This window comes from Protopterus annectens, chromosome 4.part0 (assembly GCF_019279795.1).
Source record: "Protopterus annectens isolate FY-2018-M chromosome 4.part0, PAN1.0, whole genome shotgun sequence".
NCBI classification, from domain to species: domain Eukaryota; kingdom Metazoa; phylum Chordata; order Ceratodontiformes; family Protopteridae; genus Protopterus; species Protopterus annectens.
In genome coordinates, this window is record NC_056733.1 from 1,266,060,031 (window position 1) to 1,266,132,119 (window position 72,089).

Here is a 72,089-nt window from a genome sequence, read left to right on the forward strand (position 1 = left end):
ACAAATCAGACCACTAAATTTAAACCTATTCTGAAGATTAGTTTGGATAATTCTGGGGACAATTGCATTGGTAGGATGAATTTGGATACCAGCTTGCATGGTACTAATAAGTTTGATGCTATGGCTGTTCCATACAATCATGATGCCCCTGATCTAAGACGAAGTATCAGGAGAGCTTGGAAAGGTGTATTTGATGCTGACTTTCAGAACAGATGTGGTCTTGAGCCCAAAGTGGTTTATAGGAGGGGCAGGAATATCAAAGAGATTTTAGAAAAGGACACTGGTATAACTAGGAATTTGTTAGTATCCGGTTCGATTCTCGGCTGGGGTTCCTTCTGTGCAGAGTCTGCATGTCCTCCCTGTGGTCGCGTGGGTTTCCTCCGGGTGCTCCGGTTTCCTCCCACATCCCAAAGACATGCAGTAGGTGGATTGGACACTCTAAATTGGCCCTAGGTGTGAGTGTGTGCATGTGTATGCCTTCTGTGGAAGGTTGGGCGCTGGGCTGGCAACTCGACACCGTAAAACTCCACTGCCATTCATGAGCGGACAGATGATCCACTGTGGCGACCCCTAACCGGGAAAAGCCGAAAGAAGAAGAAGTCAGAGTCCACACCGATGCTAGGGGAGGTGACCAGGATTTGTGTTTACAGGAGAGGGAAATGGAATGGCAACTAAGGCTAAATGCCAAGGTTAAACCAGGCATTAATGAGCCCATTTCCATGGCTGGAGTATTAAAATGAGGGCCCAATGTGTATAAGTAGGTGTGTTTTTACATGCTTAAAGTGTTTGCAAAATATTTGAAAGGCATCAAAAGATATTTTTGAAATGGGTATATGATACATGCTATGTATTTCAACATCAGCTGAAAATGCATTTTAATTCACAAGTGTCTTAGCAGTAAGAATTGTGGTTTTAGGGCATTATGTTTGTGTATAAAGATAGTAGTTCATTTTACTTTATTCAAAGTATTTTTATGTGTAGTTTAACAGTTAGCATTTTTATATATAAAAAAAATTTCTATGCTGAAAATTTAAATATTCAAGTCTTTTTTACATGCTAAACTAGCAGGATATGATGTCAGTACTTGGTTCCTTATTTAAAGGCATTTTGAACTGCACCAGTATGACTCTGATGATGCCTGACTGTTAGCCAGCGAAAGCGCCCAGTTCGAGGTGGTTTGTGCATGTTGATTTTTTTATGTGTTATTAAAGGATCATTTTGTCTAGCTACGCATTGATTTGGATTTCTTATTTCATTTGTGCTCTATAAGTTGTGCAGTGTCTGTCAGGTAAAATAAATATTAATTTAACCCACTGATTCAGCCGTAATTGAAAATGAAGCAATCATTAAATATTCTACCTGATACTAAACTATACTATACTAACCATATTGAAAAGAATGTAACAATGACTCACAAGATGCCTGGGATACTACATACAGCAAAAAGATACATAACTCCACAATCTTATCATATGGTTACATCTTTAGTGCTCCTGCTAAAACTGTTTTATGACTATTTGCTGTTTATATGACTGTCAGTGCAAAACTAGAAAATACTGGTACTTATGTAAAACAACACTGTTAAACCTGCAACAGGCATGTCATACAGAACACCTGAATGTCATCATCATCATCATCATAAATAACCCCCTTTTCCCCAATTTCTACATAGGATTAGGGTGTTGTGTCAGTTATTGCAGTTTCAATTCAATGCAACTTTCATAGGTTTTTTGACACTTATGCCTGACTGTCGCAAGTCTTCTCTCACACAATCCATCTATCTCTTTGCTGGAGATGCCCTCATTTCCTATTGCATTCTTCCTGTTTGTCCCAAATCTTTTAACCAAATTATTTTCTGCTTTCCTGCACTTGATCTGTTGTCTTGGACCTTCTCTGCAATTGTAGCTACTTTTGTGTCTGCTCTGATGTCTTCATTTCTTCATCTGTACCACAGCGTGAATCCTACCATCCACGTCATGTAGGTCATCTCCATCACCTCTAGCTTCCTCAAGTGCTTTGCCTTCATTGTCCAGGTTTCTGTACCATGCAGTAGTACTAATATCACCACTTTGTACACCATACTTTGTAGCTTCTTAAGGTGTTTTTCTGTCATATGCTACCAGTATGGGCCAGTTGGCTGCAGCCCCTCTAATTCTAGCTTTGACCTCCTTATTTAGACTTCTCTTCTCCTCAACCACCCTTCTAGGTACTTTAAGTTCCTAATTTTCTTCCACTATTTGCCCTTCTGTCTCAATTCTCAGCTTCTTTTGACTTCCTGCCATTACAACTGTCTTATAGTCTTAGTTTAATTCCATGTGTCTTCAGTTCTGCATTCAATTCCCCTATCCTTTGCTGAAGTTCTTGTTCAGAGTCTGCCTGTAATGCCATATCATCTGCATACAACGACTTTGCTGATCTGTCCCCTCCGAACTGTTTGCTAATGTAGTCCACCACCAGTATGAACAGTGGGCTCACTGCTGGACCCTGATGTACACCCACTCCCACTGGGACCCCTTTGTGAGTCCAAACACTGTTTGTACTTGTGTCATTGGGTCCATGTACTTATCCTGCACTAATTCTATGAATCTTTCTGGAACTTCAAACCACCTTCCCGAATCAGCTTTCTTGGGAACTTGTCATATACTTTCCCCAAGTCTAGCAATGCCCAGTTGGACACTTTCCTCATCTCTAACTTCTTCTCAGTTATGTGTCTCACTGTAAACATAGGGCATCTTGTGCTGTATCCTGATCTGAATCCAAACTCCTTGTCTCCCATCATATTTCTACGACTGCATAATCATCAATCACCCTCTCTAAAACTTTCATAGGTTCATAGGTGTTTACTTGGCTAATGACCACAAGAGCCTTTTTAAGCCTAGCCATGCATCCCAAATCTCTGACAAGTTGTGGTACCATTGATTCATGTAGTATAACTAGAGTTTGATACCTCTGTACTACTGTAGTTGTAAATTTTCCATTTGTTCTTGTACCCTGGAACTAGTATGCTTATTCTCCAGCTATCTGGGATGCACGTTTCTCTCCATACTGCTATGAGTACACTCAAGAGCCATTTCTCCCCAGACTTACCCAACATATTGATTATATCTGATGTGACTTCATCTGAGGTGCCTGTCCTCCCTGACTTGATATTCCTTAGTACTGTTCTCACTTCTTCTATGGTGGGTTAATTTTCTTCTTTCATCGTAGGCTGTGTTTAGAGCATTACAGTTTTTGTGGGGTTTTCTAAATTCAGAAGCATCTGAAAGGCCATGGAACATATCATCGTGGAACTCATAAACAAAGACATTGGTAGCCTCCAAACTCTGGACCCCATCTAGTTCGGGTTAGTGAAAGGCAGATCATGCCTTCTGAACCTGATCAACATCTTTGAGGCAGTCACCAAAGCCGTAGACGAGGGTAAGGTGGTTCACACAGCCTATCTTGACCTTACCAAGGCTTTTGACACCATCCCCCATTCAGGAATTATAGCTAAACTCACAAAACTAGGTATAAATCCCTACATCGCAGGATGGGTTGGCAACTGGCTCACTGACAGAACCCACACTTTAAAAGTTGCAGACTCCAAATTTAACTTCAAACCAGTGACAAATTGAGTACCACAGGGTTCAGTTCTGGGACCTCTCCTGTTTGGTATCTATTTCTCTGAAGTACAGGCTAACACAGAATGCCTCTGGCTAATTAAGTTCACAGATGACTGCAAACTAGGAGCCATAGTCGAGTCCCCAAATGATGTGGACATCCTACAGAAGGGCCTCACTGAGAGAGATGCCTGGTGTCAGAGGCATGGCCTCAAGCTCAATGCCAAAAAGTGCATTGTCATCCCCTTTGGTAAAAACTCTGTACCCATGAGCTACCACATAAACAGCAGTCTACTTAAAGCTGAATGTGTGATAAGAGACCTTGGGACCCAGGTGGACAGATGTCTCTCCTTTGATAATCACATCGCCGCAGTAGTCAGGAAATTCTTCTATGTAGCACACCTCATCACAAAATGGTTCTCATCCAGGAAAAAAGAGGTTATTGTTCCCCTCTACTCGGCACTCATTAGACCCATTATAAAGTACCACGCCCCTTTTGGAATGTACCTCACAAGACATCTGCAGTAGCTGGAAAGGCCACAGAAGTACCTTACAAAGCGGATTACTGGCCTCAAATAGATGCCCTACACAGACCGGCTCAAAAAACTCCAGCTTTACTCAGTAGCATATCACCTACTCCAAGAAGATCTCTGCCTAACATATAAAGCTATGTTAAACCCAGAGCTGCTGGACATGCTACACCTAAAGCAATCCCAATCCCTCTGCGCTACACACTCTAGGGACCTAAACCTTGTCACCACAATAAACAGGACATGCTGGAGGGATAGATTCCTGTCCCAGAAACTTCCTATACTCTGGAATGAGCTACCCATCTATGTCAAGCAAAGTTCCTCATTAGCACTCTTCAAGAAAAATCTTGATGAGTGGATGGGAAATAGGAAATACACCCCGGGATCACTTCTGCAGCTCTGCTCAACAGGGGCACGGGAAATTAACTTTCTTGGGTGGTGTAAGCCAGGGAACCTTGTTGGTTAGGCTTACTCAGGCTCTTGGGCCGATAGTCTAGTACCTACCTATGAACCTAAGTATTTCTTTCATCAACCTTTGATGTCCTGTGGACTGATGAGTTCTTATGAAAGGTGCTTAATGACTACTTTATTTATCTTTCTGTCTTTGCCTTGCATGCTAATAGTTTGTTTGTGCCATCTACTGAGTCAGTTTCCAAGATATGATAGAGTGCCTCTTTGCTATTGCTATTGCAACTCTTCTCTTAGCCTGTTTGCTAGCCAACCAGTATTTATTTCAAACCTGATCCATCCTTTCTATCTCCCACGTTTTCCTGCACTCCTTACTTTTAATGATTTCCTGGACTTGTGTATTCCACCACCAGCTTTCCTTATGTTCATTGTTTCAATACCTGGCTCAGCCATGCAGCTGTCCTATAGTCCTCATATAAGCTGCTTTGAAGCACTGCCATTCTTCTTCAGCTCCACCTATTTCCTCTTTTTCCTGGGGTGCTAGAGTCCTGAGTATTTCCTTGAAGTCTTGTACTTTCTCTCCAGTTAACTTACAGGTTTTCAGCCTAATTTCTGTTGGCCTTCTCTGACCACTGCTTGCGACCTCACTGTATTCCAATGAAACAAATTAAGTGGCCGTCATTAAAGATTAAGATTAGAACTGGAAGTAGTCAATGACTCATGAAGTTAATTTATACTACTGACTCTATATCACCATTAAACTAACCCCACATTAAATTCATCAGAAAATATTGTCTACAAACACTATATACCAGTATATATAGAGTTCATAGATTAGTACTAGGCTAACTGCCCTTGCGAGCCATTTTAAGTCTAAGCAATTATTCCTTGTGAGATTCAAACCCTGTACCTTGTGTTTGTAAGGCAAACACCTTAACCGTTAGGCCACCCTCCCAACCTGCCAGTCTAGTTACAAATATGCAGATACTGCTTTAGACCATGACATCTCTACAATCTATAATTCTCTTCCCTCTTCACATAAAAATTATTTTTTTCTAACAACATTTAAATACTTAATCAAATGTCATCAAATCAAGGTAATTATATTGGAACAGAGGAATAATACAACCTAACTGTGTTTCACCAAACCTGGGGTTGATTAGAAGCCAGAAATCTTCTGGAGCTTCCATGGCGGTGGGTGGGGCTCCATGGCGGAGGGTGGGGGTAGAGTGTACCTATCCCGGGGGGGAGGGAGGGAGGATGGTCATCAAGTGCCACAATGCTGGGAGGATAGGCAGCAACTGGAGGACAACCCCGGTGCAGGCATTTGGCCACCAAGACTCAAATTATGGGAGCACAGAAGTGTGCACTTCCATGTCAGAAGACATGGTGGTGTTAGTGCTGCTATGGCTCAGATGCCTCCTACTCAGGGGAGGTGTTAAGACCTATACTTTCATTGTTGGGATGCTGACAAAGTGACAAATCACTCCGTAGCTGCCTAGATGCCTGTGCCTCTGGACAGCTCTGGCCCATGCTGGACATATCTAGTACAGTAGTAGAATGAAATGGCTCAAGCCCCAGTAGGGAAGTAAAGATGATTAGCATGAGTGGAGACAAAAAGCAAATTGAAAAAAAAAAAGGATCAAATCACACTATAATAGAATATGTCACATGCCTGTCACGCACATGACAGAGTTTACATAACTATCTCTTGATGAATAAATGCCTGTATAGTTAGGTTATCTATTTATTTCACTAGCACCCAATGCAAACTGTAGCATCTACATTCAGATGAATAACAGCATACATTTAATTTTATATTATAACTTTTTGGTTTTATGCAGTATATAATTGTATAAACCTAAATAACTACTGAATCTTTTCTCCGCTAGTCTCCAGTGAAAATGATGACATGGTTAGCTGCACTCTCTTAGTTAACAAAACAAAACAACAAAAAAAAAAACTTAAACTTCTCTATCTCCCATCTTTTCTTCTTAATACGTTTTTTGTATTGCTATTGTTTATTATTCGTCTTTTCCTTTTTATCAGAATGGACGTTTGCAATTCTAAATAATTTTCTCCACTGTTCTGCCTTGTCATGTATGATTATTCATTTTTCTTATTAATTTCTTGTTTAAATGAATATGAGATACCTATATGACACTAGTTTTGATTATTTCTTTTTGCTCCTAACCTTTGATTCCAGCTTACAAAATAATTATTTCATAACAGACTGCCTCAGACTGTCAAAGCTGGATTGCCTAAAAATAATTACATTATACTTGGCTTGACTTTAAAGCAATGTTTATTGTGAATAATGTGGTATATCTTCTCCTTGTCTTTACATGGAGCCACACTACTATATTAAAAATTCTGTCTTCAGCCCTAGTTGTATTAAACTGAAGATATACATTTAAAGTATTTCAACACTATATGTGTAGGAATGCCCATTTCAGGGCAGTATAAACTCCCTACTTTTATAAGTTGCAAAGCTATTCTTTCAGTTAATAACCAGCATATTCACATCATCCACAATAACCTCTGCTTTCATTTTCATAATCTAAAGATTTCAGCTGTCATTTCCTGACCATTTCTCCTACTGATATGGAAGTCTTCAGTTGACTCTTACTTAAAATACGATGTTGCTATATCTCTCCAGTGTGACTCACAGTGAGTTCTCTTCTCCTACCCTGTTTATCATCTTTGTTGCCTTACATTTTCCTTATGTGGACAACAACATTCCTTCTTTTGTATTCCTTCCTGAGTCATCCTATGGATTGTGCACCACAGCATATCTGACACCCCAGCCACTGTTCTATGTTATGGCATGTTTAAGGTGACTGCAACACTATCTAGGCCTCTCTTTTAAAGCACGGCAGTTGCAGTCGGTCTTTTACTCAGATTATGGATTTGTTTGCAGTTATTACTTACCATTTATTTTAGACACATACAGTTTGCTTCTGAGTATGAAATGTGTAAACACCTACATATATTTGTTGAGTAAAACATGTCTATTTTGCCTTTTGAGGTACATTACCAAATGATGGATTTTATAATATCTGACTATATTATCCTTTTTTATTTAATTAAAAAATTTCCAGTTAAATATTTAAAGCTGTCTTCTATGATATTGCCTCCTCCCTAAGCAGATACTGCCAGTACATGGCTGTATTCTTTTTTTTTTTATTTGATAGGGAGTGGACCCTGGTTATCAAGGTTGAAAAGCAATTTACACATGGAAGAAGAAATACATTTCTTAGTACAAGACTGTCTGCAAACAAAGGCTACCAGATGTCCACATAAGGAGAATGAGCGTGTCAAGGGAGTGTAGAAAAGGGTTACAAACTATTTAAAGGTCACTTTTATGTATGCAAGAGAATTAAATTTCAAGAACGTGTAAAATTTTATAATGAAACAAACATCAGTATGAAGAAAGTTCCAAATCCAGGGATCAGAGTATGATAATGTTTTGCTAGTGGAAGCTGTCCTGAAGATATACATTTTAGAGATTCCGAGAAGGGAAGGAAGAAAAAATGGACACTTTACACGTGACAAGTAGCAGTGTTTTATTTGTGAAGGGAAAAACAATTGGAAACAGCATCTTCTAGATTAATGAGTAAGTAATGTATATGGATGCAAAGCATAGAAAAGGAGACAACCAGCCGATTCTAACAAGAGAGATCCAATAAAGTCCTCTTGAAGATGATAGAGAAAATATCAAAATTCATTTGGAGATACTGTGAACATGTGAAAATGTGAATCAGTATTATGCCCTGATTATTAAATAATCTACACCAGTCTCATGGCATAGGAAGTAAATAGTCTTTTATCTAAATATTCTGAAATACTTAAAGTATTTATAATGGAGACATATTTTGCAGCTTTCATCTGAGAAATGATCCTAGTATAGAGAGTGGACATGAAGCATGAGAGAACTGATGAATTCAACAGGATCGTTACATAACTGGAAAAATGATTCTGTGTCACTGTGAGCAAAATATGGACAAATGCACTTTCTACACCAGGAATGAGACTTAATGTGGCAATAACCAGTTTGGTTATGTTGAAATTAATTTCAGCTGTTTGTTAGACATCCGGGAAGAGTTGTGTATGAGATCAGAGGTGAGCTGGTTGGCAATAAATACAGGTCCTCTATTACTTATACATGTAATAGAGTCATCCACAAGTAGAGCAAAACTGGAAGTAAGAAGGTGTGCAATGATTAATTTTATATAAACTTCAGTTAAATGGAACTTCAGTTAAATGACAAGGACATAATACCTCCTTCATTGTGGACAAATGCAAGCATATTGCTAAACTGGAAACATTTCAATGATTTTTTTAACCAAATTAAAAGCATTAAATCCTTCAACTATGCTGATAAGTTAGTCCAACTCTCCTTATATCCAGTAACCTACCAGCTGCTCTGAAGTGACCTTTGTTTTGCCTCTCGAGCCATGAAACCCAATCCTATTTGACATTGTTCTTCTTCACAAAACCTGTAGCTATACAAACATTCATACTAGGAACCTAAATTTATAACAACATATAAACAAGACCTGCTGAAGAGATAGGTTCCTAACTCAACATATGTCCAGCCTATGGAATAAGTTATTACTACAAGTCAAGGAAAGCTGGTTGTGGATTTTGTTGATTTCTGTTTGTTTACTTTCTTGGTTACCTGGTCTAGGAAAGTGCTACTTTTGTCTTCATATAAGGCTAGTCTTGATGATCGGATTGGTAGGCATAAATTTACACCAGGATTATCATGTGTTGCCCTACTTGCTTTGGGAGGTGGACACTATTAAGTACTCATAAAGGGTAGCAAGAACATTTGTCAGCTTAAATACTATGCCTCCTATGGTCCCTGTGATTGCTAATTATTGCTCTTATGTTCCCATGTTCCCATAACCTTTTTGAACTTCTCAGTGAAGTACTGATGGAAGAAAAGGGATGCTGAAAGTGATCAGTATTAGCAAAGAGCACTCAGTAAAGTAGCGACACAATCCGATTGCTGTGCTTTTAATCAATCCATACTTGAACAGCTCAGAGAATACAAAGGAGTGAGAGAAAGAATCAAATGCTTTATGTTAATGAAAATGCATTTGGTGAGGTTTTCTAGATCTGCACTAAGATAGTTAAACTAAGAATCTAACCCCATGTTGGGTTGGCAGCATTCATTAAGCAATAGATGTTAATAGGACTGGTTAGTTGGACAGAAACAGCTCATGCAAGTATGTGATGATATCAGGGAGACAGAACTGCAGTTAACAATGTTAATGGGGACTTGTGTTTGGGGGAAGGAGAAAACTTACAATTGATTTCATTATTTCATGGTAAGTAGAAAAAGAGAAAGGAAAATGTTCAAGCTATGAGTTAGAGAAGGGGAGACGAAAAGCTCAAATACATTTATAATGAAGTTAAAGGCTTTCTCAATATTCTCCAGTTACATAAATTATTTTACTTTGCCTCCGATGTACTTAACCATTCACTATTATCATTTTTCCAAGGCCCTCCTTCCCATCCTTACTAATGTGTGCTAACCCCAACCCCGTACCTGACTCTAACTCTAACCATCCACCTTACCTTCAAGTTGATCACAAAATTAAAGTAAAATGTATCTGTTTACCTAAAAGTAATGCTTAAGTTATGGGAAGTAGGTATACAAAAGGAGTTTTTCATTGTAAACCTATTCACATATTTTGACACTGGCCCATCATAATCAGGGATTCTTTGTGTGAGATTTTAGCATAATGGATGATGAACATTTACCGTAAGTTCCTGGTGCTTGTTATACTTGACAGATGAAAATAAAGTTCAGTGGACTTTTAAAACTGCATATTATAGGTTCATAGGTTCATACTAGGCTATCTGCCCTAGGGCATTTATAAGCCTAGCCAGAGTGTGTTTGGCTTTCGCCACCCATTTTAAATTAATTTTGCTATGCCCTTTTTCGAGGTTAGTATACTGTGCCTCTGTCTAACAGTGACACAGAAGTGATACCCGGGGTAAACCTACGTTCTCCCATCCACTCATCAAGATTCCTCTTGAAGAGAGTCAATGAGGGACTCTGCCTAACCTGGACTGGGATTTTATTCCAGAGTGAAGGGAGCTTCTGGGTTATGAATCTGTCCCTCCAGCATGTCCTGTTTATTTCAGTGCTGAGGTTCAAGTCTCTCGAGCACGTGGCTCGATGGGATTTGGATTTTCTGAGGTGCAGCATGTCCATTAATTCCAGGTTGGACATGGCTTTATATGTCAGGCACAGATCGCCTCTGAGCAGGCGGTATGCCACTGAGTAGAGCTGGAGTTTCTTTAACCGGGCAGCATATGGCATCTGTTTGAGCCCTTTGATCCTCTTGGTGAGGTACTTTTGGGGTCTTTCCAGTTGCTGCAGGTGTCTGGTAAGGTACATCCCAAAAGGGGCATTGTACTCAATTATGGGCCTGATGAGGGATGAGTAAAGAGGCACGATGACCTCCCCTGATCTAGATGTGAATCCCTTCATGATTAGGTGGGCTATATAAAATGTTTTTCTAACCACTTTGGCCACGTGGTTGTCAAATAAGAGATTGCTATCAACTTGGGTCCCCAGGCCCCTAATTACTTCTTTTGTACTTAATGGATTACCACCTATGTGGTAATTTGTGGGCACTTTGTTTTTGCCAAAGGGGATGACTATATACTTTTTGGCATTTAGCTTGAGGCCATGGCTCTGGCACCAGTTGTCTGTTTCTATGAGGCCCTTTTGGAGGATGCTTGTGTCGGCTGGAGAGTCGATTATGGCGCCCAGTTTGCAGTCATCTGCGAACTTGGTCAGCCACAGTCCTTCTGTGTTGGCCTGTACCTCCGAGAAATATATACCGAACAAGAGATGTCCCAGGACTGAGCCTTGTGGGACGCCACTTGTAACTGGTTTGGAGTCTGACATGGCTCCAGCAATTCTAACCATGTGGGTTCTGTCCTTGAGCCAGTTTGCAACACATCTAGTGACATAGGGTTTTATATTTAAGCTGGTGAGCTTATCTATAATGCCCGAGTGGGGTACTGTATCGAAGGCTTTTGCGAGGTCCAGGTAGGCTGTGTGGACCACCTTCCCCTCGTCAATGGCCTTGGTGACTGTTTCAAAGAAGTCAACCAGGTTTAAGAGGCAGGATCTGCCCTTAAAAAAGTTGAACTGGGTAGGATCCAGTGTCTGTAGGTCCCCAATATCTTTATTTATGAGGTCCATGATGATCCTTTCCATAGCTTTGCAGACCAAGCTAGTCAGGCTTATGAGGCGATAGTTTCCAGGATCCATTGAGGCACCACCTTTGTGGAGAGGGACCACTGCTGCTGTACGCCACTCTTTGGGTACATATCCTGTAGTAAGGCTGAGATTGAAAAGTAGTTTTATGTTTGGGTTTAGCTCTTCTTGGAGTTCATGTAGGACGCAGCCCGGGACACCGTCTGGTCCCATTGATGCTGCATTTTTTGCTTTGGAGAGGGAAGCTCTTACCTGAGCATCTGAGATGTCAGGGGGGCAGCACCCTGCTGGTACAGATATTTGCCCTTTTGGTGGGGGGGGGGAGAAGTTTGTGCTGAACCTGTCAGCTAGCATGTTGGCAATGTCTGTGGGTTTGGTGTATTTTTTGTCATTTTGGACTAATTCTGAGCATATCTGGGAATTCCCACCCAGGTAACTAACATAACTAAAGAAAGCCTTGTGATTATCCTTAGTGTCCTGTGCAATTTTTCTCTCGATGCTGGCCTTAGACGATTTTATGAGTGCCCGTAGTTTTTTGCTAATACTGATCAGAGATGCCTTCCCTTTTTGGAATTTTGCTCTATCATGTAGTAGCTTCCTCTTTCTATTGTATAGTTTGTTTATGGCTGGGGTCCACCAGACAGGACGTCTGCCTTTGGAGGATTGGGTCTTGGTTTTATTTGGGATTGCATGATCCATGCATTCCTGAAGGTGTTCATAGAATGCGTTTATAAAGGATTCTGCGGTCTGGGTCATATTTTCCACAGGCCCGGGGGCTTTGAAGGATTCTACCTCGGTTTTGAGGAGTGTGAAATTTGCTATAGAGAAGTTTTTCACTGTGTTTTTTTTCTGGGCAGGGGGTGGGGTCGGGATGTGAATATCCAGTGAGATTAGTTTATGGTCTGATCTTACCAGTGAGGGATACACTTCTGGTCTGGAGCATAAAATCCCCATGTTGGTGATGATCAGGTCCAGTATGTTTTCCCCTCTTGTGGGAGTGGTAACAAGTTGTTCCATAGCATTTGAGTTTATAAATTCTAGGAACCTTTAGGCTAGGGTGTTGGAGCTAGAGTAATGCTCCCAATCTATGTTTGGGTAGTTGAAGTCACACATTATTTTTTATTTATTTTTTATTTTACATTTGTTGACCGGGCTAGTCCAGCTGGATACATATCCATTTTCAGCAGAGGCCCGGGGAGAAAAGCTCCTCGAGAGTACAGAACAGTATTTTATTTAATTCAAAAGTAAACTAAAACAATTGAAAGTTTAACAGGTGGAAGTAACATATATAGTTAAGCTAATTTAGTACATGAAAGAATATATTGGAGTAAGTAGTTAGGAAAAATAAAGAAATGTGTACAGTTCAAAACACATTTGATGTAGTATCTTATGCTAAGTATATATATTAACATAGTAGGGAGACAGAGAGTCATATTTTGATATAAAAGAGAGTCCAATAAATTGAAAGGAAGATATACTTCTGGTTATCATTAGGCAGTTAGAATATACAGTCAGTAAGATTTAGTACCTTAGTAAGAAGAAGACATGAGAGGTTAGTCTGGGTTCAGACAGGTGCACAGCCAATGAGATTTGAGGTAGGTGTTAAGCCTGCTTTTAAATTGTGTTAGTGAAGGTAGTGAGGTTAGGTCGCTGGGAAGAGAGTTCCAGTTTTTACCTATGGTATTAGAGAACAGAGAGTCCCCTGCCTTATTGTAGGTTTTGTGTATTTGTACTAGTATTTTACTAGATGAGCGCAAGGTCTTAAGGTTGCGGTATGGGGTGATAAGGTTGTTAAGAATTGGTGTGTTGTTAGGCTGATACAGGATTTTATGGACAAATGTTAATTGTTTAAATAGAAGTAGATTTTGTAACTCTAGCCAGCCAAGATTGTGATAATTAATACAGTGATGGGTCCTAAATGGAGAGCCTGTTGCAAATCTCGCTATATTGTTGTAGGAGACGGCCAGTTTGTTCATGTTGTTTTTTGAGAGGTTAGTATATATAGGGGAGGCATAGAGGAGGGTAGAGAGTAAGTGGGTCTGGGCAATAGTAGATCTTGCTAGTGGGGTAAGAAAGGATTTGATTCTATATAGGGAGCCTAGTTTTTGTTAACTGTTTTATGGTGTTGTTAATGTGGTCTTCAAAGTTAAGGTTATTGTCAATCAGAACTCCTAGGAGTTTTGTGTTAGAGTCGGGGGATATGATGGTTCCATTGTTAGATGTGACAGTAAAGTGTAGAGATGTGGTCCTGTGGGTGGGGGTAAAAAGTAAAAGTTTGTTTTTTTTAGGATTTAGGATGAGACACTGACGATGTAGCCATTCCTTAGCTGTGTTAAACACTTTTTGGGTGAGAGATTGAAGCTCTGCTTGAGTTGAGGCTGAGCATATAAATGTGGAGTCGTCGGCATATTGAATTAAGGAAGCTTGAGGAATAACAGTATGCAGGTCATTGATAAAAATAGAGAATAGAAGTGGCCCAAGTATAGAGCCTTGGGGGACACCTAGTGCAATGGGGAGATGGGGAGATAGGTTGTTTCCCCACATAACTGCTTGTTGCCTATTGCCTAAGTAGGATTCAAACCATTGTATAGTAACAGTATCAAGGGATAGGTTTTTCAGTATGTTTATGAGAAGTTGGTGGTTAACCATGTCAAAGGCTTTGGACAGATCAATAAAAAGGGCTGAGGATAGAGTGTTGTTATTGCGATTTTTATTTATACAGTCGGAGAAGGATAAAAGGGCAGTAGTAGTACTGTGAAATGGCCTAAAGCCATGTTGGCAGTTAGCTAATAAGTTGTTATCTATAAGGTGTTTTAACAGTTGCATATGAATGCATTTCTCCATGATCTTTGCCAGAGGAGATAGTATGGCAATTGGTCTGTAATTGGATAGTTCCCTAGAATTTCCACCCTTGTGAAGGGGGATAATATGTGCAATCTTCCAAATGGAAGGAATAGCACCCTCAGAGATTGTTCTGTTAATCAGAATGGAAACTGGGTAGGCTATGGCATTTGCTGCTTTTTGTAGATATTCTGCAGGAAGGAGGTCGGCTGCAGTGGTGGTAGGTTTTAGTTTTTGCAAAAGGGTTTGGATAAGGGATGTAGGGATGGGTTTGAGATGAAATCGGGGAGGTAAGGTGGTATTGGAGGGTGAAGGAGATGAGCTGTTGGGAGATAGTTGATTGGCAAGAGACTGAATGGTCTCAGTGAAGAAGGTATTAAAAGTACTTGCAATTTGCTTTGGATTGTCCTGATCAGCACCAACATAATGGTGTTTGGAGAGACCTTCATATTTTCCAGTGTTCTCAGGAAGGCCGAGTGGGGTTCCTGGGTTTGGGAGGATGGTCTGTAGCAGGCTATAAACTGGAAGGCAGTTTTACCCACTGTTAGTTGCACATGGATAGTCTCTGATGCTTCGTGCTGTGCCACCAACCTGGAGGTGTGGGTATCTTTGACGAATATTGATACTCCCCCTCTTTTCGTGGTTCGGTCCAAGTTTTGGGGCCAAAAAGCATGGTATGAGGTATAATCTGGTAGTGCTGGGGTGCTCTTGGGACCCTTGAACCAGGTTTCTGTTACTGCACAGATATCGATGTTCTCCATACTAAGGAGAGTTTCGAGTGCGTGCATCTTGAGGTTTAGACTTCTGGCATTGAGTAGCATTACTCTTAGTTTCTTATCCCTTGTGATACCTATGGAGGTGGGTTTGTCTTTTGAGCCTTGCCTAAAAAGGGCACTATGGGGGTAGCAAGAGCCTTTGCTAATATCCAAAAGCCCAGGGGTGACAGGTGCAAGCCGTCCCTAGCGAAGCATCGTGGCTTGTCGAGCATGTCATCCCAGGCTGAAAGGCAATGGATCCCCTTTGAATGACACCAATATTTAAGCCAATTGTTGAAATTGATCATCTTGTCTTCATATTGTGGCATCATTCTTGGTGAGGGTAAGATGCTACTCAAGGTCAGGGCCATACCGGCCTGGGCTACATGCTCAGAGAGCTCCTCTATGTCTCTTTTCATGTAGTCCAGGGAGGTACATCTCAGGTCATTCACACCAGCATGTACAATGACTGAGTCATGTTTGTACTTGCCTTGGAGTGACCTGAGTGCTTGTGTTATGTGGCGGATCCTAGCGCCCAACAGGCAGCTCACCGTGACCTTCTCCTTGTTCAGCCTGGTGAGTGGGATGTCAGTGTGCCTGATGATAGAGTCACCTATTACAAGTGTATCAGGTGTGTTGTTTAGCCTTAAGGGCTGTGACTCGGCACACTGGGTAGCAGTTGCTTGGGTGTCTGCTTTGGAGGTCTCTGCTGCTTAGGCAGATTTTTATTTAGAACCTCCGAGTATGTTTTTGTGTGTTTATGTGTTTGGTTTGCTGTCGTGGTAGGTCTATGTGAGACTGGAATTGTAGTGAGTGTGGTTTCCTTCTCCTCCTGACTGGTTATGCCAGTACTGAGTTGAGAGAGCTTAGCCTCCAGTTTGGCTATATGGTTGCATCTCTCACATGTGTTGGAATTTGTTGGGAGGAGGAAATGGTTGTCTGTGTACATGAGGCAGTTGTAACATTGCCTCAAGATTCCCAGATTCGCCAGCTGGACCAGAGAGGAGATTGACAACTGACCTTTGGACATGCTAGAATAGTATTGGGAATTCCTTTATAATTGACAAAAAGGGCCAATGGGGAGCAAGGTACTCAAGGGGAGTTTGTGAGGGTGTAGTGCTTTTAATTTTTTTAGTGCTGACTTATATAATTGCTTTAGTGAGCAAGTGCCAGGTAACTTAAATGCAATGTGTTACAGGTAACTTAAATGCAAAAATGACAAACAGTAACTTTGTTTCAAGTGAAACAAGGAAATAAGTACAGTAAGCAATGCAGATATCACTAGGGATCCACAGAAGTGCTGAAAAGCCGCGTTTTAGGTGGAATTAGCTTTTCAGGGAAATAACAAGCAAACAAACAACAAGCATACAAACAAAGCTAGATTCAGCAGGCCTGGATCTAGTCTATGCTACAGAAAACAAGGTGTACCAATTACAGTAAGAAGCAGTTCAAATATGCAGGCACTATAAGCCTTTAACCAGAAATTCCCAGCTCAGAAGGGCAGAGTCCTGCCTCTCCTCCAACAAGAGTGCAGACCACGAACCCTCTTAATGTAAAATAACTGGCCTGAAGCCCAAGTGCTTAAACCAGAACTAATACACTTTTAGAATAACAGACACTGAGACCTCAATCAGCAGTTCCCAACTAAGAAGGGTGTAAGCTACCTGTTCTGCCACCACAGTGCAGGCCACAAACATTCCTAATGTAAAACAACTGGTCTGAAGCCCAAGTGCTTAATCCAAAAGACTTAGAATGATAGCTACACTTTAATCAAGTTACTACCAAGCAGTAATAAATACAATTGAATACTTTAAAGAATGCCTGGATTAGTGCTCAAGTTATACAAACAAAGCTAGATTCAGCAGGCCTGGACCTAGTCTATGCTACAGCAAACAAGATGTACCAATTTCAGTAAGAAGCAGTTCAAATATGCAGGTACTATAAGCCTTTAACCAGAAATTCCCAGCTCAGAAGGGCAGAGTCCAGCCTCTCCTCCCACAAGAGTGCAGACCACGAACCCTCTTAATGTAAAATAACTGGCCTGAAGCCCAAGTGCTTAAACCAGAATTAATACACTTTTAGAATAACAGACACTGAGCCCTCAATCAGCAGTTCCCAACTTAGAAGGATGTAAGCTACCTGTTCTGCCACTACATTGCAGACCACAAACCTTCCTAATGTAAAACAACTGGTCTGAAGCCCAAGTGCTTAAACTAATAGGCTTAGAATGAGTTACACCAAGCAGTAATAAATACAACTGAGTACTTTTAAGATGACGCAAAAGCAAAATAAAGTATGAAGAAACACAAATACAGTAAAAGCAGATATCATTTTTTTCCTATACTTCTATATTCTTCTATACTTAACTTTCTCACAAAAACGGCATGTTATTTACCCATCAGCATATGTGTCTTCAATGAATCAAAGGTTCTTTTTAGAGAAATAAATAAATAAATAAGTACAGCATGCATATTGTCTTTGCCACTTATAGCCATGAGAAGTTAAATATCCTAGATGTTTTATATAGATTATTCTATGCTCTTTGGGTTTAAAACATTCTGTCAGGCTTGTGTGTCTAAGTATCTCACATAATTTAACATACCAGCTTTTGATGTTCTGTGATGAACTTCAGATATGTTTAGGTAATGTCCTTGTAGTGGATAATATCATAGTGATAGTTTATTTATTTTTATTAGCCATTTTTTACATTTTGGTTAACTGATAATTTGTTGTGCATTCTGGTATTTAGAATAATCCCATGGTGGTGCTATCTGCCAGAATGTTACCTCCAATGGAGCCTTAATTTACCATCTAGTGGGTAAACACTACATGTGCATTAGTTATGCTATTGTGAATTTTACGTTAAGTGTTGCATGGTGATATGATGTGCAATGACATCATCTCAAGGTACATTACCGTTAAGGTGCACCATGTACTACGGCATTTACTTCTGAAATAGAGGCATTGGCTTGACATACCATGCAAAACTATGGAGAACAGGAAAGGGGATGGTATTTGAACTAGGTGAGCACATTTATGGAAAGTGACCTAACTTTCAACTAACACATATCCATTGTTGTAAGAACGTCTTTCTATAATGGGCAGCTTATAAACAAAGGGATTGTGTCTAGATCCAGGGATGTCATTGTCCCCCTTTACTTTGCCCTCATTAGGACAATCACTGAGTATAATGTTCTTTGGCATGTATCTGTCCAGACACATGAAACAATTGGAACGCCCACAGGGATTCCTTACTGAATGGATACAAAGCCTAAACAATATTCCTTCATGGACTACCTCAAAGCCTTGCCACTATACTCAGTATCCTACAGACTGTTAAGAGGTGACTGGGTGTCTGGCATACAAGGCATTCTTTGACCTATTACTGGTGGATTTAGTGCACATCAGACAGTCAAATGTCATCAGAATTACTCAGTCCCGTGATTTGAACTTCTTCTGCCACATCAAAAGGAAGATTTGGTGAGGCAGGTATATCTCATAGAGGATACTGCTGCTCTGGAACAGACTCCCCATCCAAATAAAACAAAGCTCAACCCTGTTCATATTCAAGTGCAACTTGGATCTATGGATGGGTAATAGAAAAAGTTCCCCAGGACTGCCCCCTGTAGTACTAATAGATAGAGGCAGCTACTAAGTGCTTTATTCCATGCCTGGGTCATCTCAGATTATCTGTGGTATGATCCCAGTTATTCTCACTAAGGCTAATATATAATTATCGACCATGAGATGGTCAAGGACAGTCTAACATCATTTGGGATGGGTTAATTTGAACACCAAAAGGGAAATTGGCTAGGCAGCTAGCCTAGCACTTACCTATGAAGCTATGAACCTATGAGTATAGTTTGTTACCTTATTTAACTCTATGTGTCATGTGCACAGAAATTATGACCCTGTCAAGATTATTAATGGCACTTGCCTATTTGTACTATGACTGGATCCTAAGAAATTACATATCAGATGGTCCCTGGCATCACTGTCATACTGAGACACTGCGATATAAGTGGCATACCACATTCTGTAGCTTCCTGACCCCATCTGTATCTTGAAATCCAACTGCTCTAGGGATTGGATGCATGTGTGTCATGCATTCAAAGGTTCTGGGGGCTATAATCATTACTTATGGGCACCTGCCTACTTGTACCATGATGATTGGGGCCACAGACTAAATTGATAACCTATCATGTCCCTGGCAACACTGCATGGCTGTGAGACAGGATGACAGGAAGAGTATACCACATTCTGTATTTCCCACCCACTCTCATCTCTATCATGAAATGCAAGAGCTTTAAGGACTGGGTGGATGTATATCTTTAGTGTCTTGGTACAGTCTGTGGCAATTACACTATTCATCTGGCTGCATTCACTCTCACAGTATAAGGCCAGGCAGAACTTGGCCACTCTCTTGGAATCTTTGTTTTTTTGCATTTTAATAAAATTATAGTAATATTAATATTGTTAAAGTCTGTAAATCACTCTCAGCATTATATGTCTATATGATGTTCACTTTTCAGATTAAAACACTATACAGTTCTACTGATTTTAAAGATAAATTGGATTCATAGTTCAAGCCAGTCCTATTTTCAGACATATTTGATTCTTCCATTCTTTCTGTTGTTATCCTGGGCTTACAACATTAGGTAGCAGCAAAAATAGATCAGGTTTACTCTGTATACAAGGAGAGCTTTAGCTAGCACATCACTGCAACACCATTCATCCTCATCATATGGCCTTCCCTTGCCCTGCTTTGGGTTTCCTTTGCTTCAACCTGCCTTAATTTGCCTTCCTTCCTAAATTTGGAGTATAAATGTAGATTCAAACATTTTTTACCTAAATTTCATAAAATAAATATCAGATTCAAACACAGCATTAAGTATGCACACAAAAGTTTAATAAAAGCTCAAATTAAGTTATGCACACTTAAAATAAATACTTGGATAGTAACACGCTTCTGTGTGTAACTGTATGCCATGCTTTTTTTTCTTACTTAATAGCAATGTTTACAGAGAAAATAATGTAGTTTTAGACTTTGTCTTTTTTTTACATATGAATAGACCTGTTGTAACATATGGAACTTCTTATATACAATTTCTGCAAAAACATACAAACCTGATAGCTTGTGCTACTGCCTTTAATGAATAACTCTTCTTACAGTTAAATCAAACCTCAGTGGCAAGTCTAACTAGAAATTAGCTGTAACCACAGACCATAGTACATAATTATGAATAATGTACATTTTAATATACTTTGTGAACATTTTAGACGTACTATCAAGCCATAATCTAATAAAGACAAATTTAGCTAACAAAATGATTACTTGAGATATACAACTATGTCTTACAGAATACAATATGACTAGCCTTGTCCATATCTGACGAGTGAATTTACTAACTTGGTTCAGGAACACTAGGTTATTAACCACTTTTGTTCCTAAATAAATTATCAAATCCAACCATTCTATGGTTCCATGACAGAAAAGCCCAAGTTTCCTCCACCTCACCTCTCTCAACTCCTATCTTTGAACTTAAACCTGTGTCTACCTACCTTATAAAAAAACTTCTCTCCAAACTCAAACCCTGCACCAACGCACCTGACAACATCCCCTCCTCCTTCTTAAAAATTGCCTCCAAAAGTATTGCTCTCCCCATCAGCATCCTGATAAATAGATCACTACTCGAGTCCTATGTACCCAAACTATGGCGCTCTGCTTTCATTCTTCCACTCCATAAAGGTGGCAAAAACTATAACTTCTCCAACTTCCGCCTCATAGCCATCCTCTCACCCATCTCAAAAATTCTTGAAAAATGCATTCACCTGCAGCTCATGCCATTCCTAACCAATCATCAACTGCTCTCTCCTACCCGGCACGGTTTCTGCCCTGGACACAATACCAACACAGCCCTTATCTCCTTCCTACACTCTGTCAATTCAGCTCGAGACTCTGGTAACTTAGTTTCATCAGTTCTATTAGACTTATCTAAAGCTTTCGATACCATCTCCCACTCCCATCTATTAAACCATCTATCTAACCTCAACATGTCCCCAAAAACTCTATCCTGGTTTTCCAGCTACCTCTCATACAGGTCCCAAGCCGTGAAATGGGGCCAATCCTCCTCCAGCTTCCTTCCCACCCCCACAGGGGTTCCCCAATGATCCATACTTGGCCTGCTGCTATTCAACATCTTCGTTAACGATTTCCACTGAGCTATTCCCAATACCAAAATTGTCCAATACGCAGACAACTCAACTTTGATCTGCTATGCCTCTAACCTTACAGAACTCAAGACTCTAACTCAAACCGCCTTCTCAACCACTGAAAAATGGATGCACCAAAACCATCTCTCACTAAATGCTAACAAAACTAAGATTCTTCTATTCACTCACTTTAAATCCACCCCCACTGAAAAAAAATAATTTCAAATTACTAGCCTTAACACCTCCATCATTGACATCGTTCCCTCTGCCAAACTACTAGGGGTTACCATTGATGAACACTTAAAATTCAATACCCACATCCAACTTAACATCAAGAAAACCCACATAAAACTCGGCCTCCTATACAGAAACAAACAATTCCTCTCCCCCTCTACTAGACATACCTTGGCCACTACCTGTCTCCTCCCATCTCTTCTATATGGTGCTCCTCTGTTCACAAATCTATCTTCCACCCTAACCACCAAACTGGAAGTATGCTACAATAAAATCTCCAAATTCACCACCAAGGCAACTTCCCTCTCCCATCACTGCACCTCCCTTCAAACTTTAAATTGGCTTGAACTCCCTAATCAACTAGGCTACATCCAAATTGTCTTAGCCCACAAACTAATATTTCAACCTAGCAGCTGCCCCGCACTATCAAATATTCTTCAAACTTATACCCCCCCCCCAAGACCCCTCAGATCTTCTCACCAAAACCTTATATCCATCCACAAACCGAAGCGCCCAGCTGGTCAGCTTCTAATCTCCTTTACCCTAGTTAAAAAATGGAATGCCCTGCCCTCCACTCTGATGACCTGTGACAACCTACACTCCTTCAAAACACAACTCCACTGCCACCTGCACACTCAAAGAAAATGTAACTGTACTCTTCATTCTATACCTCCCAAGTTCCCCTCCTCCTTCTCTCCTGGCTAAACTTTTTACCTCTCTAATTTGCCTCTTAGTCATACATTGATAATGTAACTAACATCCCCTTTTCTAATCCTTATGTTCTATGCCTGTCGCCCTCCTGGACAAGTCTTCTTAACATCTTAGTTGCTTAATTTTAAATGAATTCATACTGTATACCAACTGTTTTTGTAGAATTTCCACCTATTTTGATTGTAATAATTGTTCTTTGTATTTTATTAGTATTTTCATTATGTGATTTAACATTGTACTGTGGAGCTTTTCTCCCTGGGCCTCCACTGAAAATGGGCTCTCGAGCCCAGTGGACCTCCCCGGTCACTAAACTGAAATAAAAAATAAATATATAAAAGCTATGGGAAAATTATGTGCACTAATATGTGTGATCACGGAAGTGTGGTTTGTCAGTGATATGCTAAAAACTGAAAGTTGCCCTAACGTTTTTGTGGGGGAAGGGGATTTGTCCTCTTTACCCAGCATAGTGGATTGTGCCCTAACAACTCTTGTTATAGAAATACTGAATCTGAGTTGATATATACCCTGAACTAACTGCAATGCTGTTAGAGACTGCCCTCTTGATCTTAGTATGCAAATAAAATTACCTGAACTTTTCTGATCACACTTTTGATATTGATCACGTTTTTGCAGAAATTCTGCGTGGCACCTAAATTCTATGAATGTAATCTTGTGTCACTAATACTTATCTTTGAAGATATGTAATAAGCATCACTATATCCATGCTATGCATTCATATATAAAGCATGAAATTGTGCTCATTTTTTTATAATGAATCAAAATCTGCAATGATAGTGTTGCATCAAGGTCCTATACATAAAAATATTGGTTCAGTTGTACAAGCATTGATTTCTTATTAATAGTTTATCAACTTACATTGTGTTTATGATGACTGCAAAAAATAATGGTCTTACAATTCATCCTTGTGGGGCACTGCTTGTTTGCAAACTTCATTGCCATGTTAGATCATCTCTTGCCAAATTCTTACTAAGGGTGTTCTGATACTAACATTGGGCATGGGTGGGCCCCTGGCTGTTTCACTGTCTTTAATATAACTTTGGCAGCTATCTGTGAAATTTGTGTTTGGTTGAATAAACTGAATTGTCTCAGGATTTCAGCTTGGATTCCAAAATTAACAAGCCAAATTATATGCCCCATTACTGTACATAGGGAAAACAGAACACATCAGATAAAACATTTGACAAGAAGCTGGCCTCTCAGATGATTATCCACAGTCTACTTATCACTGGTGAACAGCAGTGACTGTGGTCTGCTCTACTCAGAACAAATAGAATGGTCTCCAGTGAAGGCCAGTGTTACTGTTATGAATCTTAGCATTTTGCCTCATTGTTCAAACTGTTTACCTCACCAATGTACAACATACATTTTAATTACTGTAGTGGCAAAAATGCTTTGGAATAAATCCCCTTTAGTTTTGCCAAACTGGACATCATTAATATACTATTAACCTTTAAAGCTTACAGCATACACCTGTTAATGTTTTTACTTATTTAATACATTTACTGCATGCACTGCACTTTCAAAGAAATGCATATGTTATGACATGACACCTAGTAATTGATGTTATACAATCATGCATTTACAGTTGACATTGTGCCATTTACTTTACAAGATAAAGCATAATGTACATAACACCCATAGGAAGAATACAAAATACCAATAAATTAAGTGAAGATGTTTGAAATTTTTGATGGCTATGGTGTAAAACTTCAAACAAATGAATATAGGCTAATCTTTGTTTAAACCACATAACAAAGTATTACAATCTAACATTGTTTAGTGTTATTCTACTACAAGCTCATGCTGCATTAACTTATTTTCTGAAACTGTAAAACATTCTCTATCCTTTTAAAAATATATATCTTTATTACAAAATACTTCTCACACCTGCTTCACAAACAAGGATTTTTTTTTAAGTTTGGAAAATATACACACACATATATAAATATATATATGGATAGATATAGATATATATGTGTGTGTGTGTTCCCAGGATTCAGCAAGCTCTGTGCGGTGTGCAGGAATAGTGCAAGAGCTGCTGCACGCAATATGGCCGACGAGCGATCCAGGAATGAGCTCCCAGGACATGCACGAGCACTCCTACACTATTCCTGCATGGACACCACTGCTATATGATAATTACTCCATTTGCTGGTGAAAACCATGCAAATGAGATGAAGTAGCGATCCAGGAAGCAGGCAGGCATCTGTGCAGGAATAGTGTAACCTGCAGAAATGTATTCGGTTACTAACCAAATACATTTCTGCAAATTTCAAAACGAAGGCATAACAACTCCAAAGAAAGCATGCATTCAATGTAGTAGGCATGCCAATGGCCAAATATATGGCCATTGGCATGGGAAATAGTTGCAAAATTATAAAAAATAACTTTTATTTTTTTGGCCGATTTTGGCTGTTTAAGCGTAGGGCAGTGGAGTGCAAACAGGATTGGTTCAAAAATCTAAAAAAAAGTTGGAAATAAGCTTTTAAACCCAAATCAGCAATTTGCCATGGTTGTCAATGGCATGCATACGACAACAATATCAGGGAATAGTGGTTGCTAAGGGGGAAGGCCCAGTGTGAATGTGGTAACTATGAATTAGCATTCTGTTTTATGCAAATGAGGGGACTGATACTGAATCACAGAATTCCTCTCAGTGTTAGCTTGCACCCAACTGTGTAGGTGCAGCAACACCACGGTATAAGTATAAGAGGTAAAGGATCTCATAAGGGGAAGTGTCATACATGCTGTAAGCTTATTGGAGCTCTGTAGCCTGTGTTTGCCCTTAGCTAAGCACAGCTAAAGAAGGGGGGTGTGTGTCTGAGTCTGCCTAGCAGTGTTTACATTGCCTAAACCAATGTGCGTGCCACGAACCAGGTTTTAAACCAAAAAAATAAAAAACACAGGAAATTGCAGCTCTGTTCATGTCTGAGCACTGGGTATGTGCGGCACACCTCGGGGCTCAAATGGGAAGGCAATGGGAAGGGAAAACAGCAGTAGGAAGACAATCAAAGAGAACTAGCATAGCTGGCAGGTGAAATGTATCAGAATTAGCCAATTACACAGGCAGCAGCCCAGCCCAGCACACTACTATAAACTATGCAAACACATTTCACTCTGGTATTTCCCACAAACTCTACACCACCAGTGTACACAGATGGGGAAATTTTACCTGACCAAACTAACAAAATGTTAGGGGCTGCTGTTGCTCTCATACATCAATATGTCGAAGAGACTAAGGCTGATGAGGATGTGAATGCTGATGACCAACCCACAGTGAAGAGGAGGAGAAGAGTGTACAGACCCAGGGTAACCTACCAGGAGCTACATGAGCTGGAGATAATGGAGTGCAATAGGGTGGACAGGGACATTTTACAGCAAATTGTTGAGCTGTGCCGGCCACGCTTCACACACAGAACCAACAGAGGGAAACCCATCCCAGTGGATACCAAGATATGCATAGGGTTAAGAATACTAGCCACAGGTACGTTCCAAAGGCTAACTGGGGATATCATGGGGATCTCACAGGCATCAGTATCCAGGGTACTCCACCTGTTTCTGGATGCCATGTCAGCACATGCTGGTGAGCACATATCTTTCCTCAACACCTGTGAGGTGTTGCCCAGCAATATGCGTCTATTCCACCAAATAGCAGAATACCCTGAGGTAGTGGGTGCTATAGACTGCACGCACATACACATCAAAGCATCACCCAGCGAGTGGAGTAGGGTCTACATAAACCGCAAGGGCTTCCTCTCCATCAACTGCCAGGTTGTGTGTGCGATGCCCAGGGCATTATCATTATCTTGAATGTGTGTACTGGCAGCCCTGGAAGCTATCACGACTCCCACATCTGGCATATGATACAGCTGTACCAGAAATTTGCCAGTGGGGACATCCCATGTGGCCACCTCGTGGGGGATGCTGGTTACACACTGGAGCCATGGCTGATGACACCCATCAGAACTGCACACACACCTGAACAAGAACTCCATAATGAGGCATATGCACAAACCAGAATCATAATAAAGTGTGTGTTTGGGATGCTCAAGTCACAGTTCCACTGCCTGGACATATCCAGTGGAGCCTTGCAGTACTCTCCAGCTATGTGTACACATATGTTCATTGTATGTGCTATGCTACACAGGTCTATATTATAACACTGAAGTGTCAAAACGTCGAATGTTATAACATCGAACCGGAAACCTTGAAGACTGACAATATTGAAGCTGCGGAACATCAAATTCTTTCCCAGGGAATTAATTTGGTGGGCCATTTCTGCAGCTTCGCTGTTTCCTCCACTGTGGTGTGATCTTGGAGTTGGTATATTTAAGTAGGGGGGTGTGTGGGGGACATAGCCCCCCATGTTGGGAGGTGAAGGGGGCGAAGCCCCCCCACATTAGAAATAGTTTGTAGTGGTTGTATGTTTTGTACTGGAACAGCGATTTCTTTCCCAGGGAAAAAAAATCACTGTTCTCAGTCTTTGGGGGTTTCAGCTTTCGTGGTTTTGGGTTCAATGTTATAACATTTGAAGTTTTGAGTTCCAAAGGCTAACTGGGGATATCATGGGGATCTCACAGGCATCAGCATCCAGGGTACTCCACCTGTTTCTGGATGCCATGTCAGCACATGCTGGTGAGCACATATCTTTCCTCAACACCTGTGAGGCGTTGCCCAGCAATATGCGTCTATTCCACCAAATAGCAGAATACCCTGAGGTAGTGGGTGCTATAGACTGCATGCACATACACATCAAAGCATCACCCAGCGAGTGGAGTAGGGTCTACATAAACCGCAAGGGCTTCCTCTCCATCAACTGCCAGGTTGTGTGTGCGATGCCCAGGGCATTATCATTATCTTGAATGTGTGTACTGGCAGCCCTGGAAGCTATCACGACTCCCACATCTGGCATATGATACAGCTGTACCAGAAATTTGCCAGTGGGGACATCCCATGTGGCCACCTCGTGGGGGATGCTGGTTACACACTGGAGCCATGGCTGATGACACCCATCAGAACTGCACACACACCTGAACAAGAACTCCATAATGAGGCATATGCACAAACCAGAATCATAATAAAGTGTGTGTTTGGGATGCTCAAGTCACAGTTCCACTGCCTGGACATATCCAGTGGAGCCTTGCAGTACTCTCCAGCTATGTGTACACATATGTTCATTGTATGTGCTATGCTACACAGGTCTATATTATAACACTGAAGTGTCAAAACATCGAATGTTATAACATCAAACCGGAAACCTTGAAGACTGACAATATTGAAGCCGCGGAACATCAAATTCTTTCCCAGGGAATGAATTTGGTGGGCCATTTCTGCAGCTTCGCTGTTTCCTCTACTGTGGTGTGATCTTGGAGTTGGTATATTTAAGTAGGGGGGTGTGTGGGGGACATAGCCCCCCATGTTGGGAGGTGAAGGGGGCGAAGCCCCCCCGCATTAGAAATAGTTTGTAGTGGTTGTATGTTTTGTACTGGAACAGCGATTTCTTTCCCAGGGAAAAAAAATCGCTGTTCTCAGTCTTTGGGGTTTTCAGCTTTCGTGGTTTTGGGTTCGATGTTATAACATTCGAAGTTTTGACACTTCAATGTTATAATATAGACCCTGCTACACAATATGATCCTGTGGAAACAGCTGCAGCAGGAACAGCATGGGGCAGGGCCACACTGCCCCCCACCATTGCCAAGGCTATCACAGGCACAGAGGGACTCAAAGGAGGATCAACTTGAGCCTGCCCATGTAGGCAGAAGGAGGCATGCCCAGTATGCCCAAGCTTTGGCAAAGAGGCAACGCATAGCACATACACTGACACGATAGGGACCCAGGGAATGACACCACTCTCTGACTTGCACAGTAAAAGGGATGCCAAACATGACACTACCTGTGTTTTACCATGTATAGGGAGTGTACTATGTGCATCCGACATAGTCAACCCTCCAGCACCATCCTCAATACTGGCACAACAACAAGGTAAGTCACTCTTCTTATCAATTGCTGAATGGAGTAGTATGTTCTGCTAGTTGTATCTATGGTATGGATGTGAGCATGCAAGGGAATCAGGTGGCTGAATGGGATGGCAGCAGATAGTGGACACCTGTATGGGCAGCATGAAATCCATTACAAATACTGGTGTCAGTAAAGTAGGCAGTACTAGACAAGGTGACAAATCCCACTGCAGTACATGTGGTGGCCCAAATGTGTGTCCATAGGACACACACATGCATGTCAGTGAGGCTCGCATACCCAACACCAGCCTCAGCCAGCTGGACAGGTGTAGATGACCATAAAGAAAGGCTGGGCTAAGGCCTCCAATTGATGGCAATGGTGAATAGCCCCCCTCCAGACCTACACAGAAAGACTACAACAGGTCTGGCAGTTGTATGTTAGTTCTGAAGGGTAAGAAGTCGGAAACTGAAATGTAGGTCAATAAAACCTAAGATCTGTACTCTACTGATATGCCTCTAGTCTGCATGATACATCAGAATACAAAACGAAATGGAAGCCAACAGAGTACCTGAAATTTCAGTACCATCATAGCAAATGTTTACAGTTGTCAGGTGTGCCCCCCCCCCCCCACAATCCTATGTAGAAATGCAGTAACATATATGTGTGGGTTTACTAACAGTGGAGCACAGATTACCTGAGCTGGTCCAATTTACAGGATGGATTGTTGCATGTTTACAATATACAGGGATCTGTGTGTTAGGATGTTGTGTGTTCAATATTGTTTGGAAGTAGTCAGCATGTAGGCCTGAAGGGTTGTGTCTCTGTGGCCGATGGCCAGTACTGTTGATGACAGGGCCATGTTCTGACAACTGCAGTGCCAGCCACAATGCATCTCAGCAATACTCATGTCAGCAGTCGTCCATGCTCACTGTCCAGATGTCAATATCTGTCACCATCTGAAAGATGGATGTGCCATGAATGTGGGCCCAGACATACACACAGTACACAGGTGGAAGTACCCGAGACAGAGTACATAAAATGTAACTGTCAACTGCACACACCTTTGGAATTGTACATACAGGTTAGCAGCACATTAGTTGTCTGTGTAGTATGGAATACTGATGTAGTCTGGCCAATCACTGGCAGACCACAAAAGGCATAGTTATAAAGTAATGAGAGACTGCCAATGTCCCAGCACAAGGCAGCATAAGGGGAATGTTCCAGGTATATCTGTGAGTCATCTGCAAGAAGCTTCCTTATCACACATGCATTCAGCTCACCCCACCATCAGCCACAGGTTTATCACAGGTCATATCCATGCTTTTCGGAATGAGTACAGTATGACCCTGACTTCTGTATGGGAATACCCACAGAATGCAGCATGCTGAAGAGGTGTCCCATGCCGTTGTGTCCCTAGCTGTAAGCACCATCCTGCCAGCATCCAGATCAATGGATTAATATGAACAGAAACTATTGCCATAACACCTCACACACTTAACCGGTAACCCCAAGGGAATCCAGTGGCTTGAAGCCTGCGAATGTAGGAGTGACAGAATGCACTGGCATGCTACAGATCACCTGCATCACTACCAAATGCCCTACAGTCCTCTGTCAAAGGCCTGTGCCTTACCCATACTGCCAATGTATGTTATCTCATCGGGTCTCAACTAACAACATAACACAATCCACAGAACACAAATGCAAGGCCATGTTGACAAATCCCAGTAGCATGCCCACTATGTCCTACTGCATGAACTGTGGACCAACCTCTAAATACCACTGTGATGAAGGGACAACTATAGGGATACTTCTCAGATATTGCTTGCATAATGTTAGGAAGAGGATAGAATAACAGACTGGGAGGGGTGTAAATGCATGGACATCATGGAAAGTGTGAAGTCTGAAACTCTGATGTGTGCCCATACTACCCCTGCCTGCAAACCCAGTAATGGGTGACTACAAACCTGCTTGTAAACCACAATGTGAAGGGGAACTGACCAGATATAAGAGCTCTGCCTCTGGGTAACTGTATAGCTGAGAGGTATGGCCAGAGCAGGATATGGCTATTCTGTTATGTTGATACATGTACAAGCAGGGGATCCTCAGCCACCACAGTACCAAGGTGTTGGACCATTTAGACAGACCCATCAGCAAATGTCTGCAGCTACCCCTCCAGAATGGCATGAGTGTGCAAGAATATGTAGGCTGCAGACCACAGTACTGGACACAGCTTCATTCATCTTGTATTTCCCAGGAAATAACTGTGAGCAAATAAGTATATCTGTCAGTAGTTGATGACATAATACATCACAGTGAAAAACAGTACATATGTCTGAATATCTCTACAAACACCAACCATGTAACACAAGCAGCACAGACACAATAGTTACAGTATCCCACTATCTTTTAAAATAACCCTCTAGCCAAGTCTGAGCCCTATAAGCTGTGTGGCACTTGCAATACGTGTGTAATACTGTAGTGTATAAAAATAATTAGGTAGGAGTTCTAATCCCAAACATGGCAACTGTGAAACTGTGTATGTGTGTGTGTGTGTGTGTGTGTGTGTGTGTGTGTGTTTGTGTGTAGAGATGAATGATTTTGAGGCCATTCACAGTTACTACATCTCCCATTGCCCTACTTTAGCAAGCCTTCTGATGTCAGTCACCTTGAAAAAACCCTTTGGACAAGTGCAAGCACCCTAAGCTCTGTGGCGCTTGCGATAACCACATAATGCTATAGTATAGCATACTCGTTTGGTAGGAGTTCTAATCCCAGACATGGCAACTGTAAAGCTAACATTTCAAAGGAATCATCTTGTGGGAATTCATTCCATCATTCCATCAAAATTAGTATTAGATGTGTAAATGTCCTCTTCCCCACTGTACAGCTGTACAGCGATAGTGGAGTTGGTATATATAGTTGGGTGTGGTAGTTCTGGGCACAACCACCCTCGCTGGGGTTATTGTGTGTATCCCCCTGCTTAGTCTGCTGTTATACTGTACAGTTTATGTTAACAGGTTAAGTAGTTGTCAATCACACTATGTGTGGTTCTATGCCACCCCACACCATCCAAACTGGAGGGTTGTGCCAACCACATCAGCACACCTATGTTTACCACCTCCAGGAATGCATCACATTGGGGAAGAGGACACATACCCTGCCAGTACCATCGTCAATGACATTAAACTAGCAGACTGATTATTTACTAATGTGATGTTTTGTCTATTTTGTCTTGGTGGAATTACATAGGCCAAAATGAGTTCACTGCAAAATTAAGTGCATCCCTGTGTACAGTATTTTCTGTGTATTGAATCAACACTAAAGCCTCTGTGTGTGTGTGTTATTCACAAACATTTGGTGTATGCCACCCAGTACACTTACCATTGTCCACTGTAGAAGAACTGCTGACATCAGCCACTATGCAATCACCTGTATACACCCCTCAGACCTATCAGCCATGTGGCACATCCAGTAACTGTTATACAGGCCTGTTTCTTGTGTTTAGCTGTACCCAGGATATGACACAGTCAATGTGTCACCACAGTGCCACACTCCTTGTAGGAAAGGACAGCAAACCAACATCCTGGTGACACACAGACACCTACATCACAAACTGAATATTTTATGGAGACCAGAATCAGTCAGTGTTAATAACAGCTATAATGTGTCATGGCTGGACAGCTACAAATCCTGACATGTAAGCATTAAGCATTCCAGCTGAAAACATGTTAAACAGCATTACATTGCTAAACCTTAGTACATTCACCCTGTGCATCAGAACCATATTTGGATGTCCCTGCATTGATGGTATGGATGACAGGGGTGTGGCACAGGTATCATCATATGCACAGGGTGTGTTGTAGGTTTGCTAGAGACCTAGACTGAGCAGTTAGGTTGACATCATGTGTGTGTGCTAGGGGGTTCTTTATCAATTGGGCTGTGCATATGTGGTGTGTGTGGGTATGGAGGTGCCCTAGCTGTGTTGGTGATGTGTGTGTATGTATGCACACAGTTTTGCCATGTGGCTGCCCTATACAGGGGTTTGTTGGACAGCTGCAGACCGTATATGGCAGGGTGTACAGTTCTCCCCTGATGATGACAAATGTCTGCTGGATCCGCTTCCCTGTTGGGACTGGCCAGGACCATGTGCACATGGCCTGCTACATTGTGGTGTGGACAGCACCCCCCTGCAGTGCTGGTACTGCCACTATGGGAGCGGCTGTGACCTGTTGCATGTCCATGTAGACCTCCACCTGTTGGAGTTGCTGACCTATGTCCACATGGCTGATGCCCTACTCCCACCATATGCTCTAACACAGACACCACATGATCGAGGATTTCCACCATCTCACCCAACCGTCTATCCAGGACCTCTGCAAAATAATGGTGGGCACCTGCTAGATCATGGATGTGGTCAAGTACAGCAGAATGAGTAGCCCTCTGGAGCCTCGGACTCTGTCTAGTGTAATGTTCCATACGTGCCTGTGCCTCCATGATGGCCCAAAACATACATCTGGTGATACCTGCTGTGGCACTTCTGCCAGGGGCATGATGGCCAGCAGTCCTCCTATGAGCACCCCTGTACATCTGCCTGTGTGGTACCTCACTGGTCATCCGGCTATAACTGCTGTGTACAGACACATTTGCCATAGTCCCCACACTGTCCTGTCCCATGCCACCACCCGCCAACTGTCCCTCATCTATGGCCACTGGTGATGGAGTATGTATAGGCATTGTGACTGTGTGTGGGGATGGGGTGGATAAAAGTGGGATATCAACCGATGGCACAGCTTCAGCCACTGACAACCCTTTATGTGCCTCACCATACCTATCATCATTGTCAGAGTCTGTATGGACACTAACATCAATTTGCCTGCGGGAGGGACCCTGACTCACCTCGCCACCTGTGAGGTGAAAACAAAAAATGTAATTTAAGACCTGTACGTTATTGCTTACCTCTACACACACACACACACACACACACACACACACACACACACACACACACACACACACACACACAGACACACAGGTGAGGTGGCACAAAGATATTACACAGACCTCTCATTACCCAACAGTCAACATGCATGACATATGGCACTCAACAGCATGCACTGCAGCTATACTCAATCCTTGTTACCAACATTATACATCTCTGTGATGCATGAGTTGTGTTAGTAGGTGATGCCCCTTCCCATGGAACACACTGCACCCATGTACGCAGTATTGCTGTGCACCTGTACTGCACCCTGGCATGTACTGTGCACCATAACTCATAAGTGTACACACCATTGCTGAATGTGTATATGTGTGGCAGTTATGTTTGCTCTGTTGCTCACAGCCCCTATGTGTTTGTCTGACACATACCTGGGATGACATGAGGACTGATGTCAATTGTTAATGCTTCACCTCTGATTTGCAGATCTCATCATCAGCAGTGCATGTATGAGCAATAAAATCCAATTACACTGACAACCTTCAAAGCTTACTGTGGATATGAGGAGTGTACACAACCTTGTTGACATGCCAACTTCTTCCATGACATGCAATGGGGCCACAATACTGCATATGTTAACATTACACACACCAGATATGTGACATATGACCTGTGTAATCAAATGCAGTATTAAACAAATATGTGTGCCGTGCAAATGCTGACTGAGATGCATACAATATGTGGGTTGCATAAGTGTGCACACCCTTAACACAATGGTTTATTGCAGTACCTGTTAAGTGAACTACAGCAGTCACTATTCCTGGAAGGGGTATACTAGCATGGCTCATATTCACTTGCCATTATTTGGTCACTCCACCCTACAAATGTCCCCCAAATCTGCAGAATTGCAAGGTCAGCTCATGTGCACAGCCCTTGGGGGGGTCACACAGTGCCTTCACTATTGTTTTGGAGTCAGGGTTATGTCTGGCACAATTCATGACCTTGACTGTGTTCAGATACAGCCATTCTTAGCAAGCTTTGGATGTATGCTTCAGTTCACTGTTGTGTTTCAGGATGACACCCCCCCCCCCATCCTCAGCCTTATTGCAGATGCTTGACAACTATTGGCCACACAAGTGTCATTTTGCAGTGTTCCAAATTCAGAATACCATGTCTACCTGCCTAGTTCCTGTTAATGAACAGCAAACCTAAAGGTGTACACTGGCACCAGCAAGGTAAAAATGGGGATGGTGCGCCTGAGATTGAGTGAGGTGTTGCTTGTGCACCACATGTATCTTTATTAATACTGTCTGTAGGTTTCAGCATTGGTCTCAGTACACCATTGCAACACATGCCTTTGGGAGACTTGATGTTATGCATATGCTATCTGTAGAGAGCCCTTGATGATGTTTTCTGTGGAACAACTCTTCCATCTGATTACCCTAACCATAGGCCACACTTATGCAGATTCCAGGCAATTTTTGACACAGGTACTGCACAGGCAGTACTTGCTAGACATTCTTGCAAGTCCCTCAGTGTTGCTGCGTGTTTTTGGGCAGCCTCTGTGACCAGTTTGCAACATGTGGTGTCACCTGTCTTGGATGGGTATCTGTTTATTTTCTACATTAATGTTGTCCCATACTTCATACACGCATACATGACCGTCTGCACTGTTTGCCATGGTATATGCAAATTGTGAGGTAAGGCTGCTTCTCCCACTCCTGAGTGCTGCCTTTTGGATATGGGATCCATTCCATGGTTTGTAAGATGTGTCCAAGCCACGACTGCCTTTGTTGCAGGTGAGTGGGCAAATGTCATGGACATACTTCTTTGACAGCAGACCATTACTTGGTGTGACAATGAGGACCTGTACTTGATGGAAGGTGTGTACCCAAGAAGAGTGAATGCTGTCAGTAACTCAAAAGCTGCTTCCACAATGTTATTTGGAGTGTGTCCACATGCTTCCAGTGTTTGATAAGATTGGTATTCCCCATATTTGTTGTCCTAACATAGGATTCCATAGGGCACATTCATTGCTCATGCTAGGATCACATTACAAGTTGTAAAAGGTGTGGAATGTGGTATTGTGATTTGCCGTTGTTTAGATCAGGAACAGTTGCCATTGTAATAGTGGTGTATACACTGTTGTAGCCACTGTATAAGGGTAATGTTTCAGACATGTCCCTACTGTAGGCCATTTGTTCCACAGTTCATCTCTGTTCACACATCTTGCACTACCAGGTTGTTAGGTATACTACAGGACTCTTACATACCCTTCAGATATGCCACCATGGTGACCACTGTGATGTAGTGCAGTTAGCAGCAACAATAAGTGAACATGTACAGCATGCATTATGGGTAGCTGTGTTAAATGTGTGCATGGCAAATACCATGGCCATAACATGGCCGGTGTATTGGCAAACCTGAACAAAACAACTCCATACTTGCTTCCCCAGTTGTATACCTGAGGGATCTACATAGTTGTGTGAGAGATGTAATGTCAGTAGCCACACCTGTGGCATTGGTACAGGGTGGGAGCAGCATTTCAGTACATCAACCATAAAGACCCACAATACTAGAGATTATGCACATCTGTTCATTACTACACTGCAGCAACAGACTATGTTATCTGACATATGCATGAAGATACTTTACAGATGAAGATGGATAAGCAACAGTAGTCTACTAATGTGCCCTGGGGCTTTACTTGCATGCTCCTCGTCCATTGTGTGGGTGGCAGCTACTTCCACAATGCTATATTCAGGTTTCTGGCTTGGCTGGCGGGCAGGTGCCCCAAGGCTGGCAAGGACCTCCTCAGCATGTGTCAGTGGGGGCTGGATGGCATGACTCCCACCTGTGCTTAGCTGGTCCCTCCTAACTGGAGCAGCACGTTGACAGGTGTGGCAGATCAGGTCAGTGCACCAATGTTGCACCTGCTCATAACTGCGGTTATGCAGGCCGACATCATTTACCATGTGGACGAGCTTGTTCCACAGGGCGGTCCTCTCCTGCAAATTATCGACCATGCATCCAAATAGGATCAGGTGACGTAGTATGATTAAGTTTATAATGACATAATTTTCCTGGGGTGTATATGCAGTGAGCCATTCATGGGACATTGTACCTGGAAGACATAAACAGGAAAAAAGGTCAGAGGGCCTTATACTGCAAGGATATAAAAGTTGTTAATTGACATCCCCCCCCCACCATATCTGCAACAATAATCTAAACACACAAATCAATGGGTATATTTGCACCAAACCTACTGTTGGGGCATATATCCTATTGTTCAACAAATATTGAAATATGTTTCTATTCATGTTCCATGTTAAAACAGTGTGTGTGTGGTCTGTTGCTATCAATGTAACCTGCATGCCGTTGTAATGACCACTGTGGTTCCATATATGCATGTGTTCTGTTTGCTATGCAACTGTTCCAAATCTGGTGTTTTGGATTAATGGGAATATCTACGCATGCTGTTATAACTAATCTTGGATTGCTTGCTGAATCCCAGGGTGTGTGTGTGTGTGTGTGTGTGTGTGTGTGTGTGTGTGTGTGTGTGTGTATGTAGTTCTACAAATTGAATACACCTAATATCAACATGCAAAATGTCAATGTAAAAATGACAAAAATACCAACATTCACATGCTGCTGCACAGTGGCCAAGAAACAGAAACTGTGCATGCAAAATGCTGTTGTTTGTCTTTCGGCTTTTCCCGGTAATGGGTCGCCACAGCGGAACTCCGGTCCGCTAATGATTGGCAGTAGATTTTTACGAAATGCTGAGGTGCCAGTTCGATGCTCAACCTTCAATGAAGGCATGCCCATTTATGCACGCATGTCTTTCGAACACTACCCAACCGCGGGGAGGACATGCAGACTCTACACAGAAGGCACTCCCAAGCCCAGCCGAGAATTGAATGGGAGAACTTCTTGCTGTGAGGTAACAATGCTACCGCCATACCACCGTGGCATGTAAAGGTAAAAAAATCAAATAACATCATTTTTTGCAGCGACACTCATCACATCCAAAACATCCAAGACTTCAAGGGCACAACACGACAATCGGAGCTGACCTCTTCACTAAAACAGCTTTATTCTGAAAGATATGAAACAGTCAAAAATGATACAAATGGCCAGTAAGTGCTTTCACATTGTAATAAACGCTTCTTTAGACTTTCAACTGCCACCTTTACAAAGTCAAAATTTATATAATCAAGGAGCCAATCATCTATTGCTACCTCTCTCAGTTAGTTAACTACATGCATATATTAATTAAAGCAACATGACTAAAACCTCTAAAATACAGTAGTATATATTATACAATGTATATATATATATATATATATATATATATATATATATATATATATATATATATCTATACATCTAATACATCTAAATACATAAAAAGTTATATATATATATATATATATATATATATATATATATATATATATATATATATATATATATATATATATAAAATGTTTCAATAAATTACATTGGGAGATTGGCATAATGGTTAAGGTGTTTGCCTTACAGACACAACGTGCAGGGTTTGAGTCTCACATGGGGTAATTGGCTAGGCTTAAAATGGCCCACAAAGGCAAGTAGCCTAGTACTAATCTATGAACCTATATAAAAGCAATATGAACTAAACAACCTACATGACAAGAACTGATATTATTTGGGGGTGGGAGATATATGCCAAGTTAATCATTATCCTGCTATTACTTTCATCATATTCAGGATTTATAATCTTGTACATTTTTGGTTAAATTCAGTTATGTTGTGGGGTGGATGGAAGTCTATGTATGGATGTTAAGTACATACATGGCTCATTACTGCATCTAATTGTGAGACTGTGCTAAGAGATTCTAAGTTTTTTCTTGAAACTCTTAGGATGAAATGGATGAATATAGATACCAACCATTGTTGTTTCTTAGTAACAATGGATATAGAATCATTATTGATGGTGATTCCGAATGAATGGGGAATAGAGACCATAAGGGAACTACTTCACAGTGTAGACTATAACAAGAACAAATGTGATCTCATTTGTGCTTTGTTGGATATAGTACTGACCAATAATGTTTTCTTATTTCAACAACAGAAATACTTACAGAAGGTTGGTCTGGCTATGGGCACAGCTTGTGCGAATAGCTACACCAACCTTTCCTTTGTTCAATGGGAATGCACACGTGTTAACCAGTAGTACATATGGCAGGTATATCGACTGGTATGTTAGGCTTGTGGATGATATTGTTTTGCTGTGGAATGGTACAGAGGTAGAGCTAAATGCATTTTCAGTTACCTCAATAATACCACTCAATTTCTTAGATTTACCTCTCAATATTCCATGACTGAAATTGACTTTCATGACGTCAAAGTAAGAAAAGATGAATTAAACCAGATTAGAACTGGTTTGTTTAGGAAACATGTTAAAAACAAACACGTTCCTACATAACACCAGTATGCACCCGAACCACACCAAGGTCAACATCATCAAAGGCCAAGTATACGGGATTATGAGACTGTTTAATGATGATGATGAACTACAAACAGCCCTGGACCAATTTAAATCTGAGTTTTTAAATAGGGGCTATGATGCTAGAACTATAGATAGTTGCATTCTAGATGGTTGGAGCAATAGAACGGGTAGATGTAGACCCTATTTTGATACGCACACTACAACTCGAGCAAGCGGGCAAGTCAATGATCGCGATGAGGTAAGGCATATACATACAGACACAGATAACACACTTAGGATGCCACTCACTTTTGCAAGCAACATAAGTGTAGTATGTGATGTAGTAACCAACAATTGGGGTATTCTATCCACGACGGACAACCTACAGGGTATAACTGGTACTAAGCCAAGTTTCACTTTTAGGAACAATAGAACATTGAGAAATGAACTATAATAGTATAGTAATGCCGCAACCAATACTGTCAGTATATCAGATAGATTGGGCACATACATGTGTAGAAATTGTGGAGCATGTAAACATATGCACAATGGCAGGACTTTTACACGTCCCTTGAAGAAATTCAGCCATAGCAGTAATCTCTACGCTGATTGTTCCACATCAAATGTGGTCTACTTCGCCTACTGTGTAGTATGCTACAGCTTTTACATAGGTAAGACCAATAAATGCCTGAAGGACAGGATCCTGGAACATTATAGGGCTATTAGAAACTGTAAGGAGAATAGTGCGATTGCTATGCACAACATGAATACAGGACCTGAACATATTTTTAAATTTCTGGTTTTACAAATATTGTCTGAGAAATTAAGGTGGGGTAATTTATCTAATGACACAGAAGCTGCTGAGCAGAGATGGATTATTAGATTTAATGCAGACAAGTCCCCAGGGTTGAATCAAATGGTGTCACTTAAACCTTTTTTAAAAGCTCGACCTTTGAAACATTGATTCTCTTGAATTTTTAGATTTTTAATATGTTACAATACATTTTCCATATATTTTATACATTGTATTTTAGATTGTCTGATTATTTATTTCTATATATATATATATATATATATATTAGCATTTTATATTTCACATAAAAATTTTTAATGTATGTATCTATATAAGCTGGATGCACTGGTATTGTATATTTATGTATATTTTTTATATATATGTATGTATATATATATATATATATATATAGATATATATATATATATATATATATATATATATATATATATATATATATATATGGATCTATAGTGTTGTCGCTAGGATTATAAGGTTTTTATTATACATAGTTATACACCATGCAAGGTTATACACATCTCTTATTTATCTTAGCTATAATTCATTTAGTGTATGGTCTTTTTAATTGCATAACTGTGCTAATATGTACTGATGCACTAATTATGTCCTTATTGGGTACAACTGAAATTTTGAAACATCATGTGACTAACCTCCAGTATTTAATGAATCATGGGATTTTTAACTGTTGTCTGATGAAGGGGTAGATTCCTGAAAGTGCTTACCACTGTTTTTGTAAGGATTTATTCTTTGTAACTTTGTTTTGATTCTTTCTTTATTTTTGTAATAAATGTCCCAGCTGTGGTACTGTCAGTGCTCTTACTTTTGTTGCTTTTCACTGACAGTTTTGTGCTTAGAGAGAGGATATTTACTTTTATTACTATCATAAACATGTTTATGAAAAAAAAATCTGGAACTGGTTTCCAAGCATTTTCTTCTTGGTACCAAAAATGTCACTGCATAAAAACTTTCACAACCTGGGAAGGAGGAACTGGCACTATCACTCCCCGAGGCAACGTATGTTACAGGACAGGGGGAAATAGAGGAATTTGATCTGGTAGATGAGGAATTATCTTCCTGAAAAAGAAGAAATTCTTCCCACTGTCATCTGTAACCTTGATGAATGATCTTCTAACCCATTTGTTTGAAACTATTTGTTGCCAAAAATAGAAGCTGAGATTCAGACTTTCTGGAAGGGAAAAGTGGCGGCTAGGGTGAGTGAGGGCATGAGGTCCATTAAGCAGTCATTCTGACTTGTTAGACTAACCTTGGTTGGGGGGGTGGGTGGCTGTATTCGTTTTGGATCTCCCTTGCCATTTCTTCTCAAATGACTATTTACCAGCATTTTCCTGAGACTGTTTGTTTTGTTTCTTGACAAAACTGGATTGCCTTAAACAATTTGGAAAAGGAGTGCTGAAAAATCTTAAGGATTCCCTGTATCAGCTTACCCCTCTCATTACACTTTTCAATAATCTCTGCAGCAGAGGGACCAAAAACTAAATCTGTGTCTAATGGAGAATTTAAAATCTATTTTTTCATATCATCTGTGTGGTTCTGAGAATAGTACCAGAGGTCTCAACCCTGGAAGAAATATCAAGAAAGTCATACACACCCTTTAAACAATGGGTTGTGACTTGTAAAATGGTAGACATTAAACCATTTAAACCAGATTATTTCTCACAAAAAGAAACTGCAGATAAAGCATACCATTTCTCATACTTTCACAATTAGAATGAACTTTAACATATGAACCTGAAAATTCAAAATTCTAAAAATCAAAGTTGCAGAAGTATGCACCATTTTCCCCTACTTATATGTTATTTTCCTATCATTGTCAGAAAGTGTAGGATTGGAATTATCTAAATGTTTAGCAGCGGTAGGATTAGCTAAGGCTGTGGCTGCTGGGTAAGGTTTGGTATGAGTGAATAAAAAGTTAAAAGACTGAGTAACTTTTTTACAATTTATGTGCCTTTTTAGAGGCAGCAGGCTGACTGTCAGGAAAATTGCAGACAGTGACATACAATGGAAGAATGTGTGAAGGTACTGGAAATTACATCTGTAACAACTCATAGTTTTTTCTGAGAGATTGAGAGACATCAGTGTTATCCTACTGAAAACACTGGCACATTCTGGAAACAGTCTCAGAGAAAGAGGAACACTCAGAGGGAAAATCGATAAATGCTCTTCTCCGATCTGAATCAGAAATCTGAGGAGAAACCCTTGCATCTGTTCCTCCAGCTTCTGTCCAGATTCAGAATCTTGAATCTCCTCAGGAAAAGAGGCATCCCTCTTTCTTTTTGTAGAAGTCACCTCATAAGAAGGATCATTAGCCTGAAGTAGACCCTGAGGCATGTCGAGAAAACTACTCCTATTCTGAGAAATTTGAGGAGGAGGAGAAGATACATGTTTACTTTTCTGTTTCTTTTTGACAAGAAAATGGGGCCAGTAGTTTGTTAATGGCAGCAACAGCAGCTTTCATAGGGATGAGCACAACATTCTGATGAAACAGGAATGCCTTCCCTATTCCCCTTCCCATGAGCAACAAAACTGGTTCTCCCTTGCCACTGAGGGAATTCCAACAGACAAAGAGGATGTAGCTAACTCCAGGTCCATAGTGGCTGTAGGTGCTACATTAAAGAGATCTGTGGTCTGAGGAACCAGCTTTGGTCACAGCAGAGTCACTCACCTGCGGCTGAGGCAAATTGCTAGCCTGCTTTGGTGGCAAAGGCTGTCTGCTTATAATTTTTTCTTTTTGTGGCTGGAAGAAAGACCAATAGTTTGTTCCATGGTCAAGCCAAACATGGTACCTCTTTCCCAGGGAATACAAGCAGCATAAGCTGGTAAAATTTTAAAGTTGTTAGAAGTCATTTTTTCCCCACAAAAACACAGCAAAAAGCACTTTAGTACACTTTACCAGCCAGAGAAAGTAAAATAAATACAATGTTTTCACAGAAAAAAATATTTTTTAACTACTTTTAACTACTTTTATACTGAAAAGTAAAAAGTGTGGTCCCATTTAAAAGTACAGTTAAGTCTTGTGACAGTCCATTAAAACATAAACTTCTATATTTGAAACAACTTTCCTAAGCAGGACAGTACATTGAAACAATATTTTTTAAATCTGGAAGGCTTTTCCCCAAAGGGAACTTATCTGACCAACGAAGGAACAGCACAAGCAAGCTTCGATCCTTGAAAGCCCAGAGAGGAACACAGTCTTCAGAGGCAGGAAAGCTCTGAAGGGTTAATATTCAAATCTGTATTTTTTTGCAGTTCAGCTCGAGCTGCCTAATGGTTTGAACATATGGAATATGCCCTGAAGTTTTAGAAGATGGCAGTCTCTTTTATGCTCGGTAGTATATAACCCATGTATTGTAGCTAGGACTACTGCAGTAATAATCGATGTTATGAACATCATTAGCATTGTCATCGGCATTTGTTAATCTACTGTGTAAATAGGGCTGTTGAAATGGGAAGGCTAGCAGGGTACTATTAAAATAGAAAAAGAATGGGATCCTACAATGGGGAAAGGTAAAATGAACACTATAGGGTGGAATAGAAGAGGAAGGAGGTAGCTGAGATAAGCAAATGATAGGGCAGGGAGTTGACTTAGAGGTCTTTGTGCTGCAGACCATATGAGAGCTACAGTACACCAAAGGAATTTCAGTGGACAATACTGGTGTTACAGAAAGTAATAATTTGGCTAGTTAGGGGAAAAACTGCAGAGGGCCAGGGGGATGAAAGACAGATGCTAGGATACATGGACGGGTACATTTTAAAAAATATATACCTGAATTAGCAGACAGGACACTCAGAAGAGAGGAGAGTCGGAAGTACAATGACAGAGTGTGGCTATGGACTATAGAGAAGTGCTTGGAAATGGAAGTATGATGTAGACATTAAGGACACAGATCAGTTCCACTGGCAGGGACATACCCTATCTAATTCCTGCAGTTATAGCAGTGCCTGAAGATGGCTTAGAAAGGTACATCTCAATGACCACATCTTTAAGCTACGATGGAAAGAAAAAGGATGCCACAGAAGTGAAAAGAGGAGTAGGCTGTCAGTAATAGATACAAGAAAAAACTGACACACAAAACGTCAGAAGAACAAAGAATGACTAACCAAAATGGGCAGTATTACATTGCAATTCAAGCAGTCTGTGAAAGGAATGGTAGGCAGGGATGCAGAAGGGGAAGGTGATCATTGATCATAATACAGAAACATCAGCGAATGACAAGAGAGCATGGGAAAGAGAGTTGCCTTACTATATATTGTTCAGGAATGACAAAGAGGGGATGGGGTGAAGTAATAATTTACATAAAGGACAATATCAAATTCAAGGAAAAAAAAAAACTGCTTCATACAGTGGTTGGGGGAGAGAGCAGAGTCAATACCAAGGGAAAGTACCTCTGCGATTATGAGAGAGGAATGGATTTATACAGCATATTAGGCTACAGATAATTCAAGACAGGAGTATGAGAGTCTGGACAAGACTAGAAGTGGGACAAAGTCATGGAGGCTCTGCTTTGCCAGGTGTAGACTGGGAGATTTTGAAGTCTTGCATGGGGGGTGGGGGTGGGGTGCATGGACTATTAGATGTTCAGTCAACTGTTGCAGGACCACACCAGAAAGCATAGAATCCTGACTGCTATCGAGCCATGGATGCCCAAGTGAAGTAGCAGTAGCCAATAAAGAACATGTCACTGCAAGATCCCTACTGTAATTCTGAATTGTGAGTCCCAGAATTATAAAAAATAAATAAAGAAAGAACAGTAAATTCCAACGAATCCTCCCTTAAAGTTATCTTTTGTGGGTGCTGCACCTGTCTGTATTCCGACTATTACATATACTAACTATGATATCACCACACCGCAGAGACAATGGAGTACACCATGATACAGTCATCGCGAATCCTTATTTTCACACATTCAGGCTCACTGTTCTGTGCCTCACACTTAAGAATAATCATCATCATCAACTCTCCTTTTCCCATTTTCTAAATGGGATCGGGGTGTTATGTCAACAACACTGCCTATTCAATGCCAACTTCTTTGACACTCATGCCTGACTGTCGCAGGTCTTCTCTCACCTGATCCATACATCTCTTTGCTGCATGCCCTTGCTTCCTCTTCCTTCTTCCTGAATGTGCCAAATCTTCTTCACCAGATTGTTTTTTTTGCTTTTCTGCAAATGTATGCAGACCATGGTCATCTTTTTTCTTTGACCTTTTCTGCAACTGAAACTACTGTGGCTTCTGCTCTTATGCCCTCATTTCTTCATCTGTCCCACATTGTGCGTTCTACCACACATCTTTGCCACTTCATTTCTATCACCTCTTTTCTTCCTCAACTGCTCTGCCTTTACTGCCAAGGTTTCTGTACTATACAGTAGTAGTCATTATACCACTGTTTTGTACACCTTACTTTTCAGCTTCTTTGCCATTCTTTTGGCATACACTTCCCCTGACACTCTGTGCCATATTGCTGCTACCCCTCTGATTCTAACGTAGACCTCTTCATTCAGACTTCCTTTCTCCTCAACGACCCCTACCAGATACGTGAAGCTGTTAACCTGCTCCATTATTTCCCTTCTATCTCATTTCTCAGCTTCTTCTGATTTCCCCCATTTGTTGCCATTACAACTGTCTTATCTGTACTCAGTTTCATCCCATGTGCCTTCAGTTTTGCATTCCATCCCCCAATCTTTTGCTTAAGTTCTTGTTTAAAGTCTGCCCGTAATGCTGCATTGTCTGCATGCAGTAACTTTGTTAATCTGTTTCCTGCAACCTGTTTGCTGACGTAGGCTTTTACCAGTATGAACAGCAATGAGCTCAGAGCTGAACCCTGATGACATCCACTCCCCCTGGGAACCCCTCTGTGAGACCAAACACTGTTTATACTTGAGTCATTGGGTTCTTGTACATAGCTTGCACTAATTCTACCAATACTTTTGGAACTTCAGACCACTGCAGGACTGCACAGATCAGCTTTCTTGGGACCTTGTCATATGCTTTCACCAAGTCTAGAAATGCCGTTAGACTCTGTCATCATCTCTAGCTACTTCTCAACTATATATCTCACTGCAAACATCATGTCCGTTGTGCTGCACCCTGATCTAAATCCATACTTCTCATCTTCCATTTTACATTCTACTACTCTGCATATTATTTTGTCACTCAACCTCTCCAGAACTTTCAAGCAATGTGATAGGAATTTAAAACCTCTATATTGCCCACAGTTGTGACTGTCTCCTTTGTTCTTGAACACTGGTACTAGTTATACTAATTCTCTGGTCAATTGGGATATGGCTTTTTCTCTATACTGCTATGAGTATTCTCTAAAGCCATTCCTGTCCTATCTCACCCATCATCTTGATCATATCTTCTGTGATCTTTTCTGTGCTTGCTGCTTTTTCTGACATAACTTTCCTTAGTGCTGTTCATACTTCTTCTAGGGTAGGCTTATTCTCTTCTCTCACTGTAGGCTGTGTCTGGGGCAGTACAACTTCTGTCGGATTTACTTCATTCAGAAGCTACTGGAAATACTCCTTCCATCTGCCTTTGATGTCCTGTGGACTGGTGAGCAGGTTGTTGCTGGCATCCCTTATGAAGGGGGCCTGACTGTCTTCTTTAGCTTTCTGTGTCTGCCTTGCAAACGGATACCGTTTCTTTGTGGCATCTACAGAGACAGTTTCCAGAAGCTGGTAGAGCACCTCTGATGCCTTGATTTTTTGCTATTGCAACTCCTTTTTTAGCCTCTTTATTAGCCAACCAGTATTCCTTCCTAGCCTGGTCAGTCTTTTCTGTCACCAACATTTTCCTGCATTCCTTCTTTCTTTTGATGACTTTCTGGACTTCTGCATTTCACCACCACTGTTTCTTATGTACCATATTCCCATACCTGGCTCAGTTACATATCTGTTCTGTAGTCCTCACATGTGCTATTTTGAGGCGTTGCCATTCTTCTTTAACTCCACCTAGTCCTCACATGTGATGTTTTGAGGCGTTGCCATTCTTCTTTAACTCCGCCTATTTCCTCTTCGTCTTGAGAAGCTAGAGCCCTGAGTAGTTCCTTGAACTGTTGCACATTCTCTCCATTATTCCAACCCTGCTGTAGGACACAGGCTAAGATTATGAATAGTACCATATCCTTACACTGGAGTCTGATTGCCATGAGTATGTCACTAATTGTGATGACATCCCTCACTTTGTCCTGAAACTACCCCTTCACCACAATTCTCAAAATTTCTAATCTTTACTCTTGCTGTGCAGTAGACTCTGGACTCCAGTCCAAGTGGCTTTGCTGCACTGCCCTTCCATCTTGTCTACTGGATATATAGGATGTCCAGCCCCCTCCTTACCATCATGTCATCCACTTCCAAGCTACATCATGTCAGTGAACCTACACTGAGTGCGCAATTCTTAGTTCGTGTATTGCAGGTTGATTTGTTCTATGTCCAGCTTTAGCACAACAGAGCTATCCCAGGAAACCTAAGCTGAGAAACTGGACACTGGCTGGCCATCAGCTTATTGATGCAGGGATGCTGGGCTTTATGGCAGACACACAGTGCTCAAAGAGGCACAGACACCCCTCCTATCATTAGTATGTGTCCTTGGTGTAGGTCAGAGAAGGCTGGGTCCTCAGCACATCACTGGCAAATATCTATGCATATTTGTTGACATTAGTCTACATGACCAAATCACTTAGAGCCATAGTTTACACCACTGAATGGCTAGCTCTGCCACAGAGCACACTTTATGATCCATAGTCTCCTGTCTTGAGGATACTATGCACCACAGTAGATGGCCAAAGCCGTTGGCCTATACAACAATTTCCCCTACTGGACACCATCTAGAGGCTGTGCTCCTATGCATAATTCCATTCTTGGGTGAGTTTGAGATGGAAACACTTAGCATGTTTTTGGGAGGTGGGAGAAACCCCACAGAGACATGTGCAGAACATATAAACACTATAGAGAAATTGACCGGAGGTCAAAAATCAAACCTTGTACCTTGTGCATGGGAGGTGAAGACATTAACCATTATGCCACCTGGTCTTTTATTGGGTATATTCAAAATATCAGAAAATTTGTTGTAAGGAATTTGTCTGATTCATCATTGTTTTATATAATACAGCTAAAAGACACCAAAGGAAGGATAGTTGGTCTTTATTAAGAGATAAAGGAGTTGGAACAGTGACTAACATTACATGCTTTGTTAGCTGAAATTTATCTGATCAGAGTTCTTGAGCAAATAACTGAAAGTTAAGTCAAAAATCTGATAGTATTCATAAAATATGTTAGTAGGAATTTATCTGACCCCAATGCTTGAGCAAATTTGATAGTACTTTTACATCCATGAAAGAAATGTTGCCAAGCAGCTTTAATCATTAAATTACAACTCTTATTTAATAATTTAATATCTAATAATGTCCTATAATTTTTCATATTTTTTTCCAATTCTGTTAAAGGAATGAGTGCTGTATACATGCATTTCCACATAAAAACTAAATGTGATGTAGCTTTTTTTGGCTAAACTTAATATTATGGCCTTATCTATTTCAGTGAAATATGAGTAATTTGCTTGTTATAAGTAATTACAGTTAGAGTTTGGAGCAACTGATTTATACAATAACATAATTTTATATAATTCAGATGAAACAAATTCAGATTTTTTTCCATGAAAAAGAATGTTTTTTTTTTGCAAAAAATCTGTATATATCCTTTTTTGTTCTCATCATATTCTTCATCTTAGAAACAATAATTAGTCTGTTTTTTGGATGCGTAACCATTTATCTGTATTTAGTCTATAATTATGAAAAATGTCTATTGATATAACAGTAGCCCACTGTAAACAATTACACAAATATGTTAGGTATTTTTTGCTTCTAGTTCAAAATCTTAATTACATTAGAACAGCCAATAAATTACAAAATGAAAGAAATAGAAGACATAGTAAAAATCTATTCTTTAAAACTGGATAATGTGAAGTTGTTCAATCTCGCCTTCATTCTTACTGATGGGTTTGGATCCGATCCTCGGTTCTGAGTTAGCCAAATTGCAAAGCTTAAGGTCTCTAACAGCTTGAGGCCTATCCCACAATGCACCTCTACCTTTCCCATCTCTAGTTTGCCATTGCAACTGATCATGCATTTCTCTACAGCTCAGGCCGTTTGAGAGATAAGTTCTTTTTTTTTTGTGGAAAATTTTCTAAAAAAAATTACTGTTTACTACTTGTTCGAGATTTATAAAAGCTTGTGTTTAGGATAGATTATCCTTTTAAGGATTTCCCTTCGTTTTCTGTTATAAAATCTTCTGATCTCGTTTGTTGGGTGTTGGCCCTGTTGGTTCCTGTTTTTTTTTTTTTTTTCAGCCGGTTTGGCTTATTTTGCCCTATCCTTCAAGCCGAGTTAGGCTTTTTGCAGTTTCTGCAGTTTTTTGGTAGCCGGTTAGGCTCTTAGCCGTCTTAGGCTGTTTTCAGTTTTTATCTTTGCCAGTTAGGCTTATTTTCCTTTATTGCTGCTACAGTTAAGTTTTGTCTATTGTACTCTTAGCCGGTTAGGCTTAGTTTCTTGTTGCTAGTAACATTTAGATTATTGTCTTTGATTACTGAGATTGTACTGTCTGAGATTGTACTGTGTTACAATTATGTCTGAGAAGGCCAAGTCAGGGTTTAAGAAGTGCCCTAAGTGCAATCAAAAGATGTCTATTACGGATGGCCGCACCACCTGTGTCTACTGTTTGGGAGAGGTCCATCTTCAAGAGGTCTGTTCCATTTGCCATGGATTCAGTGTTAGGGTTTTGGCAGAAAGGAAATGGAAGTTGGTGGAGCGTGGCTTGATTAAGTCGGCTTTCCAATCAGACTTGGATTCTGCTCCTGGAAAACCAAAACTTCTTCCTCAGCTTCTTCTTCTACAAGTTCAGATCTTAAGGGCTCTTCGGTTCCAGAAGTCCAAGAAAGCTCCTGTCTCAGCTCCATTGGCATTGGAACCGACTGTACAGGCAGTTGGTAGGAGCTGGTCCCCAGTCTTGGAACCGGTATTTCCTACCTTGAGGTCCCCGATTCTGGGTTCACCGGCTCCATCGGTAGATTCCTCTCGGGCTTCCAGACTTTCTGATTTGGACGTGGATCGTGTTGTACAGAGAGTTTTGCAGAATCCAGCGCTAGCTAAAATTTGGTCGGCTTCAACTCAAGCAGCTTCAGAACTGACAAAGTCCTATCCTGTGTTTCTGCTCCTCCTCCAACTCGAATCGAGACTTCGGAGCCGGAGGAGGCTATTCAGTCATTTGTGCAACTGTTGCTGCTAACACTCACTTCGGACCTGTTGGCACCTACAACCCTGATGTCCTCTGCTCCGATGGCAGAATCTGGTAGTCAACACTCTCCTGTCTGTTCCAGGGAGGGGAGTCGAACTGATGTGTTGGTTCTGACTCTCATCCTTGGGGCTTCGGTGCAGATAAGTTCGGCTCCTACCTCTTGCTCAGAGCCGGTGGTTCTGATGTGGGAGGAGTCTTCGGTGTCTTTGGACCTGAGTGCTTCCTTGCATAGGAGCTGTGGTGCCTTCAATGCCATGAGGAGGGTTTAGGCCCCCCAGGACAGCCACAACCTCTGAAATGGCCACCTCCTCTCAGAAGGCACCGGAATCGTCTCTGTCACTGGAGACCCACAGTAAGCGTAGGGACCCGGAGCCTCAGGACACCCCTTTGGGGGAACACTGCTCTTTTGAGACCTCATCAGAAGTTCCCACTGAGGAGGTCCCTCAGAAGAGGTTATGTAAGAGGAGACATTTAGATTCCCATCAGGAATCCATTATGTCTGACACTGATTTGGAGGAATTGGAAGGGTCCCCAAAGTCCCCCTCTGAGGATATCTCCTTTGAGGATATCCTTGAGATCCTTAAGCAGAGGAGTGACTGGCAGCCCCTTAACCCTACCAAGGACGAATCGGTGCTCCTGAAGGCTTTCAGGTCTCAACCCTCCACCTCTTGGGTGTCTCCAACCTTCGATGAGTTGATGGATCGTTTGTCTCAAAGGGCGTGGGAGTCACCTGATTCTATGGAGCCTGTTCCTCGAAGGCCCAACAAATACATTTCAGCTCTTCACGATAAGTCCTTTTTATCCAAACCCATACCTGTTGATGCCATGGTGGTGGCAGCAGCCAGGAAGAAAGAGATGTCGGAGTCCTCTATGTTTGTCCAGCCTCCTAATAGCGAATCTAGGATCATTGACAGATACGACAAGCACATGTTTAGCTCTACAATCTTTGCCCTTCAGTCATTGAACTACCTAACCCATTTCACAAGGCTTCAGAGAGATCTCCTGAAAGAGCTTGGAGATACTCTTCAGGGTGCAGTAGCCGATTCAGTGGTGGATAAAGTAATGTCTCAGTTTGCTATCCTCAATTCTGTTGTAAATTCTTCCATGTGCCTCGTATCTTGTGCAGCTGATGGGATGAGTAGGGCAGTGGGTGCAGGAATTGCTCTGTGGAGCAGTGGGTACACTTATGTTCTTTTGCAGAACATTTTAAGTCAACATTTGTGAATGCCCCTTTTGATGGTTCTTCTTTGTTTGGACCGAAAGTTAAAGAGACCCTCACCAGATGTGAGCAAGACGGAAAGACTCTATCTGCCATTGGAATCCATTTTTTTACCCCTACTAGACCTTATCCTAAAGGTCAACGAGGAGGGAAAATGTGGTTCCGTAAAACCCAAGGAGCCTTTCCAAACTCATGAGATGAAGCCTCCTACAGGGGCAGAGAAGGGGGCAATGGAGGAAGACGATGCCCATGCAGCAGAGGGGGTCCATAGAACTAGGGTGACAGGGATCAGTTCCTTGGGAAGCCCTATCAGCACTCCTAAAAAGAGGCCCAACTGTCCTGCTCTGGAGGCAGTCAGGGGATGTTTGTCTTTGTACCTAGGTGCCTGGCTAAAAATTTCAGAAGACCAATGGGTACAAAACGTAATATCCAGAGGATATTTCATCCCCTTTCATTCACAACCCAGAACAACAAAAGAATCCAAGATGTTCCACCCAGTCTATGGGATGCGGCATCAGTAGAGGTTCAAAAACTATTACAAAAAAAGTCATCCAACCGGTCCCAGCAGACCAGCAAGGATCCAGAACTTACTCAAGATTCTTTTTGGTGCCAAAAAAGACAGGGGACTGGAGACCAATTTTAGACCTCAGCAGACTCAACAAATATGTAGTAAAGACAAAGTTCCAGATGGTCACGCTTAAGTCCATACTCCAGTTCATAGGGAAGGACAATTGGATGTGCTCTATAGATCTCCAGGATGCGTACTACCATATCAAAATGGCCAGGCCATCCAGGGATCATCTGTGCTTCAGGCTGGGAGCCAGTCACTTCCAGTTTCGGGCCCTGCCCTTTGGTCTCACGACAGCCTCCAGAGTGTTCACCAAATGTATGGCAGTGGTCATGGCTCACTTGAGAAATTTAGGAATCCGTGTGTTCCCGTATTTGGATGACTGACTTCTCACCGCACCCACCAGGCATCAGCTTATTCGGGCAAGAAACACTGCCTTAGATCTATGTTTCCAACTGAGCATTACGATAAATTCAGAAAAGTCTGCTTTATTGCCATCGCAGCGTACAGTATTTATAGGAGCAGACTTAGACACAGTAAGCATGTCACTAAAGTTTCCTTCAGAAAAAGTGCTTACCCTACGGCAACAGATTGTGGATCTTCTGTCAAAACACAAAGCATCAGCATCGCACATTTTCAAGTTGCTCAACAACATGGCAGCAGCTATCATTGCAATACCCCTGGTGAGCTCTCACATGCACATTCTTCACTGGCTGCTATTCACACCGTGGAAATTTCAGGACTTACCGATGAATCACCCAGTTCTGATAACCAACACTTGCAAGGACGATCTTCGGTGGTGGCTAACGTCTGAGACGGTGACTATGGGACATCCCTTTGTTCTCCCAGCTCCAGTTGCAGCCTCCCTGATCGGCTGGGCGGGCATTATCAGGGACAGACAGACCAAGGTACATGGCAGGTTCATGAGGTTCATTTGCACATCAACATCCTACAGATGAGAGCGATTCTCTTAGCGTTGCAGTCCTTCCAAAACTCTCTTCCTCTGGGCACTATTGCAATCCTGTCAGACAACATGTCCGTTGTCTGGTATATAAACAAACAAGGCAGAACCAGATCTTATCCCCTATGTTGAGAGGCTCTAAGATTATAGAAATGGGCAGAGTCCACCCAGCGCTTTCTGATAGTAATGCACATCCCAGGGAAATCCAAAGTGATAGCGGACAAACTCAGCAGAGCCATTCTGTTGCCTCACGATTGGTCTCTCAAGAACAAAGTAGCGGAAATGATTTTCCACAGATGAAGCCAGCCTTGCTGCAACCTTTTTGCAACCCTCACAAACACCAAGTGCAGCAACTACTTTGCCCTGATCCCTCAATAGGGGCAACCCCCGAGGGACGCATTTGTTCATGATTAGCCTCCGGGACTCCTTTATGCTTTCCCTCCATTTCCCCTGATTCCCAAAGTTTTACAGAAAGCCAGTTTTCTGGGAAGAACACATCTTAATAGCCCCGTATTGGCCTCATCAAATTTGGTTCCCCTTTCTGAAGCCTCATCTACTAGAGGAGCCTTGGATCCTGGACCCAGTGCTGGCTCTGTTGACCCACTCGTCAGGAGCTCTTCACCCTTCTCTTCAGTCCATCAAACTGACAGCTTGGTTGTTCCAATTCCCAGAATAGCCAGGTTCCAAAATTTATCAGAAGAAGCTCAACATATTCTTTTGTCTTCACATAAGTCTTCAACCAGGAAACTTTATCTCAGTAAGTGGAAAAGGTTTTTCATCTGGGCTCAGCAGAATAACATTGACCCCTTTCTGGCCTCCATTTTGGATATCTTGGAATTTCTGACAAAACTGTTCAATGAAGGAGCTGCAGCAGCAACCATCCGAGTACAACTGACTGCTATATCTAATTTTCATATAGGTAAATCTGGAAATGGTATTATGTCTAACAAGTTGCCTAAGGCCTTTTTGAAGGGTATAATGCACTTAAAATCACCGATTAGATCTCCTACTGCTCCATGGAATTTGAACCTAGTCCTATCCAAGATTATTCTCCTGCCCTTTGAACCTGCTTCTTCTTGTGACCTGAAATATCTTTCTTGGAAGACCACTTTCTTGGTGGCCATTACATCAGCACACAGAATTTCAGAGTTGCAAGCCCTTTCTATTAAACAGCCATACATGATATTTCACAAAGATAGGGTTTCCCTCAGAATGAATCCATCGTTCTTACCAAAAATTTGTTCCGAATTCACAATTCAGACGATTGAATTACCTGTTTTCTTTCCCAGTCACTCAAATCAGTTGGAATATATGCTTCACAAACTTGACATCCATAGACAACTTTGTTTCTATTTGAACAGGACAAAAGACCATAGAAAGGCTGATCAACTGTTTGTCTCCTTCTTGGATTCTAAGAAAGGTGCACCAGTATCCAAATCTACCTTGTCTAAATTATTTTCTGATTGTATATCCTTTATTTACCATGAAGCAGACATTTCATTACATGACAAAATCAAAGCTCATTCAACCAGAGATGTTTCTACTTCCATAGCCTTTTTGACCAGGCTACCCATTGATTCTATTTGTGCAGCTGCCACCTGGTCAATGCCACATACCTTTATATCTCACTACAAGGTAGACAAGGTCTCCAGGGGCAGAGCTTCATTTTGGTCTGCTGTCCTTAGGCAGGTACTCCATGAGCCACCCAAAATTGTGGTGCTGGGGACATGCTACCCATCAGTAAGAATGAAGACGAGATTGAACAACTTCACATAAAGAAGTTATGTACTTACCATAATGTTCCATGTGAGTTGTTCTTCTCACCTTCATTATTACAACCCCCCCCCACCTACCCCCATCCAATGTCTGGAAGTTCGAGAGGTTCTACATTGGTTTTGGTTCTCCTGAGGAGTTTCCTGTCACTAGTTGTCTATATGATTTCTTTGAAATCTGGGGTAGGTTTAACACTAGTTGGCAGCAAACAAGATCTGAGGAAGGTAGAGGTGCATTGTGGGATAGGGCTTCGGCCTCGAGCTGTTAGAGACCTCGAGCTTTGCAATTTGGCCGACTCGGAGCCAAGGATCGGCTCCAAACCCATCAGTAAAAATGAAGGCGAGAAGAAGAACTCACATGGAACGTTATGGTAAGTACATAACTTCTTTTTTTTTGTATACAAATATTACATGATTTCAATATAGTGTTTAGCCAGTCTGAACTTATGGGTCTGTAGATGTAAAAAGAAATAGATCCTCCATTATAATTTTGCTCATAAAATGTAAGTAATAATTAGTGATTTTATACTTATTTTCATTACAAATATATGTATATATCTATCTAATATATTATCACTTTAAAACAAATAAGATTATATGTCAGGACATCCATTATCCTGTGCTCTGCTATGATACTTTGATACAAAAGGAAAGATAAAAAAAATGATTCCTTAATTCTGTAATGTGCATTTTGCTTGACATTAATAAAAGAGTTTAAATTATATCTAATGTTTTGTTAATAAAGTAATTTTGAATTAACGAGACCTAACTTCAGATATGTAACATACCTTACTGTAATTCAAAAATATCTATTTAATATTTGAAATTACTGCTCCATAATTAATTTTGACAATATCTTCTAAGTTGTACAATAATAGAAATCTTAAATATTGTCTTCATTAACAGTCTGAATTGCATTTACATTTTTCAAACACGGTTCTATATTTTAGTTTATTAATATGCTGTTTATTTATTTATTGACTTTTGTTTACTGGGGAAGTCTGACTGGGCCATAGATACCCATTTTCACTGGATGCCTAGGGAGAAAAGCTCCAGTGCACACAGAAATTTAGTGTCATATTATATTTACAAAAGTAGAAGGTTTGATAGCAAATTGGTTACAGAGCAATTAAAGTCACAACAATTTGCTCACAAAACATATGTAATCAGCTAACATATGCATTCCATAACTCAGTATTAGACAGTGTGTATTACAATATGTGGTTTAATGCAGTGTAATATAGTTTAGATAGACAGATCAGGTAGTATTACCATGTATTGTATGTGTCAAATGATGATGGTTTATAGGAAGATCAAGAGGAAGAGGTAAGGTGAAAGTATAAGATATATAATTGGTGTGTGTAGGGTAAGTCAGAATTGTTACTTACCTGAGAAGTTGGTAAGGGAGAGTAGGGGATTGCAGTGATGCTGTGTGGGAGTAAGTCAGGTTTGGATGGATAAGGCCTAGACAAGCTAGATGGGGGTAAAAGGGGAAATATGGATGGCAAGAAGGAAACACAGAAGAGACATTAAGATGAATAAGAAAAGGCTGAAAATGTAGAGGGTGGGGAGTTTGTAGTACACTATGGTTCATCCATTACTGGCACACGAGCAGATGAAGGAGGAAATTAATAATTCATTTAATGGTTGTTTAAAGGTAATATGATGAGAGATGTCCCTGATGGGTTGCAGTAGGGTGTTCCAGTTTTTATCTACTGAGTATGAGTAGAGACTTTTTTGGAAGCTTTGCTAGGTTTATAGATTGTTAGAAGTTGCTTGTCTTCAGATTTCAGAGATTTATTAGGAAAGATAGTTGTAAAGTATTGGACTAAGGGCCGAGCAAGCTGTTGGTTTGAAAACCAGGTGATTGGCTAAAGTGAGTTATATAGGTCATCCATTATAATTTAGTTTATAAGGTTTAAGTACTGATTAGTGATTTTAAACTTCTCATCATTGCAAATATATTTATATAATCTATAAACCTAATAAAACTTCCAGAAACATTGTCTACTCATACTCATTAGTGTTGTTTCAGCTTCATTATATTTTAGTTCAGATAGTTATTTAAAGCTTTTTAAATATATTATTCAAGTGTATTCCAGATATGTGGATGTAAGTGTTATTAATAAATTATCTGCAAACAATAACATTGATTGGTAGCCATTTATTTTAAATCCATTTTTTCATCTTGTCTGCAGAGTTTGTTAATGGTACCATTGCCAAAGTAAATAAGAGGGGTAAAATAGGACAACCCTGTTTAGTCCCTTGCATTATTTTTAAAGCTTGTGAGACATAAATATCTCTTTAATATAAGATACAGAATTATGTATTTGCTTTGTTAAATTGATAAATCAAATAGTTCTGAAGCATTTAATAAATAATATTAATTTAAGGAAATTAAAGCATTTTCAGTATGCGAACTAGTAAGTAAGTGATAATCCCAAATTATTAGTTCTTGCATAATCTACTAAAATTATTATGTTAATATTATCTTGCACTTGTCTTTAAGCAATACATTCTGTTTGATCTTCCTCTATTAAAGATTTAATAGTTGTAATCTGTTGGATAAAAACTGTTGTAAAAGTTCAATAATCTGTATTTAATAGTGGAATTGGCGAATAAGATGAACATATGACCAGATCATTATTTTCTTTAATATGAGGTGTGTATTTCCAAAAACAGAGATGATAGTTCTAATATGTATATTTATTAAGATTTTAAATAACTAGATATCCTTTTAGGAATATTTTCAGCAATTATCCCATTTATTCCTGAGGGTTTTATTTTAGTCTTATTGTCTGCTTATTTCTAAAATAGTTATTAATTTTAAGAAGGATTTAACATTGCCATTATGACAATTTTTATATTCTTATATAAAAGAAGTTTAAAGAGCTTTCATGCAACTACTCTTTTATTTTCTTAAATACATTATAATGACCTTTCAGTGCAGATAATAAATTGTCAGTATCTGTTAACCTTTTGTTACTTTCTGCAATCGGAATGCATTTTATTTAATTTTATTTAGCTATAATCTTAGATCTAGTTGTTTATAAAAATATTTAATAACCATGGAATATGATTGCAATTTTACCTTTCCTAGCACAATTTTACTTCATGACTTAATATTGATCGTTTTTCCATTTTTTTAATTTTAGTTTAGCAAAATTCTTTAGCAGTGATTTCATTTTATCATGACACTCTGAAATAATTTTATTATACAAGTATACTTTAATACAATACCATAGCATAATATCATTAACTTCTACATATTTCTAATTCAGAGAAAACTTAAAATTTTCTTACTTAATCAACCATTAAAGTCTTTATATTTTGCCAAATAAGAGATGCTTCTATTTAATTACTGGCATTTTCTACAGTAAATATTCAATTTAAGATATTAGTATTATGCCAGAAAAAGGACATGACATTTCTTTAATAAAATCAATTTTATAATCTTAAATCTGATGAAACAAACATTGATGTCTATATTCATTTTAGTTCCAAAGACACAGAAATAGCTTCCACTGTGACTAGATGCAAATGAATGCATAGAGGTTTGGAATCCCTAAACTGCATTCAAAAAAAAAAAAAAAAAACAAACAAACAAAAGAAACCTGCTGAAAACACTTTTTAAAAAGTGTTTGTTACAGGAAGAAAGCCTCCCTGCACCCCTGATGTGGTAGGCAATCTCAACACCACTTCATATATAAACCAACTCTATGGTCACAGTAACTTGAAGAAGGGGGAAATTTCCCCAAAAGGGAATCACTTCCAGCACAACTCATCAACAGTGATTTCCTATAGAGGAAGTCTGCTTGTCAATGGGTTGAACCTTGGACAACTGAAGCTTAAGCATTCAAATTTTATCCACCAGTAGGTTACCCATAGAAACAATATGCAGAGAATAACAGACATGGTTCATCAAAATCATTGAAGTCTTTTGAATTTGACAAGCAAAACCCATTTTTAAGGTATTAGCAGAAACTGAAAATCTTATTTCTTTACTTGCACTAGTACATTCCTTATTTAATATACAATTAAAATAGTCACCTAAGACTAGGTTACCTTTCATATTATCTAATAGCATTTCAATTTCTTTGGCATATTTTGCACTGTCTCAGTCAGTATCTAATAGATATTGGCCAATGCAGAAAATGTGTTCTGATATTCAGTAGTTATCACTGCGAACATTCCTCTGGTATCACTGTAAGGAAATCTAATCATTAGTACAAATGCATTCTTATTTCATAAAATAATGGTTCTTCCTTTTTGTGGCATAACTGATGTATTTAGTAGAATTGTATTTTTTTTAATCTATTTTCTGTATTTATTTTTGTCAACAATATGGTTCCTCTAAAAAATCTGACTAATTTTAAGACATTTGCTCAGTCTCTTTTATAACAACATGACAAAAGTAATAGTGTTGACATTTATGTTTCTAGAATTGTATGTTTCATTTTCTTTGTGCAATAAGATTTTGTTTCATAAACTACTCATAATAGATAGATAGAGCTCACTCATTACATGCTTAAGTGATAAAATATTAAGTACATTAAAATGGTAAATAAATGCCATGAGGAAAAAAAAATCACTGAATTTGCCATCGACTACATAGATTCTTAGTCTGATTAGGGCACCCTAAACAAACTACCCAACAAGTATTCCATATGTATTTATTCTATACTGCATGTATCACTTGCTACTTCTGTAGAAACTATACAGGAGACTGGTGAAGACAACATTTTTTAAACATCTCATAATTACTCATTGATGCTACATTAAAACTAATTTGTTGTTACTTAGATTCATTTCCTGATAAAGAGAGAATATACAGAAAATATGTAAAATACAAGTTTTATCCCCCTCTTTCCTTTCTTTATTTCTCATTCTCTTTCTATTCTTTATTTACAAAATTTTACTGTGTAGAATAAGTGCATAAAACTTTTCTCATCTTTCTTTGTTATAGTTGTCCCTCACATAATTGTCCATATATACAAATTTGTCTTGTTAATTATGATGCAAAGATAACCATATATTTTTAGTCATTTAATTTTACGAGTTTTCTATGTGATGCCAATATGAGGAAATAGTGTTTTTTATAAGTTAATTTAAACTTCATAAGGGCCCATAAACTCGATACTGATATACATATTACCAAATACACATATAAAAAACACTTTAAGAATGTGATAATCCAGAGATATGAATAGACTATTTAAAATTTCACGTATATCTCCTTATTATTACTCAGACATGTTCACATGTTAAATTTTTAACAAATACCATTTGTAGAGCACATCATTGCATTCACTGCATGGCACTTAAAAGTCTGAAATGGCTAGAGCATTTAACATATATAAAGCTACTTTATGCTTACAAAATCATATATTACCCCTTAACTTGTCCTGTACTGAATACAACGTCACTAATCAACCACTACCATATAATGATCAAAAACTTTGTACTGTACATAAACCGACCAAGTTTACCAGATACAGGTTATACTCCTACTCAGTCACTAAATCTTGGAACTCTGTATCCATATCTATTAGGTCAACTCCTTCCCTGCAATTATTTAAAGCCACTTTAAAAGACTTCTTATCTAATATAAGGTTCTCTTTTTGCTCTTCACTAGGCTAATACAAGCACCATTATAATAAAAAAGGCCTTCTCCTAACTATACTCTAACCCATTCTCACTTACCCTTCCCTCTACTCACTCCTCCCTTATGCTGACTACACTCTACCCCCATTATCGCTCACACCTTCTTCCACTCATCCCCCTTATTCTAATTTTAGGGTCTATGTTAAATGTTCGAACATCCACAATGTTGAACAATACATGTTCAAGACCAAATGTTCGACATTTGGATGTTCAAACATCAAATAAAAAAAAGTAAAAAAAGAAAAAAACACTAACAGCATAGGCAGGGGGGCAAGCCTCCCTACAACCCCCCCTACTTAAATATACCAACTCCGAAACCGCACTTCAGTGCAGAAAAGGGAAATTCTCCCTATCTGCACCATACGGTGCCATTGAAAGTCTATCTTCGAACACTCAAAATTTCGAACGTTTGGTCTCGACTATGTAACGTTCGAAATTTTTAGCGTTCGAAGATTTGTCAGGTACCCTAATTTTATACTCTAATCTGTTTTCCTCTCACTCATCCCTCCTACCTTCTCTACCTCTCGTTTCTTTTCACTCTTCCCATATTCCCCACATTTATAACTCTCTCAAGTCTCTCTCTCTCTCTGTCTCTTAAGACTTTATTTTCCCCCATCAGATCTAATTTTATGAATTATCCTACCACATCATACACCTACTGTACATATCAAAATAGACCTGTATTATATGTACTTTATTCATAGATAATGCTTAAACTGAATTATTTATCACACAATTACTGCACATACCAAAGCAGTGTTCCTACACTATGCTAAGTTTATTTTCTAACTAATGTTAAATTGCACTGAAATCTACTCCTATATATTTCTCTGATGTCATTATTGTTCAGTTTTTGGAGCTTTTCTCCCTGTGCCTCTACTGCAAATGGGAAACAACCCAGTCTGACTTTCTTGGTAAACAAGTGTCAAATAAATGAATAAATACCTAAATAAATCAATAAAATTCACTGTTGATCATCTTTCTTCTTTATCTATCTATCTATCTATCTATCTATCTATCTATCTATCTATCTATCTATCGGGTCTACATTAAATCAGTGAACGCATAAAATAGCGAACGCTGATTTATCAACCTTTTAAAACCAAAACCTGAAAATCCCAAAGACACGGAAGAGCTTTTTTTTTTCCCAGGGAAAAAAAAAATCGCTGGGCCATTTTTGGAACTTTGCCATTCCTCCAATGTGGTGCAATCTCGGAGTTGGTATATTTAAGTAGGGGGGTGTGGGGGGCAATGCCCCTCAGTTTATTTTGTGTTTTGGACTTTTTTTTTGTGGAACAGCGATTTTTTTTCCCCCTGGGAAAAATATTCGCTGTTTTGTGTGTTCGGGATTTGCAAGTTTCAGTTTTAAAGGGTCGATAAATCAGAGTTTGCTATTTTAAGCATTTGCTGACTTAATATAGACCCTATGTATGTATGTATGTATGTATGTATGTATGTATGTATCTATCTATCTGTCTATTTATCTATCTATACTATTGCCCAAACACATTCACCCTTGATCAGCTTCCTTCTTTTATCTTATGCTTTCTCAATCACTGGACTAAAACCCTGGTACACACTGCCAACTGACTCCCTAACTACATTATTTACAAAAAATCTAGAAGCAAATTAAATTACTACCTAAAAAGGTCTGTCTACTAGTACTTTACATTATCAAGTATGTCCTAAGCTGAATTTTGTAGATCTAGATCCTAAGAGCTTTCCTTGCATATCATTACCTCTTAACTCAACCATGAATCTCTATTCCACTACCTAACCCCTTGCTAATAATTACCTTAATTCTTTCTTCTTCTTCTTCCTTTGAGAATTATGACCTGCTATAACCCTACCTGCTCACTCCATATGAGTGATACAGCATATGTGGAAGAACGCTACAAGCAATCAGTGCTTGTCTCTTTTTCTTTAGTAGGAAATTTGTTTCTAGTATCTGTAGACCAGTAAATACAAACAAAACTGGAAATTAATTTTTCAGCCTTTCTACTCTTCTATATTGGTACAGTTAAATCAGAGTTTTGCTATGTCTTTTTTAACTACTTGTCTTTTGTTGTATTTCATGGTTTGTGGCTGAAATGGGTCTTTTCTGGATTAGTCTGCCTCCAGGGTTAGCAATTACAAATAAATAAATACAAATAAATATGTTTCAGTTCTCTTTTCTGTTCAGTCTCCTTCTTACTTTTCTAGAAATATTTATCTATAATTGTTTTATCACATTTTAAACATCAACTTATATGTTTTTGCATTGTTATAATAGCATTGCATAAAAAGTGATAACATGTCTGTTTATATTAACATATAGATTCAAAGTATAAATCTAATAGGCAAGCCAGTCTATAATAAAACATGTAAAGATGTCTTATGAAACAACTTCTGATAGCTGGTGCAGAGAGCTAAAGTTGTAGTTCCTGTGGTACTGGGCTTGATTTCCCTCAGCTCCATTTGCTTATTATGTGACCTTGAGCAAGTCATTTAATCAGGCTGTGCTTTGGGGTAACTGAAAATGTGTGCTAGGTTCCTCAATCATTCCCTGGACTGCAAGCCTAGGAACTACTTATGAAAGTAATGTGCCAGATTCCAAGAGTTGCTGTCAGTGTAAGTCTGCCCTGATTCCGAAAGACTTGCTCTCAGTGTAACTGACTTACTTTGCTGTAAGGCCTGTCTATAAACAGGCTTACTACGTGGACCAGATTCCAAACACCTGTTCTCAGCCTGCTCTCAGTGTATGTGGTCACTTACACTGAGAATAAGTCTTTTGGAATGGGGGCGAATAAATGCAGATACTTATAATGACTTTTCAAACACTTTTAACTATGCTATTTCTAAAACAGCTATTTATCTGAAAACAGTTTAGTATTGAAATATATGGTAATAGAGTACTTTTAATTTCTGTTATAAATAAATCCAACTATGCGTACACAAAAACAATAAATAATGGCATAATCGATAACGTATAACAGTGAGTTTAGTAGATATCTTACAAAATTAACACTTACAATGGCATAATTGATAACTTATATGTGTTAATTTTGAATAATCTCTACTAAACCATAAAATTACAAACTTAGTATCCTAGAAACATATACAATCTAATCGATTGTATTACTGTCTGTACTGATTTTGTTAGAACCATATATATTAAGTACTTTAAAATATTTCCTTATTGGAGAGCCAGGAAAAATATGCCAGTAATACGCATATGCTGGGAATATAAACTTAATAAAATATAATTTAATGGCAAAGGCACACTTGTTTCACATAAAATAATAGCTTTGTTTCTTGACTAGTATATTTAACTACTATAACTATATTATAAATCAGCCCTGTTACTCTGAATCAATATACATATACACATCAAGTTTCACAATAAACCAAAAAGTCTAACTTATGATAAGGGTACATAAAATTTGTCCATGCTATTGAGAATGTATTTAGTATCTGTACCTTCATAACAGAATATTCATCTGTGCAACAGCCTCAGAAGAAATATAGTGTCATGTTTCAAAGATTATTTTTCTTATTAACACAAATTTAAATAAGACTGTATCAAGAACCATACCATCTTACCTCTTCAATTCAGCAATAGTAATCTTTCTACCAAAGAGGATGCTCTTCCCTTCAGTCCAACCCATTATATCATGACTTGGCTGACTGATACCTGCCTTTCATGCTTTAATCGTATAATAAATAGAAGTCAGGTAAAACATCTGATTTACCTGTCATAACAGTGCACACCAAATATTATTTAACATAATGTCTGCCCTGCTTCTAGGCAAAGAGAAATGTAATATATTAATGATGTCACTTCATGTGCTTTTAACCACCTATCACACCAAAAGAGAAAATACATGTGCGACATTGCTCTCCATGCCAAAATACACTTATGGTATCTTATTGTGATCTGCGAAACAATAATCATATGATTAATTGCAACCATTCACCCAGTTCTGTAATGCTAGTAAAATAACAGTGTCCCTTTTGCTGCAAAATTGTCCATATAAACAGCATCAAAACACAGTTTATGATGTCAGCTCTCTATGGAGGGTAATATCTAGGATAACCTATGCATTTGCCCTGCACTAATGTTCGAGTGGGTGAAGTTTGAGAATTTAATGTTATGGTGAGTTTTTTTTGCAATGTATTGTATTGTGCAAGCAAGCAGTGCACTTTAAGGGCGGGTTCCCATTTTTTTCCTTGTGGTGTGGCAATGGAGTTGGTATATATAATTTTTGAGGTTTGCTTCCTACAATGGGGAATTATTTTGTGAGTTTTAATTTTTTTTTTTGGCTCACCATTTTTGGTATGTCACCTGAGATGAACAGTGAGACAAAGAATTGATTATTGGAATTGTGACATTAACCAAATATCTATATACATTACACATCCATTAATAAATGTTCTTATGCCTCATACATTAGAATGCAAGGATTAACACAGTTACCATTTCAGTGTATATAAGCCGTCAGACAACCATACAGATGATAATCATATACCAAAAACCAATGTGTGTCCTATCAAAGTACTTTCATAATGATATTTTTGTATTATGCCGTTAAACGTCAGTGATGGATATTATATACTATCCTGTATTACCTTTCTTTGTTTGCATGCTTATTATATCCTGTTGTATACATGCAGAGAAACAAGAAAAAAAAAAAACAAGAAAATAGAACCAACATAAATAAGAATTACTATTCATGTCACTTACGTGTTTTATGTTGAGTCACATGAATAAAATCAAATCCTAAACAAAACCACAATTTGATAATGAAACTAAAAGAAAATATTTACTTTATAGTCGCCATTATGAGGACAGTGAAAGCGTTTCCTGATTATCATTGGAGGATACATCAACATGTAGACTGGAAGCAAACAGTCTGCCTAAATCTTGGAGCTGGGCACTGCATTTTCATGAGGGTAGCTTGTCTTGTGATCTACTATGTCTTTGAAGGTAGCATGAGCACATACTTGTCTGACCTGGTCAAGGGATTTGACACTATACCCCACTTTGGCATTGTTAATAAACTCAAGAGGTTAGGTATAAACCCTTATGTCACTCTGTAGATACCCAGCTGGCTCACAGACAGGACTCAGGAAGATAGAATTCAGGAGACCACCTCTACAAAGAGGCCAGTCACAAGCAGAGTCCATCAAGGATCAGTCCTGGGACCATTCCTTTTTGGCATTTAGTACTCTGAAGACAAGACCAATGTCAAGGGACTCTGGCTGACCGAATTTGTAGACAATTGCAAATTAGGAGCAGTTATAGACTTCCTCACTGACACTAACTTCCTGCAGGAAGGGCTGACACAGACAAATAACTTGTGTCAGAGTCATGCCTAAACTAAATGCCAAGAAATGCATAATTATCCCTTGGGAAGTCATACACCACTGGTAACTATTATACTGGTAACACACCCTTAAAAGTCCACCCAGCAGACATGGACTTGCGGATACACATAGAGCATGATCTCCCCTTTGACTGTCATATGTTTACAGTAGGGAGGAAATCATTCTATGTTGTGCAACTTATAAATAAAGGTATGGCATCTAGTCCAAGGAGGTCATTGTCCCACTGTATTCAGCATTCATCAGACCTATCATTGGGTAAAATGCCCCCTTTGGTATGTTCCTAATCAGCCACATCCAAAAATTGGAACAACCACAGCTGTTCCTCACTAAAAGAATGCAGGGCATAAATAACATATCCTGTGCAGACTGCCTCAAAGTCCTATCCTTATATTTTGTTTCCTACAAGCTGTTGGGGGGAGATCTCTGCTTGGCATATAAGGCTTTTTTGGACCCCACTTGATGGACTTCCTGCATATCTGCAAAACAAACAGCACCATATCTACCCATTTTAAATATTTAAACATTGCTTATGATATATATATATATATATATATATATATATATATAAGCTGGTGGAGAGACAGGTATGTATTCTACAGACTACCCTTTCGTTAGAACAGGTTCCCCATTCATATGAAGCAGAGATCCTCACTAACCCAATTTAAGTGTAATTTGGACAATGGGATGGGTAACAGGAAATGCATCCCTGGTTTGGCTCCTGTGTCTCTAATGGACACAGACAGTCAGTAAATGTTTAATCTCCTAGGCCCCTGCATGTAAATGTTCCATCTCTCAAGCCCCTGCTTACACTTATCAATGGTACCAGAACTTGTCAGAGATTTGGGATGCATGACTAGGCTTAAAAAGGCTGCAGTGGTCATTACCCTTGTACACACATATGAACCTATTTATTAAAAAGTTAACATCAACATTCACCATATGAAATAACTATTAATATCATTCATGAAGTAAAACTTGCACAGAATGCATATTTAATCAGCATCCCAAAGCCTTCACTCTTTTCAGAATAACATTGCTACAACAAAGAAATGTATACTACATGAATAATAATAAAATACTTACTAACTAGATTATTTATTTCAACATATTTAAACCAGCTAGATTCAAAATAAAAAAAATGTGTTTGTTTGTCTGGTAACTATGATATGAAAATAATTTGCTGTTAAAAAGGGTGTATGTCTATTGCGTTCTATTTATTTGTCCCTTTTGTGCTATTATAGTCCTAGATAAAAGCACATTTAAGTCACATCCACATATGTTACATCAAAGCTCCTTGCAGGTTACTTTTCTATCCCACTTCCTGTGCAATTACTTATTTTTTATTTTATTTGGTTTTACTGCAGTCTTCCAGTCACCCTTTTCCCAATGTCTCTTCAAAGATGAATAGCTCCAGCCTATATAGTCAGAGATAGCAATTGTGATACTATTTTTGACAAAAGAAAATGCTTCTTGAAGAGTGTTGAAATCATGTATCATTTGACACAAATAGTTTAGCTTTTGCAGGATAATGAATATGAGCTTTAATGTTGTCTTTTGAGAGCTCTATGGCCAATGTTATTTCCTTTTTCCATATTTTTGTAAAAAAAAGTATTATTAAATCTATTGCTGTTATTACCCATTTTAAAAGGAGTATAAATCCAATCTGTTTTAAGGATGTATTCTTTATCAAGTTAAGAAATAAACTTTTCAACTACAGACATAGCAGGGGAACCTGGGTTTGTTAATATTTTCAGCAATGGCCTGTTTCCACTATCTATAACAAAGGATAGTCCCTCCTTCAAATTTAGCATTTTAGGAAATTAAGTGGTCAAGAAGTCAACCATGTTGATACCCTCCATTTTCAGATATTACTTATAGCATTAAATTATTCCTCTTCTTTCTGTTTTCTAAATAATCCAGTTTGTCTAGCAATCCCATATTGTGTTCAATTGTTCAGTTCTTCATTTATTCCTGCATAAAGGTCTAAGGCCATTCAGAATGCAGACTCCTCAATGAATTTATATACATTGGGACCCAACCAGGTAGCAGGTTATTTTTTGAATATCTGCAAAGAAGAAGAAGACCGTTGAATATGTAAAGGAGCCCTATTCCAAAGTTGGACAATGACTGTATTAAATAGTTTGCTCTTAAGACTGTCTTTGACTCCTCAATTCTGTAAGTAAAATATACACCTCTGGTTAATATACTTATATTCAGCAATTCAGTATTTAGAAGAGATCGATATTCTTCACTACAGAGCCTCCAGTAGGCTAAGCAAAGTTTACCCCTCGGATATCTATAACTGATTGAAAAGAGGCCTATACCTTTCAGTTCAGATGGGTATGATTTAACATTACAAATAACGATACACCTTATAAATTTTAATTGAATACCTTCTAAAACCAGGAGATCACCTTTCTTGTAGGAGCAAATCAACATGTTGTACTCCATGATGGGTTGAACATATGAACAGCCTCAAAACAGTCTTGTTGTAAAGTTATTAAAAGTTAAGCCAATAACTTTTAATACCTTAGCTTTAACTTTTAAGGCATTAGTTTTATACTTAAAATTAATACATATAGTCTTCTTCTTTCGGCTTTTCCCAGTTAGGGGTCGCTACAGCAGATCATCTGTCTGCTCATGATTGGCAGTAGAGTTTTACGGTGTCGAGTTGCCAGCCCAACGCCCAACCTTGCATGGAAGGCACACGCACACTCACACCTAGGGCCAGTTTAGAGTGTCCAATCCACCTACAGCATGTCTTTGGGATGTGGGAGGAAACCGGAGCACCCGGAGGAAACCCACGTGACCACAGGGAGAACATGCAGACTCCGCACAGAAGACAGCCCAGCTGAGGATCGAACCAGAGAACCTCTTGCTGTGAGGCGACAATGTTAACTGCTGCACCACCGTGGCCACCCAAAAATTAATACATATAGTATAATACGCAAATCATTATATTCTGTCGACTTCTATAACTCATGGGGACCTAAGCTTATTTTATATTCAGCCATTGGTTTTCCAAAATGCAAAGTAGCACATTTGTCCTTATTAATGTTTAGTCCAGTTAAGTTTAACCATTAAGCCACCAAACATATGTAAGTGCTGAAGTAGTCAATATCCTTTGTCAATGTAATAACACAACCTAGTTTAATATTGTCCACATACTTGGTCATCCAAAAAATTAGATAGTTTAGAGTAGATGAAAATACCAGGTTGAACAATACTGGACCTAGAACTGAGCTCTGGGGACCTTTTGTTCACTTCAAGCCAGCTAGATGTTAAATTTCCTTTCCTTGCTTTCTGCACTCTACCACAAAGCCAGTTAGACACCAGTGAACAATGTATGGAATAGCTTTGTGTCTGATCATGTTATCAATGATAGCAGAATGAGGGACACCCTCAAAAGCCTTAGACAAATCCAAATAGACCACCACTAGAAACATACCCATATCTAAGGCAATTGTCACTTGTTCATAAAATTCAATTACATTAGTGAATGTCGAATTTTTTTGTGAAACCATGTTGAGTGAGGTCCATCAAAATCCCTGAAGGTTTTGATTAAGAAAGTAAAAGAGACATTACTCAAAACTTTTCTCCACCAGTGAAATAAGACTGATAGGTCTATAATTACTTATATTGCCCATTAGGCCCCCCTAATGAACTAGAATTATGTCTGCAAGTTTTCATCTAGCAAGAACAGTTACAGAATACAACAGGATTTTTTTAAAAAATGTAATGGTGAATATATGTTATGGAAGTGGATTATAACTTAGAATTGATATTTTGTGGAAGTGTTATATGCTGCTTCTGGTTTCCCAATATACTCGTTAGTTTGTTATAAAAACCCTTCATTATCAAGCAAGTATATTTACTGCAATATGCACAAAAAATACCTGGAATATTATCAGGTTCCGTACCATTATGCTGCTTAATATGGCTCAAAAATGTTCACACAAGGGTCATATTGAAAACTGGCCACATACAAGCATTTTCTACTAAAATTCTAACATAAGAAACCATTGTCAAACAGTGTAGCACTTTATGCCAAGAAGTGCTTATTGAGCAAATTTGCCAGTAATTCTCTAGCATTCAGCACTTCACCTCAAACAAAAATTGGTCCGAATGGTTTAACCTTATTACCAATGTATCTAACATAATAATAAAATTTCTTAGAACAAGGGCTAACTAAATTATCTTCATATTTACTTTTTGTTATTCTAAAAGAGGCATTTAACCTTCTGAAGACAAAATTACAGGCCAGTTTTAAATAATTTCTCTTGAACCTCTTTCAGAGCCTAAATTTCTTCCTCTTTTTTTCCTCAGAAGTTTAGTAAGACCATTATTCCACCATGGAAGTGTAGTCCTCAGTAAACTGTTATTGTTTTCTTACATCGAGATAAAAGAACTTCACAGTTGTTTTCAAAGTCCTGTCATTTATTCACAATATTATTTACCTTAGGGAAATCAATTCCACAGAATGTATTTGATTAATAATAATCAGATTGACCAGTTAACTTATCAAAAATACTGTTTTGTTGATTCATATGAAAAGCTTTAGTTATTATATTAAATTCAAATGCTAAGTGATCTGAATTGCCTAATGGACATGGTTGAGCTCAGAAATTTTATCTGGAATGTTTGCAGGTAAGAGATCTAAGATATTATTTGATATGGTCAGAAAATAAATAACCTGAGTCAGATTGTGTAACATACATAAATTGTAAAATTCATCCTCTGACTTTGTTGCTGTTGTGCCATCAGACCCTGAAAAGTTAGTCACCCAATATTATTAAGTTATTATAAGTCGCAAGCTTGATCAAGCCATTGATATGCTGGAGTCGATCAGTGCTTGATAATGTAGAGCTTTTATAACAAACTGACAAGTGTAGTGGGAAAACAGAATCAGCAAATAATACTTCCACAAAAAATCTATTCTACGTTATAATCCACTTCCATAATGGTTAGCCATTGGACAGCAAAAATAACCACTCCTTCTCCTATCCTGTTATTTCTCAAGCAGCTAAATGATTGGTATCCAGGAAGCTGTATTCCTTCACTATTTCTCAATTCAGTAGTTACAACCAAGCCATAATTATTTTAGCAATTACAAATAAGTTCCGGTAGGAACTCACTGTGGTATTTGTCTTCATTTAATGTGCCATCTCTGGCAGTGAGTATTTTCTGCCTTTTATTTCAGCTCATTGTTGTTCTATCACAGATTTCTAACATTGTATTTGTTTATTACAATTATGACATTTCAAGCACATTTTTGGTATTTTTTGAAATAAAATTGGTCATTTTTTACAGCTAAATCCTGTATAGAAATATTTACATACTAAAGTTGCCTTTTCACAGATATAAGTGGCTCAGAAGACTTCCAAAGCTTATTTTCTATGCTAATCCAATTTAACTACATACAGAGCATTAATAAATGGGTTCCTATTATATAATCGAAGACGCATTCCTTTGAATGTGTCTTGATCAAACTTGAAAGCACAAAACAGCAAAACAGTGAAACGGCTTATAAGTGATTTCTTTCCCTGGGAAAGAAATCGCTTGGCTGCCTCCATTACTTTACCATTTTCATCACTGTAGTGCGATCTCGGAGTTTGTATACTTAAGAAGGGGGGTGTGGGGGCACAGCCCCCCCATATTGGGGTGTGTGGGGGGCGAAGCCCCACACTTTATGTAATGTTTTAAAGTTTTTATTTATTTTATTTTTTTTGTGGAATAGCGATTTCTTCCCCTGGGAAAAAAATCACTGTTCTAAGTGTTCGGGATTGTAAGCTTTCACTTACATGGGGTCAATAAATCAACGTTCACTTTTTTAAGCATTCACTGATTTAATATAGACTCTATTAAATTAACCACAGTGCCTCAAATTTCGAATACAGTAATAAAATCACTATAACTGAGTTTGAGTAGTTTGGATCCTTATTTATTACAGTAGTTATGCAATTTCCTGTCAGATATTAGAGATGAAGGCAGAACATCAAAAGGGAGCTACTAATTGGCAGCCATATTGATTCCTGTGCCTGAAGAGGTTATTCCTATTGCAAACATCAGAATTTTAAGATTATATGTCACTTGTTTATGCATGCAGAGGCCATATTTTCCAGGCTGGAAATACTGCAGTTCTTCCTTACAACTGAACAAGAACTAAACCATTCAAAATTAATTTTACAGGAGCAGGAAATTATGGCATTTAATTGAATCCAATTTCAATTAAAACACTCTCAGTGAATAAATAATATTAAATGTCAATTCACTGAACAAGCCAGAAAAAAGAAATTGGATTCCCATTTATTATCTGATTAATTTTGCTTTCCTATTTTTGTTATGTTGGAACTTTTGCAAAAGTGCACGTGTGTTTTACATCTTAGTTTATTGCATAATTCTTTTTCACTACAGTGGGGTACAGGACAGCCTCCTACTTGTAATGCGTCTTCACTTTCTTCTTGGTTGACTGATTGTTGAACTAATGT